Genomic DNA, 72,089 nt, shown 5'->3' with positions numbered 1-72,089 from the left:
AACATCATAAAGTTTCCTCAACACCTTTCCACACTCCGCCATTCAGCCACTCTGGCCTTCTGACTCTTCTTCACACTCCTTCTCCTGTCTCCATTCCTTTCCATTGGCTGTCCCCAAATGTCTAGAATGCATTTCCTTCTCACTTCTAGAGGCAGATAGGTGGTACAGTGGATAGAATGCTAGCCCTGGAGTTAGGAAGTGAGTTCAAATCTAGTCTCAGACACTTACTAGCTGTGTGACCCTGGTAATCAACAAACATTTATTAAGCACCTACTATGTGCAGGCACTGTGCTAAGTGCTGGGAATACAGAGAGGCAAAAGACAGTCTAAAAAGTCCCTGTCTAATAGGCAAATCACTTAACCTCCGTCTGCCCAAGTTTCCTCAACTATAAAATGAGGATGATAATAGCACCTACCTCTCAGGGTTATTGTGAAGATTAAATGAGGTAATGATTGTAAAGTGCCCAGCACAGTGCCTGGAACATAGTAAGCACTGTATAAATGTTCATTATTATTATTTTGAATCTCTTGTTTCCTCAGCTCAAGCACCATCTTCTATGTGAAGCTCCTTATGATACCTCCAGTTACTCGTGCCCTCCGTCTCCACCAACTACCTTGTGTTCTTTTTTTTGTGTTGTCTACAGATTGCTGTAGATGCATCTTGACCCCCTGGATAGAACAGAAACTCCTTGATGTCAGGGACTGTAATGCCAATGCTTAGGACTGCGCTCGGTATGTAGAAAGTGCTTCATGAATTACCTACATCCATATACAAACATAGATGAATGAACTATCAGACTGAGTAAGGGATTACTACTCACCCCCATTAGCACTTAACACTTCAATCGCCTCTTAAGCAACCCTTCACTGCATGACCTGCCCACCCAATTTCTTTCCTTTTTTCTCCTAAGCTCTGGTCCCCTTTCATCAGTGGGTTTTCCTTGCCTTGTTCTGCTTTGCCAACCACCTTCTTTGCCACGAGTCTTCCTCCTTCTGTGGCTCTTCTCATGGACCGTTCTTCTCTTTTAAGTCAAGATCTTCTCCTTGACTGTGGTCAGTTCTGATGGTTCTCCTTCAACTTTCCATCAAGTTTTCCCCAATTTCTCCTCCTTAAACTCAGTCTCTGACTTAGTTTTCTATTCCAAAGCACTCTAGCTCCAAATGTATGATCATTGGTGTGACTATAAGCAATCAATCACTGAGCAATTAGTAGGTGACTACCACGTGCCAGGCATTATACTAGGCAATCAGTCAGTGCCTACTGTGTGCTATGCACTATGTCAGGCACCGGGGATACAAGTACAATCCTTATTCATGAAGAATTCATATCTTTTGGGACAATTCACATCACCTTCTTGAGTCTCAGTTTTCTCATCCACAAGACAGGTATAATAATTACCGGTCTCAGAGGGGAATTATGAAGAAATGGACCTTAAATTACTGGGGGAATTACAACTGTTACTGGGAAGAAAAGAAGGCTTGATGACCAAGCTTCACTCTCCTCATCTGTGTAATGGGGGAGTTGGCCTGTTTGACCTCTCAGCTCTTCATGATTCCCGAATATCCCCAAACCCTTTTTATACTTTCCTCTTGTAAGAGAGGAGATTTCCCTCAGCTTCCAATGTAAAGTTGGATTCTATGACACCAGCTAGGCTTTCTTTCCAGTCTGAATTTAGCAGGCATTTGCTTTAGAACTGGCTGAGGGAAAAGATAGAGGAGAACTCCAGGTGAGGGGAGAGGACTGTGGACACTGTTCTAGGCCAGACTAGACAGAAGGAGGCTAAGAGTAGGGGAGAAGGTGAGGGGGGGAGCATGGGAAGGGTCAGGCCGGCACTTACTAAGGGCTTACTATGGGCCAGGCACTGTGCTAAGTTGTGGGGACATGCAGAAGAGGGAAGGGGGATAGCATTGGGGAGGAGGAGCAGCATAGCCTTTCCTTGCTGGCAAGTTAGCACTGTAGGAAGAGGACTGGATCTGAGGACTTGGGACCTTTGCACCTACTGCCTTTGTGAACCCGGACAAGTCCTCTATTTTCTCCCTGTCTCAGCCCCCTTTTCTGAAAAATGAGGGCAGCTGAACAAGCTGGTGAAGATCTGAGGGTCTTAGAATCCCTCATTTCCTTCAGAGCTCAGGTCAAACACCAGCTTCGAGGTGAGGTCTTTCTCAATTCCCTCCCTCCCTGCCTCCGAAACATCTCCTTTCTGTTTAGTGTGTCCATTTTAAGGATGCTTAATGTGCACAGGTATTGTCTCCTCCAATTAAATGTGAGTTCCTTGAGGGCTGAGATTATTTTAATTTTGTATTTATAGCCCCAGGTCCTACCATAGAGCCTGGCACATAGTAAGCACTGCATAAATGTTTTCGTTGATTAATCCTATGAAAACCTTTCTCCATTACAGTTAATAGCTTGCCAATAACATGGACATTTCCCATTTCTGTAACTGCTGAGCCCCATGCTTTGTAATGATGTAAGACAGCTCCTTCTTGGAAAGGTAGTAAAACTTGCTTCTCTGCAGTTTTAATCGTCCTTATGATTTGGTTTGGGCTTTTGTAATGCCATTCTTCTGTGCTTTCAGAATCTTGGAACGTCAGCCAAGTGACCTTGTGACAAATCTGGTAACTTTTATGTTTATTATAAAGCAATTCACAATGATGAAAAAGAAAATTACATCTCATTAGGAAGACTTATCTTTCTGAGTTTGAATCTAGCCTCAGACACTGACTAGCTGTGTGACCCTGAGCAAGTCACTTCACCCTGTTTGCCTCAGTTTCCTCATCTGTAAAATGAGCAGGAGAAGGAAATGGCCAACCCCTCCAGAATCTCTGCCAAGAAGACTCAGCTGGGGTCACAAAGAGTCAGACAGGCCTGAGCAGCAGCAACAACCTGTCCACATGGGTTTTGAGGATCTTTGTGGCTGACTGGGAAGCATCAGCCAACTGTGGCACGGATCAGGTTTCAGTGCCTCTATATGAGAAAAGCAATCACTCTATTCATCACTTTCCCTACTGATGCTGGGCGTTCAGCGATGCCGAAAGAATGAAGGAGATCCCATTTTATCCTGTGCTGAATATCTCGGAGTATGGAACTTGACTCTTGGTACTCTAAGTGTGAGGCCCTTGTCTCAGTGAGTGGACACACGCCTATGGGGCTAAACCCTATTGGTACAAGGGAAGGATTAGAACTGGGGCTTTGTGACTCTGAGAGCAGCACTCTCTGTACGTTGCCTTACACATCACCAGCTCTTTCTGAGTTGGGCCTCTTGCCATGCCCAGGTGCAGGGGACTTGGAGGAGGCTGGGCTAACATGCTGATTAACCTATCATTGAGAGCCCCTGTTCAAACCCTAGCAGATGCAATGCCTCACCTCTGCCCAGCCGCTAAGCGTCAGCCACATGACTCCCACATGGAGGGATTTGTTTAGGAAATCATATGCCTTTTCCCAATTTCTATCACTTCTCCCTCTCCATGACTCAGTCCATGCCATACAGGACGAAAGAAGCTTCCAAAAATGAGAATATTTCATAGAAGCGCATGATCTGAGCTGTTAGGGACCTCAGATGTCTTCTTCCTTGACCCAGATCTGAGCAAAACACACACACACACACACACGTGCACATGTACATGCACACGCACATGCTTCTCTTTAATAGCCAAATGACATCTCTCCAACTAGCTTATGTTCTCCTTATTGGCTAGGAACAGCTCAATCAGTGAGCCAATTAGCATTTATTAAGCACCTTAACTGCAGTCTGTGTCAAACCCTGTGCTAGCTGCTAATGGTGGCTAACTCAGTGAAAATGCTCAATGAATTTTGATTTGATAGAAATTTATGATCCAAAATCATAGCAATGCTAGAAAACCCTAACAACACTGTAAGTGGGAGGGGCAAAAGTGGCAACTGCTGAGAACAACGCGGCCTCACTAGGGCCCAGGAACCAGGGTTTAAGGACAGAAGAAAGCCAAGTGTGCTCTGGATGCAGGTGGTAGAGGGCTGGGCTTGGCTCTACATGGAAGCTCTCTCAGTGGTCTGTGGCCGCCTTCCAGGCTTCATTTATCCCCAAAGAGATTCAGTGCTGCTGGAAACTGAGTCACCAGAGGAATGAGCATTGCCTCAATTGGGTAAATAAGGCTAAAAGGAGATAGTTTACTCATTTGAAGTACTTTGCTGAAGGTTTCACTGAGCTGGGGCAGAGGCAATAAAAGCAAATGCACTGTGTCTAGGCTGGCAGTGGGGCTTTCACATGCCAATTACAAATCATTTTATCTGTCCATCCCCAGTCTCAGTCAAATTCAAGTTTCTATAGACTTGAACAAAATACAATTGCCTCTTTCTATGAATGATTTATACATCTCTAGTTTAAAATGACCTTTCTTCCAATGGATCTAAATTAATGAGTTCCTACCACAATAAACTGACCCATTCAAATTATATTTTACTTGAATGAAATGCTTTTTATCCTGCCATAAGGCTGTGTGCTATAGTGGAAAGAGTTCTGGGCCTGAAGCCAGGGAGATCTGGATTCAAATTCTACTTCTGTTGCTTACTATGACTATAGGCAAGTAATCTCATTTTTCTGAGCCTCAGTTTCCTCATCCGTAAAACAGGGATTATAATCCCTCCATAGCCTACTTTCCAATATTTTTAAATGCTATAGACACATGAGCTTTTTATAATATGGAAAATTGGGGGATTACTTCTTTTTTTTCTTAATTTTTTTCAATTATCAAGTATTTATTTTGTTACATTTTCCCCTCAACTCTACCTGAAAACATTCGTCAAGCAAAAAAAATAATGTAATATAGGAAATTTTACTACACACAACTGAGTCCCCATTCAGATAACTTGGATTAACCTTTTTTGGGAAGGGGCCTTAGAGAATCCAGTCCACCCCCTCATGTTAGGTGATGCCCAAGGACACAGTCCTTGACCACAGTTTTGGCAGGGAATGGCCTCCCTCAATGCAAGTCACACTTTGTCTCTCTTGGAGCAGATCGGTCAAAGAAGTGCAGTGATGTGCCACTTGTCACAAATCACTGTGTGAGGTGTCACCCAGCATTCTAGGTCTTCCTGGCCAAACACAGCACACTACCCATTAGGCAACACTGCCTCACTTTTCATCAGAAGCAGTTGAAGTTCTGAGAGGGTGTGGGTCCCGCACGAACTTCTACAATTTCAGGAACACAGAGCACCCCAATAACCATTTAGTTAAGAATTTTCTCTGAAAAGCTGATTCACAATTTTTCTTTCATTTTCTCTATAAATGCTAGAACCTAACATTTTATGGCCAAAGCATCACTCTCCTTTTGACAAATAAGCTTCCAATAAATACATCCTGCAGGGACATCCCTCTCCTAGCAGGTCATCTCCGGTGAAAACTGGGGCCATCCATGGTGTTTTCAAAGAGCTTAATTTCTTGCTTCCCATCCAGGAAATGGAATTATTCATTCTCCATTCAGATATTCAGGGCTCCCCCTGGACAGGTGTGCAACTGTGTGCCTGGTATCTCCAGAACCCAGGGGAAACCAGAGCAGAAAAAGAGTGCATTGGTGTGCATGTGTGTGAGGGTGTGTGCATGTGTGTGCACATGCACATGTATGACTGTGTGTGTGCACATGTGTACATATGTGAGCATTCACACCTGTGTCCTTGGCTCCCTGGGAATACAAGATGCCCACTATAGTGTAATGGAAAATGCATAGAACCAGGAGAAGACCTGGCTTCAGATCTCCCCTCTGGAACCCCAGACAATCTTCTCAGCTGTGTGAGCCTCATTTCCCCATCTCTAACCCAATGAAGTGGAAATCATGCACACTCAAAGGCGGTACGCTGCCTGCCTCTGATGCTCACGGTCTGTATGATCCTGAGAAAGTTACTCCCCCTCATGGGGCCTCAGTTTCTCCCTCTGTAAAATGAGGGTAGGCTGGCTGGCTTCTAAGGTCCCATCTGCCACTAGATCTATGACCCTAGAGTACTAATATTCACAGGTGTTTCTGTGCAAACCTTAACATGACCTAGGTTCAAATCCTGGCTTTACCTCTTCCTAGTTGTGTGACCCTGGACAAGTCCCTTCTCTTTGAGCCTGGGTTTCTTCATCTATAAAATGAAGAGATTGGAAATCATTATTGATTAGAGAAATGCATATCAAAACAACTCTGAGGTACCACATCACACCTATCAGATTGGCCAACATGACAAAACAGGAAAATGATGAATGTTGGAGAGGATGTGGGAAAATTGGGACGCTAATACATTGTTGGTGGAGTTGTGAAATGATCCAACCATTTTGGAGAACAATTTGGAACTATGCCCAAAGGGCTACAAAGATGTGCATACCCTTTGATCCAGCAATAGCACTTCTAAGGCTATATCCAAAAGACATCAAACAAATGGGGAAAGGACCCACATGTACATATATATTCATAGCAGCTCTTTTTGTGGTGGCAAAGAATTGGAAATTGAGAGGATGCCCATCAATTGGGGAATGGCTGAGCAAGTTGTGGTATATGAATGTAATGGAATACTATTGTTCTATAAGAAATGATGAACAGGCTGACTTCAGAAAAACCTGGGAAGACTTATATGGTCTGATGCTGAGTGAAGTGAGCAGAACAAGAAAACTTTGTATACAATAGCAGCCACGTTATGCAATGACTAAGAATGTTAAACTGAACCCTTCTCAGCATTACGAGGATCTAAGACATCTCCAGAGGCCTCGGGATGGAAAATGCTGTCCACATCCAAAGAAAGAACTATGGAAGTCAAATCGCTCTCACTTATTTTTATCTTCAGTTGAGTTTTGTTTCATCTTTCTGATGGTTCCTCCTATTGGTTTTAATTTTTGCTTACAATTTCACTAATGTGAAAATATGTTTAATGGGCATGTAAATGTAACGCCTATGTCAGATTGTGCGCCGTCTTGGGGAGGGTTGGGGGGGAGAAAAAGGGAGAAAAAAATTTTCAACTCAAAAGCATATGGAAAAAATTTTGTTTTAAAAAAAAAGAAAGAAAATTCCTTTCCCATGCTATATGTTAAACAAACATAAAAAAAAGAACTATGGAAGTCGAATCACTCTCACTTATTTTTACCTTCAGTTGAGTTTTGTTTCATCTTTCTGATGGTTCCTCCTATTGGTTTTAATTTTTACTTACAACTTCACTAATGTGAAAATGTGTTTAATGGGGGGAAAAAATGAAGAGATTGGACCTAAATTATCTTTAGGAAGTCCCTTCTAGACCTGAATCTATGATGCCATGAAATGATTTCTCCATAAAGTGAAAGCCTCATGCTTGCGATTTCCCCCTCACATGTCTCTTCTTCCTGTTTCTGAGAATATGCTTTCCCCTCTGGCCAGTTAGGCTGCTGACCTGCATGTGGAGTGGCCCCAGCATTTCAGCTCAATCAGTATGTCATCTCTTGCCCTCACTCATCATACATTTACTTATGATCAGGTCTACAAGCCTCATGTCCAGCAAACAGCTACCTTGGCAGTTCTGGGGAACAGACAGCTCAGAGTGACCTTCAGCAATCAATCAATCCATAAGCATTTATTGAACACCTACTGTGTGCCAGCCACTGTACATAACGAGGATAAAAAGGAAAGAGCCCTGCCCTCCGACAGCTTCCTGTAACTCCCTTTCCTCTCTGCCTGTCTCCTCATTTGTAAAATGAGCAGGTTGACTAATGAGCCCAGAAAGGGCTCTGAGGTCCCTTCTGGTGGGAAATCGAAGATCCAGGACCTCACCTCCCACTGCCTTTGTATCATGTTGAAGTCTTTACCATGTAATTTTGTGATCTGCCAGAATGTAGGGGGAGCTCTATGAGGACTGGGAACCAAGACACAACTTAGAGAAACTTTGTATCCCCACCCACCCACCCCCAACCCCTGCCATTCATACGTAGATATTTAATAAACACTTATCGAATGAATACATGGATTCAAAACCTGACTCTCACATTTGCAAGCTGAGTAACCTTGGCCAAATTACTTTACCTCTCTGGGACTCAATGTCCACATCTGTAAAATGGGCATAATGACAGCTACTCAACAGGGTTATTATGCGGCTCCAGTGAGATAATGTCTAGGAAACACTTAGCAGACTTTAAAGATCTACACAGATGTCAGTTATTTATGATTATCATGAATGAATGAATGAGACTTCTAGTCGCCTCCTCCTCCTGCCACAGACTACACCGGCTCCCTTCTCTCCCAAAGCCATGATTGATAACACTTTTCCAGACTCCCAAAATTTGAAAGTTGGAAGGCGACTCAGCAAGACCTAGTCCAATCCAGACTCCAAAGGCATCCCGTGGTGGCCATGCAGCCTCTGCTTGAAGATTTCCAAGGAGCAGGGAATTCACCGCTTCCTGGGACAGCCCATTCCATCTAGGGCCAGCTCCTGACATCAGGCATACAATTGTCTCTCTACCCCTTGCTCTTGGCTCTGCTCCCAGAGTCGAGCAGATCAAATGAAATTCCTCTTCCACGTGTCGTATCTTTCAGTACTCGGGCAGCTCTGAAGGCTCCCCTTTCCCCACTCCTCTCCCCAGGATCTTCTCTAAAATAAACATGCCTGTTTCCTTCAGCTTGTCTCCCTATGATACAGACTGAAGCCCTTTCCTCATCTGTCTTCTTCCTTGATTCTTCTCCCATTTTTTGGCTTTGAGTCTTGCTTCCACCATCTTAGAGTCAGTGTGGTACAGTGGAAAGGGCAACGGGTCTGAAATCAGAAGCCAAGGTTTGAACCTTGGTTCTGTTACCTATTACTAGTGAGATGGATGTATCTCTTCCCATCCCTGAGTCTCTGCTTTCTCCTCCCTCTGCAAACAGGGAACTGGATTAGATGTTTTGTAAAGTCCTTCGAGTGTCAATCTGCCATCCCCTGAATTCACCCCTCTCCTCTAAAGTCCATCCCCTTCCCATTTATGCCTGACCCTCACCACCATCTTGGAGTAAAACAGTCCTGGGCTGCGTAGACACAATTCTGACTGCTTCAGTTCTCCTCTTCTGTGTCCATACCAGGTGACCTTCCTGCCCTCAGCCTCACTGCCTTCTGGCCACCTGGCTGAGCCTCTAAGACATCATCTCTCATAGTCACTCACTCTTTTCAAGTACATAGGATGATAGGATTGAGAGGGGGAAAGGACTTCGGAGACCTTACACTCATTTTACGGAAGAGGAAACTGAAATCTAGAGAGGCCAAGTGGCTTCCATGAGTTCAGAGGCAGAGTCAAGGCTAGATGGCATCTATCTTGGCTCCCCTGCATTGTGGTTGGGGGTTTCTCCCCTTAGTCCTCAATGCTCTAAAACCTAAAGTACCAAATTAACTTTATTTTTGCTTATGACAAGAGATTATGTAAGCCATTCTAAAAGAAGACCGAGTTCAGACACATTCTCTGAAACAAGGATGTCATACATCATTTCCGTGTTGCTTGCTTGCAAAAGGAAGTGCCAGCTGTCCATTGGGTAATAAACAACTCGGAAGGAGGAAGCAGTGGGACTGAGTCTGCCTGGGTCACCTGAGGACCTTGAAGGATGCACACACCATCATGATAGCTAGCATTTTTATAGGGCTTTGAGGTTTGCAGAGCCCTTTATGAGTATCATTGCATTTGACCCTCACAGCTACCCTGACATACATCAGATTCACCATCTCCTAGCCCTTCCCATAGCTGAACAATGAACCAGCATACAAATGGAGCATGAAATCTGACATCAAATTGTCGAGGAAGGTCCTCCCAGTGGGCAGAAACCCTTAAAGACTGGCAGGATGAGAAAACAGAGGGTGAGAAAAAGTAGCAATCATGATTGATGTTAACACGGCAGCCATCCACGTTGTCCCATTTAATCTTCATCCTACCCGGCAGTCCCAAGAAAAGAGCATGGATTCTGGAGTCAAAGGATCTGGGTGCCCAGAGAGGGAAAGGGACCATGGGACCAGCTCTCCCATTCATCTTCTGCATGTTAATGGGCATGGCCTTCATCATCTCGATTGGATAAGCTGAGTCATTCCTTTGGTTCCTAGAAGATTCAGATCTTTTTAAAAAATCTCTTACAGGATACAGCATCTGGGACAGCACCCTGTCCAGATCTGGGGTTGACATGTTCGTGACATTGTGATATAGTAGAAAGAATGCTAGCCTTAGGACACAGGAGCCCTGGGTTTGAATCAGGGCTCCAGCATTCATTAGCCATTGACTTTGAACAAGTCATTAGGGGCTTTAGTTTTCTTATCTGTAAAATGGATTCAACTATCTGTATTTCCTCCCTTATAGAATGAGTAGGAGAAACTGCTGTGTACAACTTAGGACACTGTAGGAAAGACTTTTGAACATAATAAATATTAAGAAAAAGGACTGACATTTCCATAGAGCCTTAATGTTTGCTAAGCCATATACATATATATGTATATGTATACACATATATACATATATGCGTATATATATATATGTATGTGTGTGTGTGTGTGTGTGTGTGTGTGTGTGTAACTTCATGTGCTTCTCACAACAATCCTCTGAGAAGGGTTCTACAGGTAGTCTTATTTTACAGCTGGGGACACTGAGACTCACAGAGTGTGAGCGGTTTGACCAAGGTATCATAAGTAACAAGCATACGATGCAGAATTTGAACCCAACATTCCCGCATCTAACACTCAACTCACTGTACCCTATAACATCTCAAGTCATAGGCAAGCTGGAGTTAGAGGAGCTAGGTCTGAATCCCAGAATTCCCTGGCTGGATGGGACCTTAGAGATCATGTCATGATCTTAGAGGTCCTAACTGGAAGCCTTTCACCATCCTTGACACCCTCCTCTGGACTCCCTCCAGCTATTCAATGCCCAGCCCCCTAACACGGAGTCCCCAGAACTGAATACAATACTCCAAATTTGGTCTCACCTGGGCAGAATGCAGAGGGACTCTCACCTCCTTTCTTCTTGACTTTGGCCAAATTACTACAGCTCTCTTTGCCTTGGTTTCTCCATCTGCAAATTGATGCAGTTGCATTACATGATCTCTAAACTCTAATCCTGGGATCCCATGACCTTAAGCTCCCATCAGTTAATATCTTAGAAGGATCAGTTAGGAGCTGGTTAAGAGTAAGGGACAATAGAGAGATGGGTGGATGGATAGATTGGGTGGATGGATGAGTCTCTGAGCAAGTGGGGTATGGAGCAGCATGAGTCGTGCACCTAAAGCACGTAGCTGAGTCTCAAAGGAAGCCTTCAGCAGTCATTGCCTCTCCCTCGGATCCATAAGACTATCCGTGGTGAGTGCATGCTACGTTGGGGCTACCCTGTATGAACATAGTGTTTGTGTACCTCGGAGCAGTCATGTTAATGTTTGTGACTGGGCCTGATTTCTTACATGCCCAGAATGGGAGAGTGAGGGTTGGGGGTGGCAGTGAGGAGTGTGCCTTGAATAAGCAGCAGATGTGTCCTAATCCCCTGCAGAGGCATCCTGGTGCCAATGACTCCTTTTGTGAAAATAACAAAGGAGAACAAACATCTGGGTTAGGAGGATATTTGAAGAAGGGGATTTTAATTCAGCAAGAAAATAATGTATAGCCACCCTCAAGAGAGAGGGCAAAGGCTCCAGCTTGAAAGAAGGGGACCCCTGATTTCACAGGAAGCTAGTTGAAGGTACCCTAGGCAAGAATGGCCTTGACTTTCAGGATTTCTGAGATGCATTTTAGCTATTATGATTACTTGATTATTTTTTGTATTGTTAAAAAAGTAATTATGGCTCTGTTCTGTTTGGAAACAGTTTGGTGCTCCAAATAAGGACCGTTATACTTCAGTATGGTACAAATGATACCTCACATGGTACAAATCTGAGTCTACTTAGACCTCAGCCTGTTTGACTCTTGTGTCTTTCTATTTACTAAATCTTCGCCCAATACCCTGAAGCCCTGAGAAATCCGTGATCAAGTAGACAATTGGCCGTTTAATATGACACAGCTTGAAAATCTGTTTGTAAATTAAATTCATTCTGACTAATAGAAACCAGTGATTCTTGTGGCCATGTTAGTATCAGCAGGAAGGGATTAAGGACATTTGGTCTGGAGAAGAGACTACTCAGAGTTAATTCGATATGGGTTTTTGTGTACTTCAAGGTTGTCTTGAGGAAAAGATATTAGCCTATCATCTCTATTCAGATAGAATTTTTTTGTATATGCGCACATTTGAACTTACATGTATGTGTGGTTCTGGAGTTATATGTACACAATATATTACATATGATGTATAATGGCATTTACATACATATATGTATACATATGTATACTTTATGTGTAGAGATATGTAGACATATTTTATATTTACCTATCTATAAATAAAGATATCTCTATAGATATCTATCTCTATCACTTACTTTCTCTCTATCTCTTCTTATAGCCGTATTAGTATCAGTTGGTATACATTAATATATGTATACATATATGTAAGTGTATATATATATATATAATGTGTATATATGTGTGTAAAAATGGTTAGTCATATATTTGTATGGGTATACATGCACACACATATATACATACACAAATACATGTGGGAGAAAGAGTGAGAGAGAGAGAGATTAACAGACACCAAATTTAAAAACAGCTTTGTTTCTTCTCAGGGCAAGAGTGTAAGGTCTCTCTTTCTCCATCTCTGTCTGTCTCTACATATGCACAAACACGGCACATACATGCCAGTGGATACTAATATGGCTACAAGACGCATTGGGTATAGATTGCTAAATAGAGATGAAAATCTGCTTATAGATTTCTATGTATACAAAATTATACATGGAGATATAGAGATACCTATAGATAATTATATTTAGATAACTATCTATTAATTATCTATGATAGATAATTATATATGTATAAAGTATATAAGTGCATATATGTGTGTAGGATTGTTCATGTATGTAATATAATATAAAACACAGTACCATATATACATATTTTATGTGTATGCAGACACACATATCATCTATGTAGAAATGATAATCTAATCTCTCTTCTTCATGATAGCCTTCAAGCACTTAAAGATATCTATCTTAGTTCTTTATTTGATAATATTGTTAAGAATGAATCAATAAAAGCAAAAATAATTGGATGAGGTATCCCATAATTAATGGCCAATTACTAAATTGGCCAAGGTTTTCCAACAGTAAATTTTAATTTTGGCCTTTAAGTTTTGGGTGAAGATTTATAAAAAGAGAAATGGAAAAGAGTCAAACAAGTTGGGAAGGTCTGGATGGACTGCAAGTTCTACCTTTGGAGGTAACATTTGAACCATATTGAAGTATCAGAGTACCCATTTGGATTAGCAAATTGTATTTGTGCAGGCAGAGTTCTGCTTTTTTTTTTAACTACCCAGTCAGCAATCAGCTAAGGCTAGGGGCTAAACTGCTTCCCAGAAAAACAAAACCACTGCTACTGGTGACAGTCTTACTAGGTCTGAACATAAAGCCAGGGAGGTTGGGGAAGTTACTTGGATACTAAATGATCTATTTGTTTTATTTGGTTGCTGGTTAATTGCTCAGACTTTTAATTCATTTTGCCTGAACAAGTGAAGCTTCTTTCTAGGAATTAATTAAGACCCTCGGGGATCTTTAGAAATCTTTACTTGGAGTCAGAAATTATTTTTAAAAAAGAAAAAGCCCTATAGAATAATAGGAGCATTTAAAGACACTATACTTGCTGGGAAAGGATTGTTGTTTTATTATTTTATTATAATTAGCTTAAATAATTGTATTTTAATATTTAAATATTTCATCGATGATGAGGAAATGATCTGTGCTTCTTTGTCTTTATTTATGATGTAAGTGAAGTAGTCTCATAATAACAAGAAATGGGCTTGTGTCCTGGATTTAGCATTTCCTAACTGAATAAACCTGCACAAATACGTCCACCTTTCTGAGCATTAGTTCCTTCATTTCTAAAATTGGGATAGAAATACTTGTACTGCCAAGTACTTTTGAGTAATAGTGTTTTGAAAACTGTACACTCAATCCAATTATTATTTACAGTTATCTGTTCTGGATCTTGTGTTTTGGATTATACTGTCTACCAATCTTAAAAAAAAAGAAGAAGAAGAAGAATGGCCTTGACTCAGAGGTCAGAAGTATCCACCTAGCAACATGGATGTGACATCTCTCAATCTGTTTTTCATATGGACCCATCATGGACTTATTCCTGGTGCAAAAAGTTGTCTTCATGACATTTCAAACAAAAAAAAAGAGCCTTAGAGATTATTTTATCCAACCACTTCATTTTACAAAGGAACAAAGGAAACTCAGAGAGATTATTTATTACCTATTTGACCTAAGCAGCATCAGTTCTCCTTTCTGAGCCCTGTTTCACTCATCTACAAAACAAGAAAGTTGTACCAGGTGACCTGTCTGGTCTTTTCCAGCTCAAATGCGTTGATCTCCCATCTGTCCCAGGTCCTAAAGCTAAGAAGCTCCAAAGCACCAAAGGAATTCATAGCCAGATCCTCAGACACTAATTCAATCCTCTTTCAATTCAGTAAACATTTACTAAGAGGCCACTCTGGGTAGTGACTGTGCTAGGTTCAGGGGATTCAAAGACAATCCTTGACCTCAGGGAGATTACAGTCGACTGGGGAGGGGGGGTACAACATGCAGCGGCTAAGTAAATATGAAAGCTATACAAAGCTCTGCCAAGAGGGATAGTGCCGTCAAGAGGAGGGGCAAAGGACAGCTTCCAGAGAAAGGAGCCCCCGAGCTAGGCTTTGAAGGAGGTGAGGAGGGAGCACATGGCAGACCAGAAGAAGCTCTGAGCAAACTCACAGTGAATTCCCACAGCAGGAGGTAGGGCGTCATATAGAGACAACAGCTAACAGGCCAGCTGACCTGGAGCAGAGAGTTCTGTGAAATTAGACTGGACATGGAGGTGGCAGGAAATGCCGCGTGGAGAATTGTGTCTTTTATCCTAGAGATAGTAGATTCTTAAGTAGGAGACTGACTGGGTCAAAGCCATGCTTTACAAATACTGTTTTGACAGTTGGGATCTGTAAAATGAGGATGACAAAAGTACATCTCTCCCAAGGCATTTGTGAGGATAGAATGGGATGATATTAAGGCACTGTTGAAGAGCTAGCTACTGTTCTTGTTGTGAAAAGTAGTCCAAATCCATTCCATTAGCTTTTCCTTACAGTCAGCAACCAGGAGCTCACTGAGAGCAGGATAGGAAACCACATGCCCTGTAGAAAGATTCTCCTTGGGGAGATAAGAAGATGTATGAGGTCCCAGGAGGCTTTGTGAACGCTTTCCTGACCATGGAGCTATCTCCTGACTTGGAGAAGATCCTGGTCACATTCTGAAAAATGTGCAGTGCACCTGGACACGTAGCTTTCTCTCTTAATTGTGAATTCCCAAGCACTGGTGGGTTTCCCCTTTGCTAACTTAGTCCTAAGTGCTATTTCCTAAAAGCAACCTGACAACATTTCTCTCAGGGGAGACAAGTTCCATCAGGCATGAGCCTCTGAACCCAGTCTTCCTGTTCCCCGTGGAGAATGGGCACCTGGGACCTTGTCTGGACAGCTCCCCCTTTCCTGCCCTAATCGCTGCCAGGGACATATGGCCCTCCTCAAACGGCTGGCACTTTTCCATGACGCAACTTGGGAGAAGTCAATAATAATGCAGACTATGTCTGCCTACAGGGCCCAGGCTCCTGCAGAGGACAAGTTGCCAGGTTTTGAATTTGGCTTAAAATGCAGACAAAACCCAACCTTTGTTGCTGTTCCCAGGTTAATGGCCAAGTCATTTGATCAGCATTCACAAGTTTGAGCCAAGCTACCGAGGCAGAAAGAATGTCAACGTTGTAGGGGAACAACAGAGCCAGAGGGAACCTTAGACCATAGCAGAGCTGGCAGAAATCTTGGTACAGTGGGAAGAACACTGTCTCTGTAGTCAGAGGACACAGGTTCAGATGCCTCCTCTCATACTATCCTGTGACTTTTTATCTCCCTGGGGATCAGTTTCTTCATCCGAAAAAGAGGGACTTAGATGAGATGGTCTCTGAAATCCCTTCTGACTCTAGATCTCCAGTCTAGAACATAGAATTTCAGGGGAATTTTCAGAGGAACCTTAGAATCTATTGGGATTGGGATGGGTCTAAGAACATCAGCATTCAAACAAAACTCGAGCATACCAAGCTCTTGCCAGGTCTTATGATTTCTGTCCCCCCATCTCTCACATTCATCCCCTCCTCTTCACTAACACAACCACAGCCCTGGTTCAAACCTTCCTCAGTCCTCACCTTGCCCAAGGCCACACAGCTAGTCGGGGTCTGAGGCAGGATCTGAAGGAAGATCTTCCTGGCTCCAAATTAAATTCACTCTCCCCACTAGTGGCTACTATTACTTCTACCATTATAACCTAGAGGAAGCTAGGTAGTGAGGCAGATGGAGTCAGACAGGAGTCTGAGTTCAAATCCTGCCTGAGACACTTACTAGCTGTATGATCCTGGGCAAATAAGTCACTGAACCTCTGTCTGTCTCATTTTCCTCAACTGTAAAAGGGGATAATAATAGCATTTACCTTAAAGGTTCTAAGGTTCAAATGAGATAACATAAGTAACCAGCTGGCAACATCGAAGCTCTCTATGAATATTAGCTGTTATTGTAACCACCGAATCAGATTGTTTCCTCAGTGATTAGTCTTTAATGACTGAGGACTGCAAGGGACTTCAACAATCATCCAGCCCTTCCACAAAAGAGGAAACCAGCCCGGAGAGGGGAAGCCATCTCTCCTGCAGATGGAAGTAGCAGAGCAAAGATTTGAGTGCAAGTCTGATAACAAATAGAAACCACTTTCCTCTTCTGTAGGCTGCATCTCAAGGATATCAGTACCCTAATACAACCTCATTGCTTCTGGAAGTCCTAGAAAGGCTACCGTTGGTCACACACCTTTAGGTCCTAAAATCTTTTTTTTTTTTATCGGCCTTCATTAAAATGCTATTGCCTCAGGGAGCAGATAGGTGGCGCAGTGAATAGCGCTCTGGCCTTGGAGTCAGGAGGACCTGAGTTCAAATCCAGCCTCCAGCACTTAACACTTACTGTGTGACCCTGGGCAAGTCACTTAATCCTAATCACCTCACAAAAAAAAAAAAACAATTACCTCCTGAGACAGGTAAAGCCTTAAACCTTGATCACTTAATGCACTAATTCCTTTGAACACAAGGCAGGGGATAAAAGGGATGGAAGCAGAGCCTATGCTTTCCTCATAGATTCTCTATATTTGGGGATCCCCCCAAAATGCTGGAGGTCTTCGTCTACATTTTTTCACATTACTTTGATATCTTCAAAATGCAAAAAAAAATAAAAAGAATATTTTACAATTGGAAACATATACTGGAAACTAATGAGTGAAGCCAAGATGGCAGAAAAAAGGCAGTGGTTCAACTAAGCTCTCTCCAAACCCCTCCAAACACCTTTAAATCATGCCCCAAAACAAATTCTGGAGCAGCAGAGCTCACAAAAGGGCGGGAGTGAAACAAATTTCCAATCCGAGACAATTTAGAAGGTCAGCATGAAAGGTCAGTCACATCGAGGTGAGAATGAAGCATAGTCCAGCACAGGCCAGCGCAGTGCAGACCAGGCTCCAGCAAACCAGGAGCAGGCCTTGGGAGTGACTGAATCAGCAGTGGCAGCAGCTGCTTCTGGAGCTCTCAGCCCACAGACAGTAAGGGGCAGGAATGCTCAAGAGATTATAAGGGTCTCTTTGCTGGCACTGGGAGCAGGACTCTCTTGCTTTGCCCATACTGAGATCTGGGGCATAGTCCTGGGTGGCAGTCCCAGGGTGAAGAGGAGCATTAGCACACCAGAGCTTGTGACCAAAAGGGAGTGGGAACCCTCATCACAGTTTCAGGGCAGAAAAGATCTCTCACAGACCAGAGCACAAGCCAAGAGAGTAGTAAACTCACTTCTTCTTCTTAGATCATACCACCTTAAATGAACTGAAAACTTACAGGTCCCTAGAAGTATCTCTGAAAACAACCCCTGAATCTTGGAACAGTGCACACCCCCACCCTGGAAGCAGAGCCCCACTTTAGCAAAGAGTTTAAAAGTGAAGAAAAAGGCTGGGAAAATGAGCAAACAACAGAAAAAAAAACTCTGACCATACAAAGTTACTATGGTGACAAGGAAGATCAAAACACACACTCAGATGAAGACAACAAAGTCAATATTCCTACATCCAAAGCCTCCAAGAAAAATATGAATTGTTCTCAGGCCATGGAAGAACTCAAAAAGGATTTTGAAAATCAAGTAAGAGAGGTAGAGGAAAAATTGGGAAGAGAAATGAGAGCAAAGCAAGAAAATCATGAAAAAGGAAAGATATATTAATTGATTCAAAATGATTTTAAAAACCAGAACCAGAAGAATGAAATAAACACTAATAATTACTGACAGTTCTATAGCTGTTTAACATTATAAAAGTATCTCACATAAATGATCTTACTTGAGCCTCACAACTCTGAGAGATGGATGCTAGCAGCATTATTATCCCAATTTGGCAGATGGGGAAACTGAGTCTCAGAACAATGAAGTGACTTGCCTGAAGTTCCAAAATTACCTACCAGGTTTTTGGAATCAGAATTCAAACTCGTTTCTGACAGGAGTGCTATGCTGCCTCTCGGGCAAAGAGGAGGAAGGAACCCAGAGGGAGTGGCTAATCATCTTCTAAAGGAATTCTGTACATGGAATGTCCATTTTAAGTGTAAGTAGTTGTAAATGTATACTGCTCCAGCTTCGGTGTTCAAAGTACATGAGAACATATTTTAAATGGTTAAATACTTCAGCATTTATTATGTAATATTTGATGAACCAGCCAGGATAAAGCCAACCTAGAGTCAGGAGAATCTGAGCTCAAATCCTGTCTCATATGTTCATAAGCTTGTGTGACTCTGAGCAAGTCACTTCAGCTCTTGGCCTCAGTTTCCTTATCTGTAAAATGGAGGTAATAAAAGCTCCTAGCTCCCAGGACTATAACGAGACTCAAATGTGTGATGAGCTCTGCAAACTTTAAAGCCATATAGAATTTGTCTACTACAATCTGTTAAGCTGGACTTCACAACTATGGTATATGCCTTTAATTTTCTGCCTGTTCCCTCAGAATTCCTCATAATATTGTGAAATTTCGTTGAGTCTGGAGAGTAGGTTGAGTGTGCAATGACTCACCTCTTCAACTCCCACAATATACATTTCTACTCTCTCTTAGAAACCCTTAGAAACCATGGCCCCAACTCACATACCCCAAACTATGCCATCTCCACAATCCTGAACTTGGAATTTCCCTTCTCTGGTCAGATTCTTCTACCTTTCTGGGTCTCCCTCTGCCTCTCTTCTCTGAAATGTATTTTTCATATTCTCTGTGACACTAAACACACACACACACACACACACACACACACAAACTTTCTCCATCCTTCCTCACTCTTCCAGGCCAAAACCCATCCTCTGATCCCCATAATTAACTAGATCCTATCCTCTGGCTTTGTTGGCCCCTTGTTATTCTGCCATTCACATCCTGCCAATCTTTGAAAAATGCTGATTCACTTGTAGTTGGGATAGTATGAGGTATAGTCCATGATGCTTCAGGCCTGTTTCTCCACCATCACTTTTCTACTTGACTTCCGCTCTTGTCTCCTCATACACATTTAGGAAGAAATCTCTTAATGTCCCTCTACATTTTTGTTCTTCTTGCTACTGTCCTTAGTTGCTGTATTCATTTTTCTTTCTTGTATTTCTGTTGTCCAGGATTTTTAAGGAACAAACAATTTCTTCAGATCCAGTTTTCTTTCTAGAAGCATTTCAAATGCATTTTTTATGGAACATCTCTCTTTTTTTATTTAAAGTTAGGCTCAGATTTGCAAGGTAGGTAACCTTGGGCTGCTTCTTCAGCTCCTTTGCTCTTCAGAACACACTACTCCATGTTCTCCTGTGATTTATAGTAAATGCAGAATAGGCTTGTCTCATTCAAATGTCCTTTCCTTTCTATTTGAAGGTCTTTGGGGAATTATTCAATTTAACTACTATGTGTCTTGTAGTTTGCAGCATAGCTGAGGGTTTTTTCTAGAGGTGATTTATGGATTCTTTCCAATGGCACTTTGTTTTCTGTACTCAGAACTTCTGGGCAATTTTCTTGCATGATTTCATTTTTTTCTAAATTTTATTTTAGACTCAAACACCGGAACACAAATACATAATAGAGAAAAGAACAAAAAAAAATCATAAACTTAAATACAAAATAAGAAAAGAAGAAAAAGCATATCATGTGCATAGCAGAACATAAGACAGAATTCAAAATATGTAATGATAAATTTTCATTTCAAGAATGAAAGTATAATTTCTTGCACTGTGATATTCATGTTTTTTGACTTGTCATGTTCTTCTGAGAGCCCTATAATATTTAAATTGTCCATATGTAATCCTATCTTTAAGATCAATCTGCTTTGCTTGCATGGCAATCATGGGTTATTTTTATTTTTAAAATCACTAATATTAATTATTTATTTTAAACATTCTTTTCTTTTTAAACTTTGAGTTCCAAATTATCTCCCACAATCCCACCCTTACCCTACCCAATGAGAAGGCAAACAATATAATATCAATTATACATGTGAAAAAATGTAAAATATACTTCCATATTAGTCATACCAGACAAAAATGCAAAAAAAAAAACCCCATCAGTAAATTATACTTCAATTTGCACTCATTGTTCATCTGTTCTCTCTCTAGAGGTAGCATTTTTTCATATGAGTTCTTGGGAACTGTCTTAGATTACTGTATTGATCACAATAACCCAATCTTTCACAGTTAATCATCATTGATGTTACTGTGCACAATGATCTCCAAGTTCTTCTCATTTGTCATTGCTTCAGTTCGTATAGGTCTTATCATACTTTTTTTCTGAAACCACTCCCCTTATTCTTTAGCACAATAGTATTCCATCACAATCATATGCCACAACTTGTTCAACCATTCCCCAATTAATGAACATCCCCTCAATTTTGAACTTTTTGCCACTACAAAAAGAGCTAAGATAAATATTTTATACATGTAGGTCTTTTTCCAATTTTCTTTGCTCTCTTTGGGATATAGACCTAGTAATTGTATTGCTGGATTAAAGGGTATGCACAGGTTTATAGCCCTTTGGACATAATTCCAAATTGTTTTCCAGAATGGTTGGACCAGTTCACTATACCACCGACAGTGCATTAATGTACCTATTTCCCCTCATCCCCTCCAGCATTTCTTATTTCTATAGGTGTGAGGTGATACCTCAGAGTGTTTTAATTTGAATTTCTCTAATCAATAGTGATTCAGAGCATTTTTCATATACTATGTACAGCCTTGATTTCTTCTTCTGAAAACTACCCGTACATATGTTTTGACCATTTATTAATTGAGAAATGGCTCTTATTTTTATAAATTTGACTAAGTTCCCCATATGTTTGAGAAATGAGGCTTTTATCAGAGAAACTTGCTATAAATATTTTTGATATCACTTTTTGTCTTTGTTACCTTTTAGCAAAATGTAGTTTCCTTAATTATCTCTTTCAATTAAGTCTATTTTTAGTTTTGCTTTATCTGAGATCATGATTCTACCCCTGCCCTCTTCAGTTCAGCTAAAGCATAATAGATTCTGTTCCAGCCCTTCATTTCAACTCTGCATGTGTCTTTCTGTCCCAAGTAATCTAACATATTGTTAGATTCTGGTTTCCAATCCATTCTGTTGCCTGCTTCTGTTCTATGGGTAAACTCATCCCATTCACATTCACAGTTATGATCACCTACTGTGAGTTTCCCTCCATCCCATTTTCCTCTGTTTATCCTTGTCTCTCTTTCTCTTTATCCTCTTTCTCTTTTTAAACTATCCCTCCTCAGAAGTCTGTCTTGCTTCTGACCATTGCCTCCCCAATATGCCTGCTCCCTTATAATCTCTCCCTGCCTTCCATATCTCTTATCCCCTTCCCTTCCTACCTTCCTATTGGGTAAGATAGATTTGCATACCCAAATAAAGATGTGTGTGTGTGTGTGTGAACGCGCTATATATTATATAATATATATTTTCCCCTTTGAATCAATTCTGATGAGTGAGGTTCAAGCACTGCCCACCACTACCACCCCCCCATTTTCCCCTCCACCATAAAAGCTCTTCCTTGCATGCCTCTTTTATGTTAGAAAATTTGCCCCATTCTACTTCTCCCTTTCCCCTTCCTCCAGTCATCCCTCTTTCTCACCTCAACACATTTTTTTGGAGATCATCCCAACATAATCAGCTCATACCCCTGCCCTCTATCTGTGCAAATTCCTTCTAACTGCTCTAATAATGATAGAGTTCTTAGGAGTTACATGTAACTTCTTCCCATATAGAAATATTTACAGTTTGACTCCATTGAGTTATAATTGCTCTTTCATGTTTACCCTTTTATATTTCTCTTGAGTCCTCTGTTTGAATGTCAAATTTTCTGGTCTTTTCATCAGGAATGCTTGAAAGTCTTCCATTTTATTAAATATCTATTTTTCCCCTGAAGGATTATATTCAGTTTTGCTGCATAGGTGATTTTTGGTTGTAATCCTAGCTCCTTTGTCTTCTGGAAACTCATATCCCAAGCCCACATCTCCTTTAATGTAAAAGCTGCTAAATCTTGTGTGATCCTGACTATGGCTCCATGATATTTGAATTGTTTCTGCCTGCTTACAATATGTCCTCCTTGACCTGGGAGCTCTGGAATTTGACTATAATATTACTGGAAGTTTTTATTTTGGGATGTCTTTTAGGAGGTGATAGGTGGATTCATTCAATTTCTATTTTATCCTGCGGATCTAAGATACTGGGGGCAATTTTCCTTTATAATGTCTTAAAATATGGTGTTTAGGCTCTTTTTGGTCATGGGCTTTCAGATAGTCTAATAACTCTTAAATTATCTCTCCTTAATCTGTTTTCCACATCAGTTGTTTTTCTAATGAGATACTTCACATTTTCTTCTACTTTTTTCATTCTTTTAACTTTGTTTTATTGTTTCTTGAAGTCTCATGAAGTCATTGGCTTCCACTTGCCCAATTCTAATTTTTAAGGAAACATTTTCTTCAGTGAATTTTTGTGCCTCTTTTTCCATTTGGCCTATTCTACTTTTAAAGTTCTTTTCTTCAGTGAATATTTTTTGTTGCTTCTTCTACCATTAGGCAAATTCCATTTTAAGTCCAATTCCATTTTTTTCAGTATTTTTGTGCTTGTTTTACCAAGCTATCAATTCTCTTTTCATAATTTTTTTGCGTCACTCTCATTTCTTTTCCCAACTTTTTCTCTACCATGCTTATCTTTCATTAACTCTCTCAAGAATTTTTGCTGGCCTTCAGTCCAATTATCATATTTCTTTGAGGCTTTGCTTTTTTTAATTTTATTTTTAAGTTATGAAATAAACAAGCATTTTTACAACATAGGAGAATAGAAAAAAGATGATTGCACATGAAACTGAAAATCTATTATGTACAACTTGCTGTTCCTTTTAAATGTATAATAAAATTATCACATAACTTTCTCTTTTTTTCTTCCCCCTTCCCATCCTAGAGATAGGTACCATTAGACACAACAATGGATAGATAGATAGATAGATAGATAGATAGATAGATAGATAGATAGATAGAGGTAGATGTGGCTATGTTAAATCATTCTATACATACTTCTATTTATCAGTTCTTTCTTTGGATGCAAATAGCATCTTTCTTCATAAGTCCTTCATAGTTAATTTGGGTATTTATAATAGTCAAAATGACTTAGTTACTCAAAATTGTTTTAAAAACAATATTGCTATTACTGTACATAATGTCCTCTTGGTCCTGCTCATTTCACTCTTCATTATTTTGTGCAAGTCTATCCATGTTTTTCTATAATCAATGAACTCATCGTTTCTTGTAGCACAGTAGTATTCCATCACAATCATATATCACAACTCATTCAGCTGTTCCCAATAACAGGCATCTCTGCAATTTCTAGTTCTTTGCCACCAGATACAGAACTGCTACAATTATTTTAGAATATATAGGTTCTTTTCCCTTTTCCCTAATCTTCTTTGGAAATAGACCTAGCAGTGGAATTGCTGGGTCAAATGGTATAGACAGCTTAATAACTCTTTGAGCGAAATTCCAGATTTCTCTCCAAAATGGTTGGATCAGTTCACGGTTCCACCAACAGTGAATTAGTGTCCTGATTTTTCCACATCCCCCTCCAACTTTTGTTGCTTTCCTCTTCAATCATTTTCGGGAAATCTGGTAAGTGAAAATGATATCTCGAGATTGTTTTAATTTGCATTTCTCTAATCAATAATGATTTAGAGCATCTCTTCACATGACTATGAATTGTTTTGATTTCTTCATCAGAAAACTGCCTGTTCATATCCTTTGACCATTTGTCAATTGGGGAATGACTCATATTCTTAGAGATTTAATGAAGTTCTTTGTTTATTTGAAATATGAGAACTTTATCTGAGAAACTGTTTATATAATTTTCCCAATTTTCTGCTTTCCTTCTGATCTTGGCTACATTTGGTTTATTTGTACAAAACCTTTTTTAATGTAATATAGTCAAAATTATCCATTTTATATCTCATGCTGCTCTCCATCTTTTGTTTGTTCATAAATTGTTTGCCTATCCGTAAGTTTGATAGGTAATATGCCCCATGTTCTTCAAATGTTCTTGTAATATCTCTATATCTAGGCCATGTATCTATTTTGATCATATCTTGATAAATGATGTAAGATATTGGTCTATGCCAAATTTCTGCCATATTGCTTTCTAGTTTTCCCAGCTTTAAAAGAGGCTTTTCTTGTAGCAGTTTTTGCATTGCTGTCTTCTTCTAGAAGAGTTTATATCTTGGTCTTCCCTGCCATCATAGTAGTTTTTATGGTCAAGTTCTTTTCTGTTGTTTGCTCATTTTCTCATCCCATTTCCTCACCTTAAACTTTATGCTAAAGTTGGGTTCTGCTCACCTTGGGGTTGGGAGGCACTGTGCCAAGCTTTGGGCTTTTTTGTGTTGCTATTTTCAGAGTTATTTCTGGGGGTCTGCAAAGTAGTGCTGTCCTGGTCAAGGTGTGATCACTGCTTTCCTGATCTGCACTCTGGTATTTATCCAAGAAAGGCCCCTCTTCCCTTGCAGCCTCAAGTACTAGTACTGCTCTTGACCGGGAACTATGACCAGGTTCCCTGGTCTCTTGTGCCCTGGAACTACAACCCAAAACTACCTATAGTCAATAGAGTTGCCAATCAGTGCCAGCTGCACCCAGTGTTAGCAAAGGGTCTCCTGTCATCTCTTTCTAACCAGTTGTCCAGCCCCCGTACTGTCTCTGGGCTAAGATCTGTACAGCCACCTCCAAGGTTAACTGCTGGTGCATCCCCCCATGCTTTCTTTTAATTTACTACATTTTGTTTGTCTTCTTCCAAATTGTCCTTCCTTCACTTCCATGTATTTACATGTATTTCTTTCTGTTAATCCATTCTCTAGCCAAGCTCTGTTGGAGCATAGAGTACTGTCATGCTACTGCTGGGAGAATGCTTAGCATTTGGAATTCTGTGGCACTGGGGGTGGAGGCAGCAGTGGGCAGGTGTGGAGCTGAGTTCTACTTCAACCCAGTGGTTTGGCCTTTGTAGCCCTGCTCCTGCACTGTTGTGGGTGCTGGGACAGGGAATGGACATTAAGGGCTAGAGATTAGCTTTCTCTGGTCTTAGTTTATCAGAGTTTTCCCTTGTTTGGATTCTTATTGTCCTAGATCATAGAGATAACTGAAATTGCTTTATCTGTGGAGCATAATCTCCATTGCTGAGAGGTCCTGAGGATTGGAGAGAATGTTGAGAACTCCATTTTGTTAATCATATGACCTGGAAGTTTCCCCTTCACAAACTTTACACTCTAGCCAAACTAATCTGTTGTCTATTCTCCAAGCTGGGTATTCTGTGTCCTACCACCAAGCCTTTGAACAGGCTATCTCTCATGTGTGAAATTCACTTCTGTGAAATTCACTGCCTCCCTGGATCCTGATCTTCCTTCAAGGCTCAGCTCAAGTGTTATCTCCTTTAAGAAATTTTCCCTGATTCTTCTAGTTATTAATGATCTTTCTAATTAACTTGCATTTACTTATTTATAATATATATGTATATATATATGTATATATATATATATATATATATATATATATATATATATATTTCTATGCACATTATATACCCCTGGTTACCTATTACAAGCTCCTGGAGGGCTGAGACTCTGTAACCTCTGTCTCTGTAGACCCAGCACGTAGAGCAGTGCCTGGCAGCGTAGTAGATGAGGAAAGAAGGAAGGGAGGAAGGGAGGTAGGAAGGATGGATGGAAGAAGGGAGGAATGACGGAGGGACTGAGGGAGAGAGGAAAGAAGGAAAAGCATTTATTAAGTGCTTATTGCATTGAATACCAAAGGTTGTAGTCTCTTTCCCCTCTTCTTCCAGATTTGAGAAAGACTAATTTAATCACTTTTCCCCAACTATCTTCATCTTCCTTCTATCCCTCCCCCTTCCCTCCATCTAACAGATCCAAATGAGGGCAACGTCCCAACAGCATCCCCATAGCAACAGGGCTGAGCCAGAGAGCTCCTGCCAGGGAGTCTCCATTTTAGAAGGATATTGTTCAGGGAGCTGTGTATTTTTAACATCCAAGGCTGCTCAGATTCAGAATGTTAGCCTTTCTGGTCTTCCTGGGTTATAGAGCCATCAAAACATAGGGCTAGAAGGAATCATAAGAAGTCTCCTATCAGACATAAAAGAGAAGACTATCTCCAAGGGAGCAGAACTCAAATCAATTTGACTGGAGCCAAAAAGAACCCTAGACTAGGAGTCAGAAGTCCTGGATTCAACTTTCTACTCTATTACCTTCCTGGTCTTGTGACCTAGGTTCTACTCTTGACTTCCTTGACCGTCAGGATACAAGTGGAGTTACTGAATCTCCAGACCTCAGTTTTCTCATCTGTAAAATGGAGATTCATAGGATCATAGATACAGAGCCTTAGCAGTCATCCATTTCATCTCCTTCATTTTACAGTTAAGGAAAATGAGGCTTTGCCTACCTCATACAGTTCTTGGGAATAGGTAGGAGCCATTAGAAGGGTCAAGGGCTAAATGAGAGTAAAACCTCGAGCACCTCAAGGATGTGTGTGCATGTGTGATTTTGTCTTGATGTACAGCTCTCCACTGATGCAGGTTTCAGCAGCACTTCCCTTCTACACTTGGTAGGAGCTGCTATGGTCAGAAAAGTCATTGTCATGGGGTCAACCTTAGGGTCAGAAGCCCCTCTGACCTTAGCTGGACTAGTCCTCATTCATAGGACACACAGCCCTCACTCAGTCTGGACCCAAAGCTTCCTCTGACATAACCTGATCATGACCTGATCAGTATGTGAAGGTCACCAGGGGAGGATGTTAGGGGAGGAGAGTTGTTTTAGGCCAAGACCAGTGATTCACAGGTGCAGGGACTGCTCAGTACTTCCAAAATAGAGAAGCATCTCCTCTCATTTCTAATCTGTGCCTGGAGCATAGAGTAGCCAAATGGCCTTTCCATGATCACATGACTAGTACGTGGCAAAGACAAGGCTTGAACTGAGGCTGCCCTGACTCCAAAGCCAGCCCTCCACCCACTATTCCATAACATCCTCCCACCATGCCTGTGATTCTGCCTGCATAGAGAACTCCCAGTGGGAAAGTGATTGGCAAAGCTGGCCACCTAATCCACACGCATTTGTTAAAAATATACCTAATGCCCGGCAACTGCTAAAGCCAGGAACAAAGATGAAAGTGAAAATGACCCCTTCCCTCAAGGAGCTTCCATTCTATGGGACTCCACGACTGCCCCAATAACCATGAAATGAACAGGAGATAGCTGGGGAGGGCGAAGGGAGAGAGTAAGCAGGAATTAACAGCTGGGGGCGGGGCACAGATTAACAAAGGTTTGCTGTAGAAGGTGATGCTTCCACTCAATTCTGAAGCGCTAGTTTATCCTGTAACTTAGCGTCTCAGGAAGATGCCTGGAGCAAGGGGAGGTTAAGGGATTCACCCAGCTGTTAAATTGTCAGGGGTTGGATTTGAACCCAGGTCTTCCTGCCCCCAGGTTCAGCTTCCTGTGTGTTGTAAATAGCAGAGCCAAGATTTGAACTCAAATCCCCGACTGCAAATCTAAGGCTCTTTTCAGGTCACAGAAGAAAAAAAAAAGATTAAGGCTAATTTTAAGCAGGCAACTAGGTGGTGCAGTGGATAGAAAACTGGGCTTAGAATCAGACTCACCTTCATGAGTTCAAATCCAGCCTCAAACTCTTACTAGCTATGTGACCCTAGGCAAGTCACTCTACCCTATTGGCCTCCATTTCCTCCTCAGTAAAATGAGCTGGAGAAGGAAATGACAAACCACTCCAGTATTGTACCAAGAAAATCGCAAATGGAGTCATGTAGAGTGGAGCATGCCTGAAAAATAAAACCACCATCCTCCCAATCTCCCAGTTTCACAGCCTAGGCATCATCCTCACTCTCTAAACCCCTCTATCCAAGCTGTTCCCAAGTCCTATCAATTCACAATATCACTTGCGTGTTTTTTTATCTAAAAAGATTTATTATAATGTATATTAAAAACTGCAAAAATATTTCAGTCACTAGAAGTTACATTCAATACATAATTAAAATAGTTTTCAAATCTAGACTATGTAAAAGGCACTTTACAGTTTCACTTTTTAATAATCTGATCATTAAAAACAGCTCAACATCAGCCAATGAGGTAGACACTTCATGAGTACAATGGAATAAAAAGATTGGTGCATTAAGAAGAGTGGTCCATGATAGCTCTGTCCCTCATTCCTCTTCTTTGATTTTAACTGTGGCATTCTCTTTCAATCTGGCCAACACAGAGCTTGATCTCCAAGCCTATGGCTTTGGCAAGGGGTGGAGGCACTGCATTACCCACCTGTGTTTATTTAAAGTGCTGCCACACAATCTGTGGGTGTCTGGGAATCCTTGGGACCAGGTGGGTGCACTCCTGTGTGTTCACTGCTCAGTGCTGTTTTGGGTGAAGTACTAGACCCTGCTTGCCTATGGATTCAGGATTAGTAACTGTCTTGCTGAAGAAGCCATTCCATTCTAACCTTCCATAGAGCCTAGCCCAAAGGTCGTGCCCGCTCCCAAATGTGGGGTAGGCACCATGGAATCAAGGGGTTGAACTATCTATGTGCAGGATCACATGGTTTACCTTTCCCACAGGCACAGACACCTCAGAGGGCTGTAGTACCGTTGCGTCCATTCTTCCTATCATTATGATTATAGCAGAGTTTCTTGGTCACAGTGCCATTTGAGATGGGTACCTGGATGTTACGAAGGTCTTGCCAGTCTGACCCTGGCTGGGGTCAGAGGAATCAGTCACCAGAGCATTCATGTCCTTACAGACATGGCCCCTAAGGATTTGCTGATCTTGTGTCTCTGGAAGCAACATTTGGGCTCTCTCTTGTCAGCAATCTCTTCTGCTGAGGCCCCATTCTTGTTATCTAGAAGGTCTTCATTGTGTCATAAACAGTAATCATTTAAAATGGAGCAGAACTCAGCCTCCTTATATTGCTAACAAATCTCTTGTGGTCCAGGGCTCACTGAGCTGGCAGGCTCAGGGTATGAATACACGCAGGGACCTTCTCACCTGGGGCTGCAGCAAGGATGATTGTGCTTCTTCTCCTCTGAGCAATGCCATACTGGCCAGCCTGTAACACATCGAAAGGGTGCTGATATCCCATTCGAGCCAGACATCTGAGGGTCAGCTTCAGGAGCACGGATCCCTTGAATGACACAAAGACATATTCTCTAGTAGGAAAACCCAGGTCTGTAGTCATCCCAGGAGCTGAGGAAGGAGACGGCTAGGGAGTTCTTGACCTTGGAATAAGTGTGTGAGTTGATTCATGCCACCAAACTCTTGGCAGAGTGGGCCACCAGACGGCATTTCTCCATCTCCTTTCTGAGGCAGCTTCTGGCCCAGAGTGCCACACCCTAGTTCAGGAATTCATCACCCCTCACCAGGACTAAGACAATTGCCTGCTAATAGATTGCCTTCTTCCCTCTCCCCATTCTAATCCATCCCAAACAAAGCTGACAAAATAACTTTCCTACTTTAACAGTCTGATCATGACACTTACCTGTTCAAAGGGGGTGGGGTGGGAAGAACATTCAAAGACTCCCTATTATCTCTGAGTTAAAATATAAACATTTCAGCCTGGCTTTTAAAACACTCAACAGTGGGGATCCCACCCAAGCTTCCAGATTTATTTCCCATTACCCTCTTTTATGAAGTCCACATTCTTATCCATCTGGGCTACAAGTTGTCCGCCCAGAATCAACACTATCACCAGCCTCTGTAGCTCTACGCAGTTAGTTAACCATGCCTGAAATATATTCCTTCTTCATGTTTACTTTTGGGCAGCAGGGTGGTACAGTGGATGAAGTGCCAGGCCTGGAGTCAGGAAGACCTGAGTTCAAATTCAGCCTCAGATACTTACTAGCTATGTGACCCAGGGTAAATCACTCAACCCTGTTTATCTCAGTTTCCTCATCTGTAAAATGAGCTGGAGAAGGAAATGGCAAACCACTGCAGTATCTTTGCCAAGAAAACCCCAAATGGGGTCATGAAGAGTTGGACAGTACTGAAAAACAACTGAACAACACAACATATTTACATTTAAGAATCCTTACCAACCTGCAAAGCTTAATTAGATTACAGCTGTAAATGAGTAGAGGGCATTAAAATGAGAAGGCACAAAGTACATTTAGCATGGTGACTAAGTCCCCCTCTTGACTCATTTATTTTAATTACTTTTTGTCTAACTTGGTGCTTTAGTATACAGAGAGCTAGCTTCAGAATCTGGAAGCCTTGGATTCATGTCCTAGCTCTGATATCAGCTGGGTAGGTAACCTTGGGCAAGTCACTTTACCTGGTCTTCCCCAGAGAAGTCATAAGCCTGGACATTTCAAAGTGGGCACCAGTCTACACTGACAGAAGGAATATTCTCTTTGAGAGTTCCCCACACCAGTGAAACAACAGGTCCATTCTAGGTAGATGGATGTGTGGACATGTAGTGCACGGCCAAAAAGCAAAGTGACATAGAGTCCAATCTCCCCATTTTATTGAAGTGGAAACTGAGACCCAAGGAGGGTCACCCCGTGAGTGCCAGCAAGGGCTCCTCTGCCTCCATTCCCAGCCCCCTGCTCCTCAATTACCCCTCTCAGGCTCTTCCAGCAGAGGTCAGGTCATTCCAGATGAGATACTCAGACAAGGTTAGTTCTGTCAGGATCCTCACTGCTGCCTCAAAGTGCTTCCATTTCCTGTGATACTGAAGTGGGACCCCTCTAGCCATGGTCCTGAAAGACAGTGAGGAAGCCTGGTCAGACACTTCTTACACGTGCAGGGACCCGCTGGGCATGCTGGGCTGATCTGACCTGAACCCATCCAATTGGAAGAAGCCCTTGTCCCCTGGTGGAACCACTGGCACCAAGAACCTCTCCTGACCACTAGGACAGCAAGACTCAGAAAGGCCTATTCTCACCAACCCCTCCCCCAATACTTTCTTCTAGCCTCCCTAGGCACAAAGAACAGTATTGTTTTCTTGACCTTAGGATCATAATGCTCATTTTAATTTTTTTTAAATGAGGCCCATTTCATTTCTAAAATATATAGAGAATTAAGTCAAATTTATAGGAATACAAGCCATTCCCCAATTGATAAATGGTCAAAGGACATGAACAGACAGTTCTCAGATGAAGAAATTAAAGCCATCTATAGTCATATGAAAAAATGCTCTAAATCACTCTTGATTAGAGAAGTGCAAATCAAAACAACTCTGAGGTACCACATCACACCTGTCAGATTGGCCAACATGACAAAACAGGAAAATAATAAATGTTGGAGAAGATGTGGGAAAATTGGAACACTAATGCATGGTTGGTGGAGTTGTGAAATGATCCAACCATTTTGGAGAGCAATTTGAAACTATGTCTAAGGGGCTATAAAAATGTGCATGCCCTTTGACCCAGCAACAGCACTTCTAGGGCTATATCTCAAAGAGATCGTACAAATGGGAAAAGCACCCACATGTACAAAAATATTCATAGCAGCTCTTTTAGTGGTGGCAAAGAATTGGAAATTGAGAGGATGCCCATCCATTGGGGAATGGCTGAGTAAGTTGTGGTATATGAATGTAATGGAATACTATTGTGCTATAAGAAATGATGAACAGGCTGACTTCAGAAAAACCTGAAAAGATTTGTATGGTTTGATGCTAAGTGAAGTGAGCAGAACTAATATTGATAAACTTAACCCTTCTCAGCAATACAAGGATCTAAGACATCTCCAGAGGCCTTGTGATGGAAAATACTGTCCACATCCAAAGAAAGAACTATGGAAGTTGAATTGCTATTTTTTTTCTCTTCTGTTGAGTTTTGTTTCCTCTTTCTGACGGTTCCTCCTATTGGTTTTAATTTTTACTTACAGCATCACTAATTTGAAAATGTGTAATAGGAATGTAAATGTATAGCCTATATTAGATTGTGCACTGTCTTGGGGAGGGTGGTGGGGAGGAAGGGGGAGAAAAATTTTAAACTCAAAAGCATATGGAAGTGATTATTGATAATTCAAAATAAATAACAAAAAATTTTAAATGAGGCCCATTGATGTTAGGTGATTTCTTAGGGTCATACATCAAATAAACATTACAGATTGGATCTGAACTCATATGTCTCCTCACTCTGAGTTTAGCTTTCAGTCTATACCAGCCCCCTGACCTTGAATTGCCTCATGCCCTAATTACTTACATTCTTACATTCTCTGGGGCCTCCTTATTACAAAATTCCTGACTTGGGATGAAGCTAAAAGTAATATTGGAGATAGTCATGGGTCCCAGAAGATGTACTACCTTGGATTACTTAAAAACACATATGTATACTGCCTTTCTAAAGATCAGAAAATGGGAGAAAGCAAAAAAGTCAGAGAGAAGGATTTTTCCCCAGATCTAAGGAAAGTTCCCTTCAAGGACCACTTACAACTAAGAAGTTACTGAAGATAACAGCCCCTGTGCTCCCTCCAGGATGTTTTCAAAGTGGTTAGCAAATACTCAGGGCTCCAAAAGCACTCACACATAGGAGGGTTCAGCAAGTGGCCAGCTCTGCCAGCAGCTCCTCCATCCCACCCAGCTCCCAAGGATTGGTGAGGCCAATTCACCAAGAAGCTCCATAGATGAGTTCTGTCTGGAGCTGGGCAAAGGCTAAAGCAAGGATAGCATTTCTGGGATTCTCTAGGAGGAAGGGAAAGATGTGCCCAGAGGAGGGCAGCTCCCCCAGTTGGGGAGGGGTCTGGATGAATGGTCAAGCCAACTGTAGATGTTTAGTCTACAGAGCAGAAAACCTAAGTGAGAATATGAGTGTCCCCTCCAGAGTGTAGTACAGTGGACAGAGCACTCTAGCTCTGGTGTTCAAGGACCCAGGTTCAAATCTAGCCTCTGACACATGCTGCCTGTGGGACCTTGGGCAGTAACTCCCTCTTCCTGGGCCTGGATTTCTTCATCTTGTTAGCTCAGATCCTATAATTATTTAAGAGGCTGTTAGGGGATAAATGAACTCTATGATCATTTCCAGCTCCAATCTCTGATGTGGCCCACTATGGCGATGTAGTCAGAAAAAAACTCTGCATTTGGGAGAAAAACAGACCTTTCCATCTTGGTGAGAAGCCTTTCTCAGACCTCCTTCAGCTTCATGCCTTCCCTCGAGATTGCCCCAGTCTTTCCTGTCTGTATCTTATTTGCTCATTGTCTCTCCCATTAGACTAGGAGACCCTTCCGATCAGGGACTGTCTTTGCCTTTCTTTGTATCCCCAGTGCTTAGCACAGTGCCCGGCAAAGAGTAGGTGCTTAATAAATGCTTGTTGACATTGATTTGTGATCTCAGGTAAGGCACATTTCCTGTCTAGGCTTCAGTGAGGAGGCTAGTAAGAAATTACGGCTACAAGGAATTCAGAAAAAGCATGAAAAGATTGTATAAACCAATAAAGAGCAAAGTAAGCAGAAGCAGAAGGATTATTGTAATTTTTATTAATCCTAACCATGGTATAGTGGTTAAAGTGCTGGGCTTGGAGTAAGAAAAACCTGGGTTCAAATCTTGCTATGTGATGTATGCTATATGACCCTGGCCAAGGCATTGATCTCCTCTGAGCCTCAGTTTCCTGTGTATGAGTTGGGGGGAAGGGGGATGTGGATGACATAGGCAAAGAACTATGATAAACATCAGCTACCGATGGTGATGCTCTCACATGTGTTTGTTGCTTGTTTTGTATGCTTCTGGGTTACTTAACCATTATTTTTATTTCTTTATATTTTTTAATGTTTTTCAAAATTCTTGTACCTCATCTTCTACCCAATGGCTCTTCGGAAGGTGTAGACTCTGCTTCCTCCGGGGGGTGAAGCTGGAGGACCTGGCCTGTCAGAAGAGTGAAAAAGCAGGATAGAGATATTTGGGAGACAAGAGGAAGGGAGCCTGGTCTGTCTTGATCCAGAACACAGAACCAGCATCAAAAATCAGAATCGTTAATGTTGGAGCTGGAAGAAGTCTTTGAGGTGATCTAGCCCAGTTCTCTCATCTTACAGACGGAGAAGCTGAGGCCTTGAGAGGTGACCTCTGCCAGCCTATGATTATGCCCTGTGCCTTCTACTCCATGGTCTGAAGAAGAATCCTGGCTCCTACCACCACCCCCACACAAGTGGTCATTTAGTCCCTGCTTGAAGACCTCCAGTGATGAGAAAACCCACAAAAAAAACCCCACACACAAAACTTCCCAGAGCAATTGATTCCACTTTGGTATAATAATGACTCACATTTATATAGCACGTTAAGCCTTTCCCAAGCCCTCTTAATTCTAATGCCTCCCAACTTTGATTATTTCCCATCTACCCTGTATATAGTTTGCTGTGTATATTTACACATATACAGACATACAGTTGTTTGCATATTGTCTCATTAGATTGTAAGCTCCTCAAGGACAGGGATTGTCTTGTATCCCCAGCACTTAGCACAGTGCCTGGTATATAGTAACGGCTTAATAAATGGTTATTGGCTGCCTGACAGACTGACTGGATTTCCTCACAGAACCCTCTGAGGTAAGTAGTACAAATTTTATTATCCCTATTTTCTGGAAGAGAAAACTGAGACTCAGAGAGAGAAGTGACCTCCCCAAGGTAACATAGCACAATAGGGTCTCAAAACGAGGTCTTTCTTCTGACTCAATTCCCATCAATTTCATGACATATATTAACTGCCTACTATGTGTTTGCATATCAAATGCCTCACACTCTCTTGAACATCTGGGCGGGATTTTCAGGCTGGAAAGAGGTTCATATATTTTCTCTTCCATAATGTCCCAGAAATAGAGGGCAAAGTGGACAAGGAAAAAAAACCCAATCTGACCTCCCATTGCCACGCTTCTCAATATAATGCAACAAGCCTAAACATCGCATTTTTTCTGATGCGGGCTCCCCACCAGCCATGGAGAGGACCATCTCCCCAGGCTTCTTAAAGACACAAAGTCCAAAAGGCCTGGAACACAGACCCCTTCTAACCCATTTCTCCCATCCTTCCCCTTCCTTCTGGTCAGCCAGGTACCTGCCTCATTCAGACCTCAGCGTATTTCTCCTAGACCATTGTAGAAGTCTCCAGTGTGGTTTCCCTTCTTCTAGTCTCTGCCCACTCCAAGCTAGCCTCCTCACAGCTGCCGAAATCATTTTCCCAAAACCCGGATTTGATCTTGGCGCTCTCCTACTGAAGCAGCTCCCTATTGCCTCTGGGATCGACTCCTCAGCCTGGCGTTTAAAGCCTTTCACAGTCTGGCCCCCGTCTCCCTTTGAAGGCTGACTTCAAATCATTTCATTTCTTCCACACTGAAATCTAACCGAAGTGGCCTGCTCATTGCTCCTTGGATGAATGATTCTCTGTCTCACCTCCACTCCTTTGCCCAGAGCATCTGCCATGCCTGGTGCTCTCCAGCCTCATGCATGGCTAGGTCAGGTGCCACCTCCTACCGTGTGTCTTTTCTCACTGCCTCTCCCTCCTCCAGCTATTGGCTAGTTCCCTATTTGTTTATGTGCTGGCTCTCTGGGCAGAATGTTGGCTTCCCAAGTGCCTGGGGAGCCTCTGTGAGGCTTTGTGACTTTGTATCCCCAGTACTTAGTTTAACACATAACTTAAGTACAGAAACTTTGCATCATAGATTTAGAGTGAAAGGGGACTTAGACACCGCTGAGTCCAACCCGTTCTGAGGCGTGGAGATCAAAAGTGATTTGGCCAGGATCACAAAATGGGTCAGTGTCTAAGGCAAAATTTGAGTTCAGGTGTGCCTGATTCCAAACCCCCATACTCTATCCACTGCCTAATTGGTGTTTAGCCAACACTTGACTGACTTGCAGTAGAGTGGGCTAATTCATGAATTACCCACAGAATGTCTGAGTTCCAAGGGCCCTCAGAGGCCGTCCAGGCCAACCTGAAGCTGAACAGGAAGCCCCTGCCACACTATGCCCAGAAGAGAGACAGCTTTTGCCTAAAGCCCTCCAGTCACCTGAAGAGCCCCTCTTTTGTTCAGCTGGAAGATCATGCCACCGTCCAGAGCCATCAGTGCCAAGTAACAGGGAAATGGCACATCTTACCAGGAAGCTGGTCCGACTTCTCTTTGCACAGAAGCCTTGTGATCCAGCATTCTATAGTTAGAAAACAGTCTTCAGAACCAAACCGTAAAGAGGAGGACAATTCAGCAGTATGCTAATTGTTCTTCTCTAAAGCAGCCATGAGCCAGCAGTCTGTATTTAATAGCAGATGGTCTGTGGGCGACCTGCCAGACTAGTGTTGGTGACAAAACCTTCCAGAAGTCGCTGAAGACTCTAGTCCCACGCTTTAAACTAAGCCTTCCCTCTGCCCAAGATTGCCCTGGGGGACCGACTCTTCTGCACAGGAGAGAGCCCTGGAACTTCAGTGACTTTTCACAAAGCACTGACTAGAAGAAAGGCCAAAGGGACTCAGATTTTTCTCGCTCTTGCCTTAATTATCCACATTAAAAAGGTTTTCTTCCTCACTGCCCACTACCTTCGCAATCACAGCTGCCTGGGCTGGAGGGCAGCATTGGGAAATGGAAGGAATGTTGGACCTGGAGACAAGACCTGGGTTCAAGCCTCCTGTCTTGGAGTCTCAGTTTTCTCCTCTGTAAAACAGGGATAATAATAAACCTCCTAGAGTGAAACTGAGAATCAAATGAAATGATATTGGCAAAAAAAAAAATTAAGTGTTCCTGTTGTTACTGCTGTCATTATTATCCAGTTATTGTCGGCCTGGATCTGCTTGGTCTCTGGAGGCAGAACCAGGAGCAGTGAGTAGATGCTCCAAAGAAGCAAATTGAGGTTTGATGTTGGAAAAACATCTAACAATGGAAACTGTAGTCCTGAAGTGGATTGGTCCAATCGCAGAATCATAGCTACTTTCAAGCATAGACTTGAAGAGGGAAGGGTCTTAGAGATCATCTAATTGAATCTTTCATTTTGCAGAGGGGGAAACTGAGGCTGCCCAAAGACGCAGAGCAATAAATAATATAGGTGCTCACCTGGGAGTCCTTGGTGACAGGCCATGTGATTCCTGAACCAGACCTCCTTCTCCTGTGCTGCTCCACTTCCCATAAAAGACCTCCCCCATGGGGCTTTCTCTAAGGCCATGCCAAAGCAAGGGCCACCTCAAGCAACGAGTTACAAAAGGATAAAGGTCCAGACAGCGCTGTCCTTTCTTTTATAACTCATTTCAATCCAGCAAACATTTATTTTGTGGGTGTCAGGCACTGTACTGAGCACGGGGAATCCAAAGGTAGAAATGAAAAACAGCCACTGCCCTCGAGGAGCTTACATTGTTACTGGAGGAATACAAGAACATTTGAACAGATAAACACAAAGTCATTTAAGGAGGGAAAACACCAGCCGCATCCAGGAAGGCTCCCTGTAGGAGGCTCACATGATTTGCGCCTAGAAGGAAGCTAAGGATTGTAAAAGGTGGGAATAAAGAAAGGCATTCCTTGGAAGAGAAAGGAAGCCTTCACAAGGTGTAGGAGGTGGGAGATGGAATTCCAAACTGATAAAATGGTGAGTGGGCCAGTTTAGCTGGAGAGTCCAGTGAAATAAAAGTAGACTGGAGCCAGGCTGGGAAGGGCTTTCAGTGCAAAGCTAAGAAGCTGCTCTTGGAGCCTAGAGGTAACGGGGAACCACAGAAAGTTCTTCAGCAGCAAAGGGACTTGGCAAAACCTGTGCTTTGGAAAAGTGAGGCTTGCAGAGGAGGGAAAGAGGAATTGCAGTTAGGGAGAATCATGATGTTACAAGGGAAATTCTTTGTTCAGGCTCTCACACTGATTAATGAGGCAAAACTCAGAACAAAGGGGATTGAAAGGAGTTAATGAAAATACTTCAAAGTAGCAACATGTTGACAGGCTGATCACTGAGGATCAGGATGGGGCCAGCTTTCATTTGATGGCTTTCATAACAAGATAAAGATAATTCACGTGTCCATACCAGCAGAAGGCGTGGGGTGGCCCACCCATCCAACTCAGCTCCTCCCAAAGGTAGCAGATACTGACATTTAGCAGATATTGTCTGGGACAATAGCAGGTCACACAAAAGCTGCAGGGGGTGTGATGCCTCCCCAGCACTGATTGACAAGCAGGGCTGGGAACAATGGGAAACTGAGTCAGCATAACTTTCACTAATGAGGCTTGTGGAGATTCCCAAATTTCTTTAGCCAGAGGCAGAGGGTGAGTCAGAAGGAGGTGCCATGGCTAGTGAAGATTTCAGAGGATAGTCGGGGGCAGAGCAGGAGCAGGGACAAGGCAGCCCCAGCCACGGACCCGCTGTCAGAGGGAGCAGCAGGTTCCCACAGAATCTAGCATGAATGACAGCCAGGGGCAGGGGGTTCCAAGCCAGGCAAGAGAGCAGGCTCATGCCCTGCTGGGCACGGCAGCCAAGGGCTGGAGGGGGCGGCTGCGTGGGATGCCAGCTCCAGGGCTGGAGAGGATAGGAGACATCTTCCACCAAGCTCCTCGTCTTACAGACAGCCACCCTGACAGGACCTGCAACGTCATCAGTACCGAGGACTCCCAGGTGAGCAGACCTCTCCTACCAAGGCAATTTAGAGTCTGAAGGGTCTGCTGAAGGCACTTGCCCAGGCTGCGAGGCAGGACTGAACCCAGGACATGCTGGATTGGAGGCTGGCTGCCCAGATGAGGAAATTGAGTCCCCAAGAGGCTAAGTCCCTGCTCCAGATCACAGCCAGGGTGAGACTTGCACTCAGGTCCTCCGACTCTAGCCATTGTCCTTTCCACTGTACCACAGGTCCCTGAGTCCCATCACAGGATCCAAAGCAGCACCCCAGCATATGCCAGGGCCCTGAGGTTAACCCTGATGGCCCTACCCTAGCTAAGGTTCTGCAGAGGCCTGAACCAGGGCGGTGGCCATGGGAGTGGACGGAAGAGGACAGAGTCAGGAGATGTTCTAGAGGAAAAAGCCGCAAGATCCTCCGGCTCCAATAAGTTCCGAAAGACCAAAGACTATTTCCTAACAGCACCTCGACCACAGTCTAATTCAACTTCCTGGGCTTTAAGCTTCAGCTATTCTAAGCTGTCAGGCTTATGTAAGACGCTTTTCCAGAGCGGGGTTTTTTCTTGTAATAATAGCACTTCACATAAATAAAGCTCTGTACCATGCCAAAATGTGTTCCATCCTGGGTCCCCTCGCCATTTTGGATGGAAAGACCACAAAGCAAGCCAAGCCCTGACCCCAAGGACTCCTAGGAGCCTCCCCCTGAGAGAAGAATGAGCTGATGGCAGGAAGGACAGAATGCCCACGACCAAAGGAAGAAGAATAAATAATAATGACCCCGAATGACCAAAACCTGGCGTGGCTGGGCTTGGAGTCAGGGACCTGGGTTCAAATCCTGCCTCTGGCACTTAATGCCTGTATGACCTTGGCCAAGTCATAGCCTCTCTCAGGCTATGCCAGGGTTGGATTCAGCCTTCCTTTCTGGGACTATGATTGAAGTATTTCATTTCAGCCTCCCAGCAGTGCTGGGGAGGAGGTCCTGCAGGTGGCATTAGCTCCATTTTATAGATTAGGAGACTGAGGCTTAGGAGGTGAAGCCAGGGGTTGGGCTGATCAGGCCCTGAGGACTGCCTTTGTAGTCCTGTACCTGCTAAAAGCCAGGTTCCATGGGCTTGTCTTCACTCTGATTCAGGGAGCAGCAGGTTAACGACTGAGATCAAAGCCCTCCCTCACTCAGCCCCTGGAGGTCTCAGAGTCAGTAAAAAACAGCCTAGAATGTCATTCACAGTCACCACTAGACCCAGCCATGTTTTTGTGGCTGGATTAGAGCAGGGATATTAATGGGACCTTTGCCTTCCCATCAAAGGAGAGTGTTCTATTCCGTCACAGCGCAGGAGGAAGGCTTGTCTTTGGCTCAAGGTCAAGTCAGGGCTGGAGGAGAAAGACCATCCTTGGCCTGCTGGGCATGAGTTCAAATCCCACATCAGCTTCTCCCTAGCCTGGCCAAGTCATAAACCCTTCTCTGAACCTCAGTTTCCCCCTCTGTAAGATGAGGATAATGGCGTTCTTGTGCTTCCCTCACAGGGTTGTGTCAGGGGAAACCCTTGGCTAACTTTAAAGGGCCTGGGCTGGTGTCAGGGAGGCCAAGTGGAAGCAGGTCTGGGCCCCAGAGCCTGGGGTCAGGAGGGACCCCTTCCAACACTTCCTAGTCCTGGGATTCTAAGCAATTCCCCTCCTTTCTTGGACTCTCTTCTTCCTCTTCAGTAAAATGGGGATGATGAGGCCAGCAGGACCAAACAGCAACTAACGTTTATGAAGTGTTTTTAATAGTTTTTAAAAGTAAAATCTTGTATTTAATATTTTTTTAAATTTTTAAATGAAAAAGCAAAGTGCCTTTGGGTTCTCATTTGATTTAAGCCTCACAGCCCCCTGGGAGGGAAGTACTCCATATCCTGCTGCAGTCGCCATTTTACATAGAGGGTCACCCAAGTGGCAGAGGTGGATTTGAACCCAGTTCTTGGGGTTCGCCATATAGCTTACTGTCCACTTCACCTTGTTGCCTCTCAGCGTCCAACTCGGATCATGTGTTTTGTCATCCTCATCCTCATTTTCCACTCCTATTTCCTTTTCAGGCCAGTCCCTTTATCAGCTAACCACTTCCTGCTGCCGTGTTACCGAAAGCTCCTTCCAGAAACATGAGGCCAGCTTGAGAACTGGGGGGGGAGGGGGAGAAGATGGTGGCTCATCTGCTCATCTGCCCTGCCTCTGAGAAGCCCTGGCTCCTTCCCAGCACTGCCCAGGTGCCCCCTGCTGCATGAGGCCATTCCCCATGCCCCCAGGCTATCGGTGCTGGGTCCCTCTTGAAATCATTGTCATTGTCGTAGAATATGGTTTTTATTATGTTAGCATAAATGATTATTTTGCATAACTTTTTATGTTTCGTATTTACTTATCTCTGTACATATTCAATGGAAGCCTCAGGAAAGCAAGGACTGTTTCACATTTTGTCTTTGTTCCCCACCACCCAACACAGCAGTTTACCCAGAATCGATGGTTGTGGCACAGAATTGTTCAATTATATTGCATTACATAAGCATCTCTGTGTGAGGCCCTGCATGAGTGCAGATCACACTGACAATTGGGAGCTTCCCTTGCCAAGGATGCAAACCCAAAAGTCATGTCCTTCTCCAATGTTGGCCAACCAACATGTCCGTAGCTTTTAGCATGTTCCCCTCCCAAAACCATCTCCCTCAAGCCCTTGGACTGTAACCTCAAACCAACAGGACGATGAATCCCCAAGGTCTTCTCTGTATCAGAGGGCCTTGAGGGCTTCAAGGGTCATCCAATCCATCCCCCTGCCTCAGAGCTGAACCCCATGGGCCCAAACAGAGGCAAGTGAGGCCTCGCTGTGGACCGCTAAAGACGAAGCCCTTGTCTTGTCTGTGTTTTCTCTTGATGCCAAATCCCACCCTATCTTGGTGAGTTATGCCAATGTCCCCACGTGGTTCCAGACAGCAGCAGGTCATTAGTCAAACTTGAGAAAGAATGAGAATTGTCATCACTTTCTCTCAAAGACCAGTGGGGGAATTCCAAAACAAATGCACCATCAGTGCTCACATCATCTTCCAAAAGCATCTCCCGGAAACCTGGGAATTCGAGGTTCCCTGAACCTCTGACCCCAAACGTACCCTAGCACCCTTCCTTAGCAAGCAATAAGAAAAACAGGTAAGTGACGGGCAGGTTATGGGCTCTGAAACATCTGTCTTCAACCATGTTGATCCTTGACTCAAAGAACGTCCAAGTTGGGAGGTTCCATTGCAATGCTCTCTTGGCAGGATCACTGGTGTGCAGGCTCAAACAAACCAGGGAATTCCCCTAGTCCAGTCCCTGAGAAAAGGAGGGCCAGTTTCTGTGAGGTGGATGCCACAGGTACGTTTGTTTTTATTTGGCAGATTTTCCCAGGCCACAGGAGTAAAACTCCTTCCTCATGCTTACATAGCTAGTGTCAGGCAGGATATGAACCCAGGTCTTCAAAGGAAAAGAAAATGATTTGCCTAAGGACATGGAGATAGAAAGTAACAAGGCTGAACTGCTTATCATCTGATTCCAACCTCAGGGCTCTTTAGTGCAAGACCCCCTTTGACAGATGAAGAAACTGAGGCCTAGAAAAAAGAGGAGACTTGCACCCTTCCATAGCTAGGTCATAGCAGAGCTGGACCGAGGCTCCAGGCCCACCCGATTGCTGCCCTCTGACCACTGAGCCACACTGCCACACACCAAGAAAGAGTGAACTCCAACCCTAACTTGGTTACAATTGCCTATACCAGAAAACCTTGGAGAGGGCCACCCAGATGAGGTGCCCACAGGCAATGGCCCTTCCCATCCTCTGCTGCCACACCTCAGACCATAGAGTTGGAGAGCCAGCCGACCTTGGAGGTCATCTGCTACAACCCCCAGAGGTCCAGGGAGAGGAAACTCTTGGCCCAGATCGCACAGGTAGGATCACAGACCTAGAGCTTGAAGGCTGCTGAACAGTCATTTCCCCAAAGGGTAAGATGAGGCCCATGGGGGAGAAAGGGGAGTGAATAGAAAGACAGTCAAAGTGAGAGGACCTGGCTTCTCAGCCCAGCTCTGCCACTTCCTCCCTGCGTGACACGGGGCAAATCACTGGACCTTTCTTGGGCCTCATGCTGCCCCTCAGTGAAATGGGCGGGTGGCATCTGACCTGAGTCAGGGGCTCTTCCCAGGGCCTATGAACTGTTTTAAACGTATCTTGATAACTGGATTTCAGTATCCTTGATTTCCTGCATATTTTATTTTCTACCTTTAGAGACAGGATGCTGAGAAGGAGGCCATGGGCTTACCCAAAAGGGCAAGAGGGTCCATCACTCAGAAAAGTCAAGAACTGCCGTGGAGGTCAGAGAGCCAGCTGACGTATGTGCGTTTTAAGGTCCTTCAGTCTCTACATCTGCAAACAGCCTGGCCAGCTCACCCAGGCAATGATCTTCCTCAGCCAGCGTCCTTCCCACCGCCCCAACTTGACTCTGTCCATGGTACCACGAGGAGCCTCCAACATTCTTCTCACTGAGCGCCCACAATGCAAGAAGCCCACCCCAGAACACACCAAGAGGCCCTGAACCCCTCTTCTTTTCCTTTTTGTGGAAGGCAGGGCAGGGAAGGAGGGGAAATATGGAGGGGGAGCTCCCTCTCTAGGTTCCCAAATCAGTAACCGAAGACGCAGCCTTCCTTTAAGAGACAGAGTTTGACCCAGTGGCCTCTGAGGTCTCCTCCAGCTCTGGATCTATGATTCTGGGGCCTGGTGAAAGGGGATGTATGATTTCATAATCATAGCATCTACAAAAGAAAGGTCCTTAGAGGACATCTATTCCCAGACCATTTTACAGATGGGGAAAGTGAAGGCCAGGGATTTACCCAAGATCACACTGGAAGCTGAGCTGTAATTTGGTCCTTGTCTTCTGATACTCCCCCTCCCCTCCTATGACCTTCCTCCTGGAGCCTCACCTAGCTCTTGTTTGGGACCTCTCAGATACATTTATCAAAAAATATATCTTAATTTATAAATATGTAATAATAATAATAATAATTAACATTTAAATAGCACCTACTATATGACCAGCACTGTGCTAAATGCTTTATAATTATCTCATTTGATCTTTACAACAACTTTGGGAGGTAGATGCTGTTATAATCTGCATGTTACAGATGAGGAAACTGAAGCAAATGGGTTAAGTGACTTATCCAGGGTCATCCAGCTAGTAAGTGTCTGAGGCAACACTCCCAGCATGTAATTGGGAAAACTTAATAAAAATACAATAGAGTATAGATAACATTAATAAGGGATTTCCTAAAATAATACACAACCCCCAGGGATCTGTAGATTTCTGTTTGAGTTTGACATTGTTTCCCCAATCAGGTAGAAAACAGCCACCCTGCCAACCCCTCAGGGTACCTAGAGCCCTAAGGATGGGCAGGCATGGGCTGGCTGAGGCTGGCAGAGAGAGCCAGAGCAAATCTAACATATAGGCACAGACCAAATGAATCCAAGGAGTTTTCAGAAGGGAATGAGAGCCCCTAGGAGGGTCGGGAAAGACTGCATGGAAAAGGTAGTACTTGAGCCACTTCTAAGCAGAATGGAGGAGGAAGAAGATGTCAGGCATGGGAGAAAGCTGGACCCAAGACCAGTGAAATCACATGACCAGGAGAGACAGAGAATGGCAGGCTCAGAGGGTTCCTTTCATCTGCAAGATGCAGTGATTAAAGAAGGAAGAAAGAATGCTGGCCAGCTCTGCCTTGATGTTTTTCATTGCCTTGAAAAAAATTATTTACACATTTTGACCCAACAGTCACATCCCGTAGAGCACCAAACATGGGCCTGCTCCCCAACAGTACACATTTCCAGAAAACAGAATGGCAAAATTGCACAATGATGTGATTGTGATAGAGAATCATCACTTTCCAGCTGAAAGTTTCCCAATGATTCAGAGAAGGGGCTAGCAGCTAGGAAGAGAGGCAACAGGGCCAGGTCAAGAAAATCTGGGTTCAAATCCTGGCCTTGGCACAAGCCAGTGTGGACATGAACAAATCGCTCAGTGTCTTAGGGCTTCCAGGTATTGGAGAGCAATGGACAGAAGGCTAGGCCTGGAGTCAGGAAGACCTGGGGATAGATAGATAGATAGATAGATAGATAGATAGATAGATAGATAGATAGATGATAGATAGAGATACAGATATATACCTATCTCACCTCAGACATGTACTTGCCTAAGCAAGTCATATAACCCGTGACTCAGTTTCCTCATCTGTAAAATTATTGGGGTCTGGGAGAGGGGCTTGGTGACTGCTCAGGTCCCTTCTGGCGATGTTATGAGCCAAGTTGCAGACAAAGTTGGGCCATCAGCATGGATGTCAAGAGTTTGTACCACAGGAGTTCCCAATACCAGTACAATCACTGATCCACCACTCCCTGCCCCGCCCCCAGAAAAGTTTAAAAGAGAAAGATGTGACCTTTCACTTCTATAGAAAGGTTCCAGCCTTGGCTGTCATCTTTCCCTGAGTTTTATTGGTGCTCAGCATTGACTTCATCTACGGGTCAGTCCCCCACTCCAGAAGCTGTGGCAGCTTCTTATTGCCTCTAGGACACAAGGAAAACCCTCCTCTGGCATGAAGGCCCAGCACAGCCCACCTCCATCGACCTTTCCAGGGCCCCTCTTCACGGCTCTTCTTTGTGTCTTTGCAGATGCCTCCCCAGGATCAGCCTGGAACATTCTCCTGCCTAGCCTCTGTCTCCTGGAAGCCCTGGCTTCCCTGAGGGCTCTGCTCAGGGGTCTTCCCTAATTCCTCCAGCTGTTTGTGTGACTCTCAATTCCGACGTTATTTAGAACCATCTTAGGCTTTGGCTGCCTGCTGCAGGGGGGCCTGAGTTACTAAAAATCCTGGGAGTTTTTAAGGATTGAGAAGCCAAGGAGAGAGGAAGAGTGGAAGGAAGTGGGAGGAAGGCAGGTCCTCCCACATCTGTGGTTCCCTTCCTCACACCCAGGCCTCCAAAACACTAGAACAGTGACTTCTAAACTGGTGAGTGAAGCCCCTGGAGGGCTCTGGTGCCAGCCCATGCCAGGATCCCCAGAGCCCAGGGTTAGACGTTCAGTGTGAGCATATTTATGCCTCAGAAATCAATCTACAAAGCAGGGATGGATTTACTGTCTGGTCGATTGTGTAAACTGTAGAAAGGGATGGAGAAGATGTTGGTAATGCTGATTAAGTTTTTTTGTTTGTTTGTTTGTTTTGTTTTTTGGTGAGGTAATCAGGGTTAAGTGACTTGCCCAGGGTCATACAGCTAGTAAGTGTCAAGTGTCTGGGGTCAGATTTGAACTCAAGTCTTCCGGCCTCCAAGGCTGGGGCTCTATCCACTGCTCCACCTAGCTGCCCCTTGATTAAGTTTGGTTTGTTTGTTTTGGGGGTTTTTTGGTAAATTTTAAAAGGTGTCTCTCACACTTTTTTTCAGAGAGCCAATTGTTAAGCAACCATCACCAACACATCTCTGACCGTTATTTATTTAATCAGTTTTATCATCAATTCTCATTCCTCTGGCTGGAATATTGAGGGGGAAAGCCCCAACTCTAAGGACTAGTTATCCTAGCCCCCATGTCATGCCTTTCTCAGCTGGGCACACTAGGGGTGAGCCTGCACCTGCCTGACCCAATCTTCTTTCCCATAAGCACCTGCCCTTCACCCTGACCATCTCCACATCCTTGTATCCCTCTGTTTGTGACAGGAGGGGTCACCCAGGAGAGAGGGAGTGACCCTTCCGAGCCCAGGGCTGCAAGCCCAGCCCACCAGCCACTTTTAGAGAATTCTTTCTCTCACTGGGGGTATATTCACTATGATCATCACATGTGAGTCATGTATTTCATCATTTTACTCCCAAGGGCCTTTCTACTTCTGCCTCATCAGACTCAAGCCTAATATGGTAAGACCTAGGGACAGACACAAGAGAAATTTCATCCTCCAATTAATGCTTTTCTGTTTTGTTTGTTTGCTTGAACTCACAAGGTACCATCCTTGTGGCAGCTGGCTGAAGCCTTTCTGAAGTGCAGCTACAAATGTGTTCTGTACATGTCACATGCATGTTTGTGAAGAGTGTGTGTCTGTGGGGTGTTGTTACACGTTTGTGCATCACATATGTGTTTGTGCTGCAGTGTGTTTTATGCACATCACATGTGTGTTATATGAGGCGCTGGTGTACATTTTTTGTGTGCATTTACATGTGTGCTCATGCATGTTACACATCTGTGAGGTGCCATCAATTGTTTTATGCATATTACCTGTCTGTTATGAAACTGTCTTACATATATGGTTTTTACATGTTGTGTGGGGCTGTGGTTACACATTTTGTGTTTTATGAAGTGCTGCTGCACATGTGTTTTATAGACATCACATGTATGAGGTTCTGGGGGCAGTGTTATGGGGTACAGTTACACATATGTTGTGTGTATATGTTTGTGAAGTGCTGTTATACGTGTTTATACATGTTTATACCTATTTATGGCATGTTACCCACATTTTGTGTGTCATATATGTGTTAACGGAGTGCACATATTTTACACTTGTCAAATGTGTATTTGCAGGTTGTTATTCCACATGTTACAGTGTACAGTTACACGTGTGCTTTGTACATTTTGACATTTGATTATGATGCACTGTTACATGTATGTTTGTATGTGTTACATATCTGTGAAGTTCTGGTACATGCATGTTTTGTATTTTCTTACCTGCGCCATTTTATTTCTTCCTGGTAGAATGTAACCTCCTTGAAGACGAAGCTTAGCTGAGTTTGGTCTTTCTATCCTCAGGAGCCGGCACATCGCACACAATCGCACAGTCGTCGCTCGATCAATGTTGATCGAATTCATTTATTGCCGTCCTTATCTATGTTTGTTCTCTTGCCCATTTCCTTCATCCTGCTTCACCTTCTACGTCTTCCCATGGTTCTCTCGTTTTTCCCCAAGTGTCACTTCCTTTCAACCTAGATACTATTCAGAGAATATTACTTTCAACCGTTTCCAAACAGCCCGGGACTGGTGCCCAAGCTGTCTCCGCTTTTCACAGAATCTGTAAAATCCTTGGGGAAAACGAACTTCTAAAAACCTCAGGCTAACAACCCAGAGCCCAGTCTGGGAGCATGCCGGTAAAGGCCAGTTTTTTAATAAATCATCACACACTATTTCAGACGACTAGTTTTCTTTCTTGGATTAACAGGAAATTAGCTGAGCGTTTCAGCTCCAGATGGCCCACACAGGCCAGGCCAAATAGGGTCATATCTCTCTCGGATTTGCCTTTGGCATCCTCCCTCCCCCGTCACCATAGGGGCCCTCTCCTCCAACAGGGCACGCCCTCTGCGGGGACCACAGGCTCCTTAACCAGTCCGTGGGAGGGGGAGCGGGACTGGGGAGCTCAGCGGGCAGCCGGGAGGGCCCCGAGACAGTCTGGGCTGCCGTCTCCTCCCTTCCCGCCGGACTGGCCTCCTGCGCCTCATCAGAATCTCGTCAGCCTGCAAGACCAGACTCTAAAATTCCCACATTCTCAGAGCCCCTACGATCCCGCCCCCCACCCCCACCCCCAGCTTGGAGAGAGAGCCGAGAGCCCCTGCCAGGGCTTCCATTTAAGGGAGCGACCCAGAGCCGCCATCTCATTATACCCCACCCAATCCCCCACCCAAGTGCCATCTCCCCTTCTGTCTGTGTGTTGTCTTCCTGCGTTAGACTGTAAGCTCCTTGAGAGCAGGGCTGCCTTTCGCCTTGCTTTGTATCCTCAGCACTTAGCCCAGAGCCCAGAAGGCAGTGAGTGCTTCCCAAATACTAGTTGACTGACTGACGCTTGGGCACGTAGCATAACCTCTCTACACTTCATTTTCTTCATTAAAAAAATGAGGCGGTCATACAAGAAGACCACCAAAGGGCTGACTGAGGGGCCTTCGATCGGGTGTCCGTGTCTCCTGATGCCATGTTCCCAGTGTCTTCTACCACAACCCGCCGCCGCGGAAGAGGCGTGTGAGCCCCTGCCCTCAGAGGAACTTAGAAGGAGCATTAGCAAGAGCTGGAAAGCTGTGAATTGTGTCGGCAGAAGGGATCTGCCCTGGCCCACGACACAAAGGGACCGCGAAGGGAGGGGCTGCTGCGTAGAAGCCAAGGAGAGTTTAACCCAGAGCACCAGGGCCTCTCCCAGAGGGACAGCCCATGCCTTCCTCTTCAGGATTTCCCTGTAGCCGCCTCTCTGCTTACAAGGATGAGAATGTAGCCTTGAACAGTAGTTAAGAGACTGGAAATTGGAGTCAGGAAGAGCTGAGTTCAAACCTTGCCCCAGACACTTTCTAGCCCTGGGATCCACCCTCAGCCATGGGGACTGGCTGGAGCAGGGACTCCGCCAGCACATAGGCATTACCCAGAGTCCTCCAAGTTGACAGGGCTTTTGGTCTTGGAGGGAACTTTCTTCCATGGAGAAGGCACTTGGCCAAGATATAGAGAAATTCTGTGAAGAGATGGAGGAGGAGGACTGTGAACCATCCTGGTCCCCCATGCTTCTCCTGCTTAGCTGGAACAGAACTAGAAGACTCAATTTACATTTTTAGAATCTCCTGGACATAATCAGCAATGTTAATTAATCCCAAAGTGGTTCATTCATGCAGTCACAGAAACTGTGCCAAGCACAGTGCTGGTGGGGTTACGAGGACCAAACCAAAGCATCCCTTGTCTTCACGAAGCTTATAGTCTAAAGAAGGGAACTAGAAGGCTCAGTGGCTTGGGGATCAGGACTTGGGTTCAAATCCTTCCTCAAACACTTACTAGCTGTGCCCTGTGTGACTTTGGGTAAGTTCCATGAGCTCCTGGGACCTCAATTTCCTCATCACTAAAAATAAGAAGACTAGATAAAGATTCTTAATGTTTTTTTAGGTACTGGACCTTTAGGGCAGCCCGGTGAAGCCTACAGTACCCTTCTTAGAATAATGTTTGTTTCCTACATTCGCAATTGAGGCTTTAAATTTAAATTTTAAATTTCGGTTAAGATTAATGGAAAATAAAGAGGTCATTTTTTCCCATTCAAGTTCATAAACACCCTGAACTCTACCTACAAACCCCCTACATTTCCACAAACCCCTTGGGTTTCCACAAACCCCAGGTTAAGAGGTAGCTTGGTGGTACAATGGACAGAACACCAGGCATGGAGTCAGAAATACCTAAGTTTAAATTTGGCCTCCCATACTTGCTATTTGATCCTGGGCATGTCACTTCACCTCCGTCTGCCTCAGTTTCTTCAACTGTAAAATGGGGATAATAATAACATCTACCCCCTAGGGTTGTTGTGAGGGCAAAATAAGATAATATTTGTGAAGTGCCTGGCACACACTAGGTGCTTAATAAATGCTTCTTTCCTTCCTTCCTTCCTTCCATGGACTAGATGACCTTCTGAAGTCCCCTTCTAATGGATCTCTGAGCTACCTGATCCTCAGGTAAGTAAATGTAAAAATAAATACACAGGACTTTCGTGCAGAGAAGTCATAATTGAGAAAATCAGGGAAGGTGCCTGATTGGATGCCCATTCAATTAATCAATCAAAAGACACCTGTTAAGTGTCTATACTGAGCCAAGAACTATGGGAAGACACAGACCCTGTGTCAAGGAGCTTCCGTTCTGTTGGGAGACAGGCTGTTTGCAGGCAAGAATGTCAGCTTCTTCCATTGCTATCACAAAATCAGAAAATCTGCAAACTAAGCACTTTGTGTATTTGTCCTCTAGGAAGATTAACAATCTAAAGTTTAGCCTAAAAAAAACAAGGTATGTCTGTGACTTTTGTTGTTCAATGTGTGTAATACCTCTTTCTTTGCTCTCTTCTCCAGACTGCTCTTTTGCGCAAAGTGGTGCCCTTGTCCTTTGGGTTCAGTTTGAGCTGAGTTGGGAGGCTGTTCAGTAGCCATTAACTCTTCCAAAATTGTCCCATTTACCTTAAAGTTGAACTTCTCCAAATTCCCTTGTGGCTCTCTGTTCTTGCAAGTGAAGCAATGTTGTTATGATGATGGAAATTAGAACTGTATTGTGTATTGTGTGTTATCTAATGTGAAATATACATATTGTATATTTGCAAAATATATTGATGTGTACTGTTAAAAATGAAAAAGAATGTAAGTTTCTTGGTTGGAGGTAGGTCCTCTTTCGCTTTTGTCTCTGTATCCCCAACTCCTAACACTTGTTGATTGAATGAGCTAAGTAAATAGACTAAAATTTGAGGAGGAAAAGGGTACTAACAACCTGGGGCACCCAGAAAGATTTCTCATAGGACCCGTGCACATCCTGCTGCCCCACACTGCCTAGTAGGGGTGTTAGCAGGGATGTCCCAAAGATAGAGTGGGAGGGGCGTGGAGCAGGAGAAAGGCAGGTTACTGCCCCAGGGGCATGTGCACCTGGCGGCTACAGCCCTGTTGCCTTTCGGCTGCTTGAGGGGAGTGGAGCAGCACTGGAGGAGCAGACTAGCCAGAGAGACCCCAGGGGCTGGCTGCAGGCAGAGCATCTGTTTATCTGTCTGGGTCTCCTGGGAATCTCCCTTCCATAGTGGTTCCTCTTGTGCCTTGTCTGGTGCCCTGAGGCAGCCAGGGCACAGGTGTGGGATGTGCGGAGGTAAGTCTTTGGAAAAGCACTTTGCCAACCCCAAAACCCTAAGGTCAGTGTGAGCCATCTTCATAATTATGGACTGGGCTCCTCACTAAAGCAGGGAGTCACTCACCAGAAAGGTAGAAACTCAGCTGTGTATCTAAGACTCTCGGGATTTTCTCGGAGTCTCCCACTTCATAATGCTTGTTGACTGACTAATAACCTGGCAGGTTCTTCCCCATCACCCCAGAGGCATGTACATAACATGAAAAGTTTGCCAACATTAGGTGTTAATTATAAGAATATCTCTCCTGTAGGAGAGTGCTGACTGTGCCCTTCAAATGAGGTAATATATGGAACGTGTTTTGCAAACCATATTAATATAAGTGATTAGTGCTATTTATGTCCTCCTATAAATCTGTGGTTGTTAGGGGGAGGGCTAGGGGAGGCGTCCCTCAGACCTTGCTCCCATTTTCTTGACTGAGTAGCACAATGAAGCCCCCCACCTGTCCAGCATTCCCTCCCCATTCTCCATCTACTTTGTCAGCCTGTCTTTCTCAGGTACCACCCTTCACACCACATCTCCCGCTTAATTCCTCAGCCACATGCTGCAGGCCCCTGGCCCCCCCACCCCCATCTCTCTGTTGTCCCTTGGGTGATCCTCCCCACCCCCAATTCTTCAGACACTGTGGTATCCCATGGCCCATGGTCATGCACCATTACCTGGAGGATATTGCCGTCAGATAGGTACTATGAGAAGACACACAGAAATGTCCCTGTGTAGAGGACCTTCCGCTCTATTAGGAAGTACAGTCTGTTTGCAAAGAATGTAAGCTTCTGGAGGGCAGGACCACTTTCACTTTTTCTCTGTATCCCCAGGCCCTGGCTCGTGCACACCTGGCATGCTGAAGGTGCACCCCCCAGAGGAGCCTTTTTGAAGTCAAAATGGCATCTAAGAACTCAGGTTGGAGCAGATCACAAACCTGAAGAGCTTCGTCGTGTGAGTGTGCTGACTCTTCATTTATCGCTGATAAGGAAAGTGAAACTTACACCAGGCAGGGTTTAACAACCATTGAAGTTTAGGAAGCCAAAGACTTAGCTTGTGTTTCAGTGTTCCTCAAACCACATTCTGAAGTGTGTATTTTTTCAATCAGTAGAAACCAGTGCGCAGTAGGTATTTCAGCTAGTCAACAAGCATTTATGAAGTGATTAAGTGATTAAGAGAAAGAAAACTGGCCTAAGGCAGAGCTGCCTAAGCAGCCTGGCCCTGGTACTACCCTCACTTTGGCCCTGGCCTATCCCTCTCAGTCCCATATATTCCATGGTCCCACATCAGACTCTTCCCTGGATGGGCAGACAACCACACGAGGACTATTCTGACCATTACTCATTGGATGGTTGTTGGAAACAGGCAGAACCTAGCCTCTGCGGATCAGCACTGTCCTGGATGGGGGCAGGGGGGTGCCAGCGGAGAAAAAACAGCCCCTCCATTCTTTTTAGTTCATGTGTGATGAATGTATGACCTGGTGTGGGATGCTTTTCAGCCTAGAATCATCCCTATGACTCTTCTCCCAATGAAGCAAAGACATCCTCTGCCCTACAACAGCTGGAATAGATAAGGAGATCCCAGGCTTTACTGATGGGTTTTCATGAGATTCTGACTTACATATTCCAGGCATTACTATCCCTACTTTGCAGATGAGGAAACTGAGGCTCAGAGAGACTTGTCCAGGATCACACAGCTAGTAAATGCTTGAAGTGGGACTTATGCCCAGCCCAGATCATGTTAGCTCTTTGGACTGTTGGCCACTGCTAACTAGTACAGTGATGACTGTTCTCCCGATCAGATATTCGTTAAGCACCTACACCGTGGGTAGCTGGGTGGTGCAGTGGACAGAGCACCAGGCCTGGAACCAGTGAAGATCTGAGTTCAAATGTGACCCCAGATACTTACTAGCTATGTGACCCTGGGCAAATCACTTCACCCTGTTTGCCTCAGTTTCCTCATTTGTAAAATGAGCTGGAGAAGGAAATGGCAAACTGCTCCAGTAACTTTGCCAAGAAAGCCCCAAATGGGGTCACAAAGAGTCAGATATGACTGAACAATAACAACAAAGCACCTACTATGTGCCAGGCATAGTGCTAGGTGTTGGACATACACAGACAAAAGCCCTGGAGAAGCTTGTATCCTACTGGCATGCTCCTCACCCTCCTCCACCAAAGCGGCTTGATTTTCCCAAAGCCTAGATCTTACCATGTCACTGCCCCAGTTAATAAACTGCAGTGTCTCCTTGTTTGCCTCTTGGATCAGCTCCTTTACTGATCCAAGCCCTTTACAATCTGGCTTCCCTTTACCTGTCCACCACTCCTTCCACATTACAATTCTACCAAGCTGGAGGTCTGCTGTTCACACACAGAATAACCCATCTCTACACCTTTGCCTAGAGCAGAACACCCACCTCATCTCCACCTCTTAGAATATCTTGTTTCTTTCAGATCTCAATTCAAGTATCACCATCCACAGAAAGACTTTCTAATCCCCCGTCCCCAGGTGGTGGTATTCTACACACACACACACACACACACACACACACACACACACACACACACACACACACTACCTGGTCTTTATTTAGTATATCTCTTGGATATACTTATATACATTTGTGTTGTCTCTCCCCACCACCTGACTCTGATAGACTGTGAGCCGCCTGGGAGAAGGGAGAATTTCTTTTTCATCATCTTCCCCTCTTACTCATGTGATGGTAAATGAAACTGGAGAAAGTCACTCAACTGTGCCGCCCATGACAAGCCACCACCAGTGTCTTGCCCAAAGGCACACAGCTCCGGATTGGCGACAGGGCCAAAACTAGAAGCCAGCTGTCCTGAGGTCTTGGAGCTCTTTCCACCATGAATCTGCTTCACTCGGGAAATCTGACCAAGACTGACAACAGGCTTTTGACATTTGAGAAAATGTTTATTCAAAGTGATTTGATAAGAAAATCAGTCAGCTAGCGAATAAGCATTAATTAAGTCTTTACTACAGCAAGGCACTGTGCCAAGCTTGGAAATACAAATTAAGGCAAAAGACATACTCTGGGTTTGGGATGGACCTCGGAAACCTTCCCAAGAAACACCTGGCAGTGAGCCCCCTCCTGCCACCTCTGCTTCCTGGTGTGCGTCCACCCAGACAGTTAGTTACTCCTGCTGGGAACAAGTCTTTGCAGCGTGAGGGACGTGCTGGTGGAAGGGCTGCCCCTCCCCCGAACCTGTACACACAGCTGAGGAACACTGCCCTCTCTCATCACCTGGAAACAAACCCATCCCTGACCAAGGATCCACTCTGCCGATCAATCACTCGATCAGTCACTCTCTGCAACCTTTTCAACAATGGCCACCCAGTCTCTGCTTCCAGATCTCCAGGGACGGGGAGCTCATGACCTGAAGTCGTTCGTTACGCTCCAGAAGGATTAGGAAGGGCAAGGCTAACCCTGCTCCACAGTCCTCACACAGCTGCCCTCTGAGCCGCTCCCCTGTCAGGCCCCACTTTCCTCCTCTGAAATATGAGGGAGCCAGAATCCATCAGTTTTGAGACCCCTTCTGACCCCAGCCCTCTCTAGGACTGCCATTTTCTGGGCCTCAATTTTATCATCTGTCAAATAAGGGCATGAGGCTGGGGGACCGCTATAGTCCCTTCCATCTCAAACATCTGAGGATCTCGGCGGGTTTACGCAGAACACTGCATCTCCCAAACCAGCTCAGTCCAGAGAGCCCAGCTCTCCAGAGAGTGGGCCCCCTCTTGGAGCCCCTCAAGTAGGCTTCCTCGTCCAGAAACAGAAAAGCAACAGTTGTGACGGGGAGAGAGACCTCCTCCTGCTCTGGGGGTAGTCTCTGACTCAGTCTACACTAGCTGATTCTCAGGGATGGCTAGGTCTGCGTTTTCCTCCTTGCTCTTTCGCACACCATGGCTGACACACAGGAGGTTCAGGGGAGGGCACCTTCTGCCCCTCCCCCAGCCCAGCATTGCCTTCTCTGACCCTCTGGACCCTCAAGCCTGAAGACAACTGGAGCCTGAGTCTGTGGCCTTGTGAGGCCCAGTCCCACCACAGCTAAGTAAGATGAGCTCTCTGCCCTTCTCTTGGCCCTGGCAGGTGATGAGAGAGGCCGGTATTCCTCAGCCGTGTGCACAGGTTGGGGGGAGGGGCAGCCCTTCCACCCACCCTTCCACCAGCACGTCCCTCACACTGCAAAGACTTGTCCCCAACCAGAGTAACTGCCTGGGTGGATGCACACCAGGAAGCAGAGGTGGCAGGAGGGGGCTCACTGCCAGGTGTTTCTTGGCAAGCATTAGGAGCCTTTCAGTCCCTCTGGGCAGAGACACACAGCTTTGGGGGGCTGTGGTCCAGGAAGGGTAGGCAACATTCTATGGCCCCCGAGTGTGAGGTGAACCTTGGTCTCACCAGGTGTAGCCTTGGGCCAAGCTACTCCCTGCCAGGCCTTCAGTTTCCTCACCTGCAAATGATATATCCTGGCACACTTCCAACTCAAAATACTGTGATCCTGTGGAGGGGGGAGAGGGGTGGGTAGTACATAGGGCACTGGGCTTGTAGTCAGAAAGGCTTGGGTTCAAATCCTACCATTAGACACTTACAAGCGGGGTGACCCTGGGCAAGTCACTTAATGGCTCTGTGCCTCAGTTTCCTCACCTGTAAAATGGGGATGATAGCTCACGCCTCACAAGGTTGTTGTGAGGCTCAAATGAGGTAATATATGTAAACCACATAAATGCTAGTGATTAATGCTCTCTAAGGCCTCCAATGCATTTGCATTTAGGAGAGAGGGATTCCAACAAACATGCTGAGGAGCCCAGTGAAGCCCCCCACCCATCCATCAATGCTTCCTTGCTCTCATCTCCCGTCATTCTTGGGTACCGCCCTTCACACCACATGCGGCAGACCCCCAGGCCCTACCTGTGTCTGCTGCTCCTTGGGTCATCCTCCCCTCTGCTCTTCGGACGCTACGATGTCCTCCCTGAGAGAACGTTGCTGTTAAAAAGAGGGATCTTTGTTTCAGGCAAAAGTTTGGGGTCTCTCAAAGAGCTTTGGGATTTCCCAAAGGCCGGCCAGCCCAGAAGGGGACTCAAGGGCAATGAACATCTGCTAAGAGCCTCCACAGAGGAAAGGCATGGTGTGGCAGGCAGAATGCTGGCTCAGAAGTTAGAGGACCTGGATTCGAATCCTGACCCTGGTGTTCACTCCCTGGGCAAGTCGCCACTCAGCTGCAAAGTGTGTGAGGGTTGGAGGAGAGAACCCTGAGGACCTTCCCAGGTCTAGACCCAAACGCCTACACTCTTGGCCCAGGGGCACAGAAAGGAAGTCTGAGGAAGGCCCCGCCCCTCGACTGCTGGAGTTCATGGTCTAGGGGGGCCCGGTGGCTGGAGGAGAGAAGAGAGCTTGTCTCCCTTCTGTGGGCATGCGCATCCACAGCCAGCATCCTCCTCAGGAGAAAACCAATGTAGACAATTAATACCAAATGGGGATCGACTTCACAAGAAAAAGATGGAAGAGGAATAAGGGAAGCAGGCCTAGACAACAGGCCCCAGGGGAAAGATCTTGGGGTTTCCCGTGGACGCCAAGTTCAGTCAGCATCAACAGTGCCACGTAGCCAGCAACAAAACCGACTCCATCTTTGGTTACTTCGGAGAAGCATGATACCCAGCAAGAGAGGGGTGATGGCTCTGGTGTCCTCTGCCCTGGTCAGACCAGGTGGACGGGGCACTGTAGTACTCCCAGGCAGGCTGCCACAAGCAGGGAGGAAGTGAGATGAGGCCCCCAAGAAACAGAAAACCACCTGAGAGCAGCTCCCTCTCCTGAGAAATTATTCTTGCTATAAAGCCAAGAGTCCCACAAAATGAACTACCGTAAAGGGGCTGTGACCTGCCCCAGCGGAGTGGACATCCAGCCCAATGAGATCAGAGATCTAGCTGAGTATTCGTGATAACTGGTGGTAAGCTCTACCAGTACCCCTTACATTTCAGCACCCAGAGGCAGTGTCCTGGTTGCTCCACCCTGGTTACAGCTCTACCCGGTGGAGGAGGGCCTCAGGGACAATCAGGGATCCTTTGAGGCAAAGCCATATGTGTGTCTGTGCGTGAGGCACACTGAATGTTGACCGAGGTAGTCACTGAAGGAATGGAAGACAGGGACCTCCAAAGGAGAGAAGTCAGGTCATTGCAGGCCTGTAGTCCGGGTGATAGGATCCAGAGGAGAGCCTGCAGGCAGCTCCAAGCTGTGGTCTCAGGGGTCATTCCCTAAGCCCTAGTCATGGCTGTAGCTGCCACCATGTAACCATAGCAGCACATCCAAATGCCACCTCCCAGGGAGCTTCAGCAAGAATGTCATGGAGACCAACCAGGGCCTTTCCTCCCAACCCACAGCCCAAGTCCTCCCCCACCAGGGGTCTGCAGGGGTTCCAAGACAGTCATCTGCAGCAGATGCCGTTGGCCCAAAGCTAGCAGGCTCCAGACACGCAGGGTGGTTGACCCAGAGCCAGCCGCAGTCATCTGGCTGGGCTGGAGAGGGCAGATGGCCCCACAGACTCTGTCCTAGCATTGGGAGGGGCAAAGGCAAGAGTCTGAATCTTCATCCTGTCACCCCACTCAGCTCTTGGCTAGACAGTGGCTCCATGGGGCAATGATGATGCCCGTATTTGTCTGGGAGGCCAGGAAGAGGGATCACATGTAGCTGTCTGGGGTAAAGTTCCTGGTTCCCTCCTGTCCTGTGTCTAGAGAGAGGAGGCTTGGGGGTCACCAGGATCCCAAGCTTCCTTCGAGGCCCAGTTCATGGGCCTCCTGCAGGGGAAGCCCCTCCTGACCCCCCTCCCCCAGTTATTGATGCCCCTTTCACTAAAATTGCTATGTCGATTTTTCATGCGTCCTTAGCTGGATATATGTCATTTCTGCCCAACAGAAGGTAGTCTCCCTGTGGGCAGGGACTGCTTCGATGTTGTCTTTGTATCTCCTACGCCTGGCACAGTGCCTGATACAGGGGAGGCGCTTAGCTGATGCTTGTTGAATGAACAAACAGTTGGGTTCATCCAAGAAGAATGGACATAGGCTATCTAGGAGGAAAGAAAAGGCATTTTGCACCCTGGTAGCTGCGTGGCCTATTCACCGAATGGGTGTTGCCTCACTCAAAGTGAGAACTTGAAAAGACTTAGCTTAAAAGGGCCAGGGTCTCCCACTGCAGCCTGGGCCATCTCCTGTCATCCTGATGAATATCTGGACCCAGATGGCTCTGGAGGAGGAAGTGAGGCTGGTGACCTTGCACAGCCCTGCCTCGTTCAAAGCAAAGTCAGCTACAAGTCATGTCTTCATCTCCCATATGTCATGGTCCTCTTCGAGAAAGAAGAACAAACACAACAACATCTAAGCCCGACCTTGTCCTCCAATAAGATTTCTCTCTAGCATTCTACATCACTTTCAAGTTTGCAAACTGTTTTACGTGTGTTATCCCATTTGATTCTCTCAACAGCTCCCAGGGTAGAGGCCCATTTTGTAGATGAGAACACCAAAACAGTATGGTTAAGTGACTTGGCCAGGGTCACACAGCTAGCAAGTGTCTGAGGTAGGATCCGAATTCAGGTCCTCCTGATTCCAAGCCCTACCTACCAGTCTTATACCACCTAGCTGCCCCCAAGGAGCCGGGGGATCCTAGCCAAGAAGGAGGACTGGTGAGAAGCGTCAGTCAGTCAACAAACATTTATTAGGTGCCCACTACGTGCCAGGCCTCGTGCTAAGCCCTCTGGCTACAAGGAAAGGGAAAAGGCAGTGCCTGCCCTCAAGGCGCTTACAATCCAATGGGGGAGAGAACATGCAAATGATTATATGCAAATGAACCCTAGACAGGATGGATTGGAAATCATTAGCAGAGGGAAGGGGCTAGAACTTATGGGAATCAAAGAAGGCTTCCACTGGAAGATGGGATTTTAGCAGCTCTTGTAGGAAGTTGGGGAAGCCAAGAGGTGGAGGAGGGAGAGCATTCCAGGCAGGGGGCACCGCCCAGAGGGAGGAGATGAGACTGTCTAGGAAGCTGATGTCACCAAATCTAAAAGTATGGGGGTGGGGCTGGAGGGGAAGGAGTAAGGCCCAAGAGGCCTGGAAGGGGGGACGGACACACTCACTCACTCGCTCAAGTCTAATCCAACCTACACTGGGTGAGTGACCTCAAAGAACTCACCTAATTGCCCTGGGTCTCAGTTTCCTCATCTGTAAAATAAGTATGAACTAGGTGGCCTCTGAAGATCCTTCCAACTCTAGGTCTCTGATCCTACCAGTCGGAATTCTGTGGTAGAACAAAAAGAATCTTGAATGCAGTCAGAGGATCTGGGTTCAAATTCTCACAGTGTGGTCTTGGACAAGTCACTAGTCCTCAATTTTCCCACATGTAAAACAAGGGACTCGTGTCCTCTGAGGTCCTTCCAGCTCTGAATTGATGATTCCATGAGCCCTTGGCCACAGACCAGACAGATGAGTAAGGCTCTGCCCAAAGACGGCCAAGGAGAGGGAGCCGCTATCTCCTGTGGAAGACTATTATATGTTTGGCAGCTCCAGGAGGATTTTCTTTAAGTCGAGCCAAGATCTGTATCCACTGTGTGATGTAACCAAACCTGTGTCTGCTGTGCGACGTGGCCATGTCTGTGTCTGCTGTGCGGCGTGGCCATGTCTGTGCCTGCTGTGCAGCGTGGCCATGCCTGCGTCTGCTGTGTGACGCAGCCGGACCTGTGCTCAAGGAAGATCACTTTGGTTACTGAGTGGAGGGTGGCCTGGGGTGAGGAGAGACTGATGCAAGCAGACTCCCCAGCAGCTGCTGCAGTGGTCCAGCTGGGAGGTGATGAGGATCTGACCCAGCAGGGTGGAGGGCATGATGGTGGGGAGTGTCAGACAAGGAAAGGGGCATATTCAAGAGGGTGCCATACAGGGAAAATGGGCTGACTGTTTGCGATGGATTGGATGAGGGTGAGAGAGGGAGGAATCAGGGACGTCTCCTCAGCTGCGAGCAGGATGGTGGTGCCCTCACTGGCAGCATGGGGTTTGGAAGAGGGTGAGGGCTTAGGTGGAAAGAGAGTGAGTTCAGTCTTGGACACACTGACTTTAAGATGTTCCCAGGATATCCAGTTTGGGAAGTCAATGGGTGGCCGCCATACTGCCCTATTGCTACTAGAATGAAGTACAAACACCTCTGCATGGCATTCAAAGCCCTTCCCAGCATGGCTGCAGGCCACCTTTATACAGCTACTGCACATGGCTTCACGTACCCCATGGCCCAGCCCAACTGAACTACCTATTCTTCAGGGTCTACAAGATGTCACCTCCGCACTTTTGCCTAGGCTGTTCCCATACGTCTGGAATACACTCTTTCCTTACCTTTGCTGCTCAGAATGCCTGGGTTCCTCTAAGGCCCAGATTCCTTCTTCATGAGCCTTATTCAGCTCCAATCGCCCCCCAAAAAAATCAATGTGTATATATTTTGTATTTACTTAGCTATGTTAACATGTCGTTTCACCCCTATAGAACAGAAACTTCTTGAGGGTAGGTGCTCTTTCGTCATGGCATGTCAATCACCTGCTACAGCTCCTGGCACAGCAGGTTCCATATGAACCATTTCTCTGGTCCTAGACCATAGAATCTTAGCTCCAGAGTGGGAAGGCATCTCAAAGATCGTCTAGTTCAGTCCCTACCCTTTACAGAAGGGGAAAACGAGGCCCAAAGAAGCCTTGGCTTGCCTAACCTCACACAGTTAATATTCATGGAAGGATTTCCAATACCAAAGAAAGCAGAAATTCTGCAGGTATTGGTGGAAGTTTTTTGGAAAAGTTAGGTTTTCCTCTCCTGTTTTTCACCCAAGCAGAAAACCGACCTCCTCTGGAGACAGGCCATCCCACCTAGGGGCAGTTCTCATCATGGGAAAGTGCTTCCTGCCCCCCAGCCTCAGTCTACCCCTCTGCAACTTCTCCCCTTTGCTCCTGGTTCTGCCTTCTGGGCCCTAACAGAACAGGTCTGTCCCTGGCTTACATGGCGCCCTTCTACTGCCGCAGGCAGCCACCATGGCCACCTGCACTCTTCTCTTCTCCACGCTAAGCATCTCCAGCTTCCCCCATGGCACCATCTCAAGGACCAACATCGTCTTCATCACCCTCCTCTCCAGCTTATCACTCTCCATGTGGCACCAGAAATAAACGTGACATCCCAGATGTCTGACAGGCTATCGCCCCATCAATCGTGGACACCGTGCCTCTCTCAGTATTGCGAAGAATGCAGTTGTTTTCTTGGCTTCCATATCACTCTGTTCAGACAAATAGATTCCCATCTAGATATGCCTCTCACATCCTGAATATGAAAGCTTACTGCATGAACTCAACAGTGAGTCCCCTCTCTATTCCTATTAAATTTCATCTTAATAGTATTCTATTTGGCCAAAGTTCTGATCAGTATCACTAGTTATTCTCGTGGACAAGATAGAAAGATGAGGGCTAGTCAGCACCATTTGAATGAACTCAGGAAGGAATTATTACAGCCTTATCACATAGTTTAAAAGATCTGGTACTGCCAGATCTCCTTCCTTTGCATTTTTTCATTAGTTCCTCCAATATTCTTGACTTTTTTTGTTCTTCTAAATGAACTTTATTATTGTTTTTTCTAATTTAGCAAAATAAGTTTTTGAAAAAATGTAATTTTTTTGGAACTGATAAATAGAAGTGTGTATAGAATGGTTTTACATGTATACACATATTTGTGTCTAACAGTAGCCACCTGTAGGGTGGAGGGAGAGGAGAGAAGGAAAAAGGGGGAAAAAGAAAGCTACATGATAACATTATTATATATTTTAAAAGAATAGCAAGTTGTACATAATAGAATTGCGGTGTCATGCACAATCTTTTTTTTCTATTCTACTATGTTATGGAAATGATTGTTTTATTTCTTAAGGTCAGAATAAAATAATTTTTTTTAAAAATTTTTAAAAGTAATTATTAACAGCCCAATATCACCTTAAAAAGAGGTCTTTAGTGGAGTGCCACAGGGATCTTTGCTTGTCCCTTAGACAATATCAGGGACTTTGATGTCAGATTTGCAGCTGACACAAAGCTAGCAGGCATAGCTGCCACCCTGGAGAGCAGACACAGGATCCCAAAAAAGACTTCTTTGGTCTCTCGGGAAGCAAGAGGATCAACAGTGCACGCAGAGGAGCCAGCTTTCGGAAGAAGAGGCCCCTCTTCCCAGAAATGGCGGGGAAGAGCAGAAGACAGATTTAGACTGGGATATCTCGAGGGGGGACGGAGCATAGATGAGGGACTCCGGCCGTACGGAATCAAGAATGCACCAGCTGTAAGTGCAGACGGGGAGAGGAGGGAAGAAAGTTTCAGGGGCTAAAACAAGAGGAAAAGGTGCAGAAAAGGAGTGCCAGAATGAGAGAGGAGCACAGCCGCCAGGAACAAATGCCAGGACTGCCTGGATGTGGTCAGCACCTTTGGAGTTCATCCAGATGAATTGGGGGTGGTCCAGGATGGCCCTCTTATGGGAGCTCGCTCTGGACTCTGCAAGTAACTGTGATATGGAAGAGGCTGGGGCTGACTCAGGGTTAGGGATCCTGCCCTCGTTTACTGGCAAGAATCGATCTAAGTGACACGGGAGACGTTTACCAAGGAGGCTGGCAAGGGGAAGGAGTCCCAGGTGGCCTGGAGTGAGGCTTTCATCTGAATGCACAGGCCCTCCGAGGTGGTCAGCTCTGGCTGGCCTTGGCCACCAGCAGCACTCAGGGGCTTGGGAGTAAACACTCCATTCATCCAGCATTTATTAAGCACCTACTGTGTGTGAGGCCCGGGAAAACACTTGCCAGCAGTAAGACACTGCTAAGGGCTGGGGATGCAGTTCCTGCTGTCTCTTGCAGATTTACCTTGAGGAATGCAACTCCCTGATTTCCTATGTTAACCTCAAAGTATAAAGGGAATAGAACTTAGTGACAGACCATTAGAATTGTCTCAGAACAGCTACGCAGGTAGGATCAGAGCCCTAGATCCAGGTGTGGGGTAACTTAGAGGCCAGCTCATTTTACAGCTGCAGAGACACCAGTTCTAGGTCATACAAGTAGGGTTTGAACCTCAGGTCCTAACTGGAATCATCCATCTCCTACTCAGGGCAGGTCCCAGCCTTGGCTTTGAGACAGTCCTGACCGACTCTCCCAAACTCTAAACAAAACTTTCCAGCTCCACCTCCCCTCCCAATCCCCTTTAATCCTGGATTGTGTACTGGAAACTCTGGTCTGCCCCCTTCCCCCAGGCTTACAGAGAAAGGGAAAGTGGCTGCCCTAAAGCTGCCCAGCCCCCCAGGCAGGGGCAGAGCTGGGGGCTGAAGCCAGGCCCCCAAACTCCAGGTTCGCTCCTCTCCCCCTTTCACCGGCTCTGCCGCTGCATCCAGGCCAACCAAGGAAGAATTCCTTTGTCTGAAGCGCTTCCTCCCTGCCCTCTTGGGTGCCTCCTGCTCCTTCTGGTTCAGATATCAGACTCGCCTCCTACTCCAGGTCCCCAGGCTAAAGGAGCTATTTTGCATAAACATTTCTTGGGGCTGAGATATGGAAGAGACAGTTCTTTTCAGCCTTTAACTCTCCCTCATTACTCACCCCTCAAGTGGATCCCTAGGAGGCTAGGGGAGGAGATGGTATCTTCAGGGAACACCTAGTCTCTATAGAGAACAGGAACGTTTAAGAGGACAATTTAAGGAAAAGTGAATGAATCTGCGTGGGATAGGTTTCCTAGAGCACCACAGGACTGCCAATTGTAGCTAGACCACCTGAGTCCTGAATCTAAAAGAAGTTTTGGAGGAGGGAAGCAAGAGTGCAGGGCTCAGAAGAGGATAGTCAGTAGCTACATGCATGTGGTCCTTTTGTGGTCACACCATCAGAGGGTGGGCTGAAGGAGCTGACTGGAGGAAGAAGACTCTGGGAGACATGATCACTGGCCTCAAGTGTTGGGAAGGACAGAGATGATACCTGCCCTGGACAGCAGAAGCAGGGTCAAGAGGGAGAGTTACAGAGAGGCAGATTTAGGCAGGATGTCTAGGCAAACTTCCTCACAATTAGATCTGTCCCAAAGTGGTCTGGGCTGCCCTAGGAAGGGGCGAGCTGCCCGTCACTGGAGGTCTTCGAGGACAAGACCAGGTGGCCTCTGCTCAGGAGTGTGGACGCAGGGATTCTTCTTCAGGTGTGGATGGGACAGAGGCCATTGACATCCCTGTCAGCTCTGAGCTTTTGGTGACACACAACGTGCCTTCCTTGTCATAGCCCCGGAATATAGCCCAAGCTTTACTAGGACCAGAGAGGAAGTGACTTGCCCAGGGTCACAGCATGAGTATCAGGGCCAGGACTCGACCCCAGACATCTTGACGCCCAATCCATCATTCTTTCCAGGACACAGAGATGAAATAAATGAATTAATGATTTCTTTAAAAAGCATTCATCCAATGCTTGCTATGTGCTGAGCATCGTGCTGTGTGCTGGGGATATAAATAACAGAAAACAATGCAGTCTCTCCTCTCAAGGAACTCAGATTCTAATTAAAGGAAACAACACATATAAGAAAGTTCAGGGTATGGGTGGCAAGAAAGGTCTGGAAATCCTAGGAATGCAACAGCAGGGCAGGTGGCAAGCTGGAGAGAAGAATGCAAGCTTCTTGAGGTCAGGGACTCATTTCTCTCTTTTTATGCCTAACACCTATCTCATTTAGCACATAGTAAGTGATTGACTGACTGACTGACTGCTTGAGGGAAGAGTACTCTGTTTCTCCAGGAAGGAGGGGCGTTAAAGACTGAAATAATCTCCCTAAGCAAAACGTGGAAGTCGAGGAGATCCGGTAATAACGAGAGCCATGTAGATGAAGAGACTGACTCTAAGTCTTCTCTCTGCCCCCCAGCAATTCTGGGTCGCCATTCTCTACCACTAACTGGCCTCTTGACTGGGCGAGCTGGTTGTGAAAAATCTAGTCAGCAAGGTTGGTTCTTAGCCTGTAAACTTGAGCGTGTAAAAATTCCTAATTTGCCCTCATAATGAGTACCGGCTTACCCCCACCCAAAGCAATGCAACAAACACGTACTGAGCACTTCCTGTGTGCAGAACGCTGTGCTAGGTGCCAGAGGACTTCCTTTATCTACCCTGCACAATTCTTCAAGACCTCGCTGTATCTTCACAGAATCATTAGGAAAATGAAGATCATCATAGAGACAGAAACTAGAAAACAGGGAGGCAGCTTGTGTAGTAATCCGTTAGCATCAGCCCACGCCTCGGGGCCACGATGTCAGGGTCCTAAGGCCTCTGACTACCAGAATTCCATGACTGCTGACATAGAGGAGGACCGAGAAAGTGCCATCAAAGATGTATCCATTACTGCCTTTAATGACATGGCATCGCCACCGGCCTGCTTGGGGCCATCTGCTGTACCTGAACACCTCCGGCAATTCCTAGCGCAGACTACCACCGGACTGTCCACGCCACATGTGTAACTCCGTGGGATGCAAACACAGCCATGCAGCAAAGGCCAGCCGGGTCTCCAGACTCTCCAGTACTTGGCATGCCTGGCCACAAAAGAGCTTCTTTTGCCCCTGTTCCCAACAGTAAAGCCTTCTTCTGTAAGAAGGGCTAGTACGTCTGTGGCACTTCAATGTTTGCGAGGCACTTTACAGATGTTCCCACTGTATCTTCACACTGGCCTCAATTCACTAGCTGTGTGACCCTGGACAAATCATTTAACCTCTGTCTTGCCTTAATTTCCTTATCTGTAAAATGGGGATGATAATAGCATTCACCAACCAGAGTTGTTGTGAGCATAGAATGAGATAATGCGTGTAAAGTGCTTAGCACAGTGCCTGCCACATAGGAATTTAGAACTCAAAATTTTGCAAAAATGAATATTGAAAACTATCTTTACATGTAACTGGGAAAAAAATACTATTAAGGGGAAAAAAGCCAAGCGTTAGCGTTGTTATTGCTGCTGCTTGCTTGTTTGTGGGGCTGACACATGTGTGCTAAAGGCAGAAACGGGGTCCAGCCAGTGAACGACCTATACAAATGGTAGCTATGATTATTTTCAATAAGGAGTCAAGGATGACACTTAGGCTGTGTGAACGAAGCCATTGGTGCCCTAGAAAGTAACAGGATCAGAAACCAGGAAAGAGCCCTCTTAGCCCTCACGTAGCAAAGCAAAGCCTTCCTTTCTGGGGGCCTCATCTTCCCCTCTGTAAAGAGATGGAGTTTGAACCAACTGTCTCTCTAAGGCAGAAGGCAGCACGTTCACCTGCCTCTGTCCACTCTCCGCTTAGCTCACAGCTGAAGCCGAAGCGGTCCAGGAGTGGCTCAGCTGCCCATCAGGCCCTCTCTGCCCCTCTCCTGGCCAGCAGAATAGCGAGTGACCTTGTCTCCAGCAGCTACTCCAGCTCCGGCCTCCCTTCTCCGCTCACTCATTCATCCGTCATGCATTTGTGAAGCACCCCCTACTCTGTGCCTCTGTCCTAGGAGCTGGGGATACAAATCTGAGACAGAGCCTGCCCCCAAGGAGCTCGCATTCCACTGGCAGAGGGAGGAGGGAGGGGAAAGTAACAGCTGACATTTCCAAAACCTTGTTGTCTTTGCCAAGTGCCTTCTATGTTGGATAATAGAATTCAGTCTGGAGGGCACTTTAAGGGTCATTGAATCCAATACCCTCTTTTTACAGAAAGGGAAACTGAGGTCCTCCTGTGAAACTGTGGCTTCTCCATTCATGTCCCACAGCTAAAAAGTGCCTGAAGCAGGATTTGAGCCCAGCTCTTCCTGACTCCCAGGGGCCTCATATTGATTTAGAAAACCGCATATTAACCTTATCTATGTTTTGTCATCTTTTCATTTATTTTATTAAATATTTCCCAATTGCCTTTTCGTCTGGTCCAGAGCCCTGGGAGGGTCATTACATCATGCTGACTTTTACTGGGTCATTTTGAGGCTCACGACAACCCTGGGAGAAAACTAGAGCTGAGGCTCACAGCAGTAATGGGACATGTCCTTGTCTGCGGTCACACAGCTCGGGACTGTCAGAGGCGGCTTCCTGACTCTGGATGCATCCCCTCCTCCCCCACATGAGTGCCCTTCTCCTCCTCCCTTGCAGCTGAGGCTAGGTGAGCTTCATGTTCACATCTCAGGGACTGAGCATCCGAACCAGTGCCGGAAGGCTGCTGGGGAATCAGAGAAACAAGACCTAAGGTAGATTTGTGGCAGGATGTGGCACTTCCTTACAACTGTTATTTTTATGTTTTATTATATATTCTTACATTATTTATCGTTGTTGCCTTAGTCATTGCTCCTGGTTCCATGTTTTATCGTACTGCCTTATTATTACCATTATTGTTGTGGTTATTATTGTTATTATTATTTAGCAGTCTGTTTTACTTCTCTCTCCTCTCCCTCCTCATTAGACCATAGGCTTTGGGGGCAGCCAGCGCTAATCACATCAAAATGAACAAAAGCCAGCTCAGCAAACGTATAAGTTTCTACTGGTATGCAGGCATACCTCATTTATCGAGCTTCATAGGTATTTTTTACTGGTCCAAGGAATGAAGGATATACATAATATACTTCTATAATATGTTATATACATATATTATACACACATATACATATACACCCAAAAATACATAGGTACAGACATACATACATACATATACACACACACAAACTCAATTGGGTACAGAAATCTATTTTACCAAACAGGGAAGTAGGAGGAAAATGAAAAAAAAAAAAAAAAGAAAGAGGGAGGAAGAGATAAGGGGAGGTTGGATTAAGGGAGGTAGTGGTCAGAAGCAAAATAGACTTTTGTAGAGAGACAGGGTAAAAAAAGAGAGAGAGAAGGATAAACAGAAAAAAAAATAGAAGAGAGGGAAATACACAGCTAGTAATCGTAAGTGTGAATGTAAATTGGATGGAATTACTCATAAAATGGAAGTTGATAGAAGAATGGATTAGAAACCAGAATCCAACAATAAGTTTTTTACAAGAAACACACTTGAAATAGAAAAACACAGTTAAAGGGTTGGAGCAGAATTTATTGTGCTTCAACTGAAGTTTAAAAAAAAAAGTCAGGACTAACAATCATGATCTGAGACGAAGAAAAAGCAAAAATAGTTCTGACTAAAAGAGATAATCAGGGAAACTACATCTTGCTCAAAGGTTCCACAGACAATGAAGTAACATCAATACTAGACATATATACACAAGTGACATAGCAACCAAATTCTTAAAGGAGAAGTTAAAAGAGTTATGAGGAAATAGATAGTAAAATTGTAGAGGAACTCTATTTACCATTCTCAGAACTAGATAAATCTCAACATAAATAAATAAGAAAGAAATTAAGGAGATGAATAGAATTTTAGAAAACTTGGATATGATAGACCTATGGAGAAAATTGAATAGGAATAGAAAAGGGTATATCTCTTTCTCAACTGTACACAGCACCCTCACAAAATTTGCCCATGTGTTAGGGCACAAAAACCTCACTAACAAATGCAGAAAAGCAGAAATATTAAATATATCCTTTTAGGACCATGATGCAATAAAAATTACATTTAATAAAGGGCCTTGGAAGCATAGAATAAAAATTAATTGGAAACTAAATAATCTAATCCTAAAGAAAGAGTGAGTCAGAAAATGAATTTTAGAAATAGATAATTCTATTATAGATGAAACAACAATGACACAACATAACAAAATTTGTGGGGTGCAGCCAAGGCAATATTTAGGGGGAAATGAAGCTCTCAAAATGTTTACATCAATTTTTAAAAAGATAGTAGATCGATGAATTGACCATGCAACTAAAAAAATGGAAAAAGAACAGATTTTAAATGCCCAATTCAATGCCAAAATAAAAATCCTGAAAGTCAAAAGACAGAATAATAAATTTGAAATAATAAAATTGAAAGAGAGAAGAATAAAACTGAAGATGGCTCCCGGGTTCTGAAAAAAAATAATAATTGAAGTAATAAATAAAACTAGAGGCTGGCTTAATGGGGGAAAACATAAAATAGATAATTTGATTTTCAAAAAATAAAGAAGAAAACTGAATTACCAGTATCAAAAATGAAAAAGATGAATTCACCACCAATAGAGATAAAATTATAGCACTTATTAAGAGCTATTTTGCCCAATTATACGTCAGTAAATCTGACAATCTAAGTCAAACTGATGAATATTTACAACAACATAAATTGCCCAGATTAAGAGAAGAAATAGAATATTTTAATAACTCTAGCTTAGAAAAAAAGAAATTGAACAAGTCATACATGAGCTCCCTAAGAAAAATCTCCAGGACTAGATGGATTTATGAGTGAATTCTACCAGATACTTCAAAAACAATTAATTCTAATACTATGTAAACTATTTTTAAAAATGGGTGAAGAGTCCTACCAAATTCCTTCTATGACATGACTATAGTTTTGATACCTAAACCAGGAAGAGCAATGACAGAATAAGAAAACTAAAACTGAATTTCCCTAATGAATATTGAGGCAGAAATTTCAGATAAAATACTTGCAAGGAGATTACAGCAATATATCACATATATCATACATATACTATGAGCAGATGGAATTTATACCAGGAATGCAGGGCTGCTTCAATATTAGAAAAACTTTAAGCATAATTGACCATATCAATAACAAAGACAACAAAAATCAAATGATTATCTCTAGAGATACAGAAAAAGATTTTTGTTTTAAAAACAGCCATTACTATTTAAAAAAAAAACACTAGAAAGCATAGGAATAAATGGAGCTTTTCTTAAAATGATAAATAGTGTCTATCTAAAGCCAAAAGCAAGCATTATCTGTATTTTTTAAAAAGCAAGAAAAATAAAGAAAGTGAAAAACAATGTGCTTCAATCTGCGCCCAGAATCCATCAATTCCCTCTCTGGAGATTAAACTTTTCATCATCAGTCCTTTAGAATTGTCATGGATCATTGTACTGGTCAAAGTAGCTAAGTCTTTCACAGTTCATCATGCTTGCAATATCGTTGTTAGTGTACAATATTTACCCGGTTCTGCTTATTTCACTTTGCATCAATTCATATTAGTCTTTCAAAGTTTTCTTGAACCCATTCCTCTCATCATTTCTTATAGCACAATGTATTCCATCACAGGGAGAGCCAGGTGGTACAGTGGATAGAGTACCGGGCCTGGAGTCAGGAAGACTAATCTTCATGAGTTTACATCCAGTGTCAGACACTTATTGCTTGTTTTGTGACCCTGGACTTCCTTATCTGTAAAATGAGCTGGAGAAGGAAATGGCAAACCACTCCAATATCTTTGACAAGAAAACCCCAAATGGAGTCCCAAAGAGTCAGACACAACTGAAACAACTAAACAGCTATAATTCCATCACAATCACATACCACAACTTGCTCAGCCATTCCCCAGTTGATGGGCATCCCCTCAATTTCCAATTCTTTGCCACCACAAAAAGAGCTACTACAAATATTTTTGTACATGTAGGTCCTTTTCCCTTTTTATGATCTCTTTGGGATACAGACTTAGTAGTGCTATTGCTAAGTCAAAGGGTATGCGCAGTTTTATAGCCCTTTGGACATAGTTTCAAATTGTTCTCCAGAAGGGTTAGATCAGTTCACAACTGTACCAACCATGTATTAGTGTCCCTATTTTTCCACATCCCCTCTTGCATTTATCTCTTTCCTTTTCTGTCATCTTAGCCAATCTGATAGGTATGAGGTGGTACTTCAGAGTTGTTTTAATTTGCATTTCTCTAATTATTAGTGATTTAGAGCATTTTTTTTCATTTGACCGTTTATAGCTTTGATTTCTTTTTTCTGAAAACTTCATATACTTTAACTATTTATCAGTTGGGGAATGGTTTGTATTTTTATAAATTTGGCCCAGTTCCCTGTGTATTTGAGAAAGGAAGAAAAAAAGAATGTTGTATAATAAGGAGCAAGCTTGGCTCCAGAGAAGAAATGAGAAAATGCATAACCTTCCCTTTTTAGCAGAGTTGGGGTACCATGGATATGGAATACTGCATACACTGTTAGAGTCTGTTGACCTCTGTTGAGTTTTGGTTTTGTTTGTGTGTTTTGCTAAAGTGCTTTTTCCTCGTTATCCTTTTTCTGTATTCTTTGTTATAAGCGGAGGTTACCTAAGTAGAGGAAGGCAGAGAAATCTATTCAGTAATGAATGTGATGTAAAAACAGAAGACAACTGATT

The sequence above is a fragment of the Phascolarctos cinereus genome, unplaced genomic scaffold (genome assembly GCF_003287225.1).
Source record: "Phascolarctos cinereus isolate Bilbo 61053 unplaced genomic scaffold, phaCin_HiC Scaffold_3;HRSCAF=262, whole genome shotgun sequence".
Lineage (NCBI taxonomy): Eukaryota > Metazoa > Chordata > Mammalia > Diprotodontia > Phascolarctidae > Phascolarctos > Phascolarctos cinereus.
This window is presented reverse-complemented; position numbering follows the sequence as displayed.